Source organism: Hylobates moloch, unplaced genomic scaffold (genome assembly GCF_009828535.3).
Source record: "Hylobates moloch isolate HMO894 unplaced genomic scaffold, HMol_V3 SCAFFOLD_1, whole genome shotgun sequence".
NCBI lineage: Eukaryota > Metazoa > Chordata > Mammalia > Primates > Hylobatidae > Hylobates > Hylobates moloch.
The window spans coordinates 19,487,521-19,548,468 of NW_026652276.1; the positions used below are offsets into that span (position 1 = coordinate 19,487,521).

Here is a 60,948-nt window from a genome sequence, read left to right on the forward strand (position 1 = left end):
TTATTCCAAACCACAGTATTACCATCCAAAGAGAAGAGGCTGAGGCCTTATACTATATGAAATATGTTAACAAGGGAGAGAAGTATAATGAAAATAAAATAAAAATAAAGTAAAAAATCCAAATATACTTTCCAAAGACTAAAATAGTACTTCTCCAAAAGATGGAAAGTATTTCTCTATCTCATGGAAAGGCAGTGGTCCGTGGCATTGGCTACTTTATGAGGTTGAGGAAATAACTCTAGTTTATTTTAATGTACCATGTAATCTGGCTCATTTCCCATATTGTTCTGTGATCTTAACTGTGGAATTCAAAGAAAAACTTGGACGAGTGTTTCAAATGTCATCTTGATATGACCATATGCATTTCCAAGCTCACTTCAGTAATTTGCTTTTCTTTTTCTCTCCTTTTGTCTATAATGTCGAGCCAATGATAACAAAATCAGTAAAAATGCACAACAGTATAAGAAACAAGTCACTACAGGACCCAAAAAGCATTGGCTCATCAGAGTTGGAGACAGATTTTTGATTTAGGAAAGCATGAATTCCAGGATGCTTACATTGGTGGTGTTTCACTTGGACTATTTCTTGTTGGTAAATGCCTCACTTTCAATTATTTCTTTTATTTTGTTTCTCCCTAAATTGTCCAGACATTCTGTACCCCACCTGTATTTGGTTGGGATTCTCTGTCTCTCTCTTTTTCCCAGCCCCCACAATGATTTTCACTGTAAAGTCTCTGGTGTCAAGGTTACAACTGACACAGTTCTGGCTTTAACAGAAGGTCATTTTCAACAAAGGATTTCTGGTTTGTGTTTGTGTATAACATACCTCTGCTTAGGAACATGTCAAGTCGACAAGAGTCACGTGGTGCCTCCTGGCTGCACAGTGCTGTGTTCAGGTACAATAAACTTTGGAAGAAGGGCACCACAAAATCAAAAGTGACTTCTAGGAATGGAGTCCATAGCTCTGACAGGCTGTGACCTTGGTGACAGCTATGTCTTTGGGGAAGAACTGAGATGATTTCTGAAACCTTCAACTGAATGTTTCTATCTATTTTAGAGACCTACCTCACGCATAAGACCTGTTTAAAGAAAAATAAGAAATGATGCTTCTATAGTATGAAGATCATGACTGTGCCTAACCCCTACCAAAACTTTGCATGAATACTTGCCACAGTTAAGTCAAAGTATTTTCAACATCAATTATTTGTCTGTTATAATTTGTTTGCTAGACGGGTGTCTTTATGGGAGTAGTCAGGTGATCTGACAAAATTTCCAAACTGACTTTCAGTAGCTTAAAAACTAATTGACTTCTGAGCTCTAAACTAGCAATGCATAGGATACGGTCTTTTAGAGAGTTAATAGTAAAATGGGTATTTCCATAAGTTTTTGCTGGAAAAGAATATTTTTAAAAGATCATTTCTATCATTAGGAGGATCTGCTATATCCAGGCTGAAAATTTTTGTATGTACTTGAATTAAATGCAAAAGAATTTCATTTTAAAGAAAAGAATCTGCATCACATATTCTGTCTCTTCAGCAACATAAAATGCAGCCCCAAATCATTTCCCATATTCAATTACAAGAGTCAGGACTTGGTCCAGCTCTAATTGACTCCAGAAACATTTTTTTTTTCATTTGAAAGATAATTTAATTCACTGCCATATGTTTACTGGGGTAGTTCTCTGATCTTGGCCCTAATGGTCCCTCTCTCCTCACTACCAGGTGTGTTTTCCAAGGGACCCAGAGGCTCACCCTTTGCTCTCATTTCCACAGTTTTTACTAGCTTAATCTTCTGTTCTGAACAGCATTTATTCTTCTGTGGCTTTTCCCTCCAGTGTCTTTCTCTTCTTGTAATCATTGAAGTATTCACGCTTGAATTGAAATAGTGAAGTCAGCTTTTAATGCTAGATCAAAAATATCAGAGGAGCTACCAATTTCATGGTTCACCAAATAATGGTATCAATCTGGACTGTTTAAGAGATACCAGAATCTTCTGACCCAAACGCAAACCCCATTGGCCTTGAAATAATTTGACTCATATCTAATGACTGAGGAGCCATATTAAGGTTTTGCTTAGAGTTTTCTAGGCCAGTGACTGTCACCACTGACTTTTATTCTTAAAGAAGTAGGATTTGGAGGATTGAAGAGTGTACTCATTTGAATGTCAGAAGACTTAGAAATATATTTTCTGGGGAAACAAAATGCCTTCATGCAACTTATAAGTGTTCATGGAGCTCACTTTTGTGCAGAAATGTAATGACTATTAATCTAAATACGAAATTCATCTTTCCTACTGTATAGTCAACTATGGCTTGTGTAACAAACTCTCCCAAAACATAACATCTTAAGGCAACAGCCATTTATTACTTTTCTTGGGGCTACGAATCAGTTTAGTGGTTCTGCTGACCTGGGCTGGGTTTGCTTGCGTGTCTGTGGTCAGCTGGCTGGTTGGCCAGGGAGCCGGCTGATCTAGGATGGCCTTAGCTGATGACTCAGTCTGTCTGCACAGGCCATGCATATTCCTCCAGCAGGCTAGCTCAGGTCTGTCCTCAAGGTGATGGCACAAGTTCAAGAAAGGGGACCCAGCTGTGCAAGAGAGCAAACAGATATATGCACACATTTTTCAAGTTTGATTTGTCAAATTTGCTCTTTTCTCATTGGTCAAAGCAAGACCAGGGCCAAGCCCAGGAGTAGTGTGGGAGGGCACTGCCAAAGGGCATAGATACAGGGAGGTATGAAAAGTTGGGGCTTTTAATGCAGGCAATCTGTCACCCTTGCTCAGGTACAACTTGGGCATAGCAACAGGCAAGCTGGAGAAAACGGCCACTTTCTTGTGCTACTCATATGTGGGGAGGAGGGCAATGGAAGTAGAGTCCAAGGTTGCCAAATTAAAAACGTGGAAATCCACATCCAAATCATGTCGTCAAACACGAAACTAAGGGCAGAACTGAGGTATGCCTTAATAAAGGGGAAGGGGATGTCAAAGAAACAGAAAAGCCTAGAGTGCGGGCATGAAATGTAGATGGCCATGAAGTCATTTTACCTTGGAATTTTACCCATGTTTGGGAGAACCTGGATGCAAAATCTTTGCATATTTAAGAACATACAGGGTATAAACTATATCAAACTGTCATCAAAAGATTCGAATGCCTACCGGCAGTGGAGTTTTTGAAATTTCTACACAAGAAAGGTTTGGTTTTGCTTAGAAGAAATAGTTGCTGCTAAACAATTCTTATACATCCTTAATAGGTATGAGCCCTGGTAAAAATTTCCTTTAGAACCAAGGGTCGGTGAAACCATTTGCTTCTATGTGAATGAAGAGGCTTTCTTTTGCTAGCCTACTCACAGAATTTCTGTAACCCAGTGGATTTTCTTCTTCGCTTTGGTTGCTAGGAAGGTCAGAGTTAAGTTTCCTAGGCTACTGAGAAGACTTTTTAGGCAAAATCTTTGGACATAATTTTCCTTCCCCTCTTTTATTTTCTCCTTTGTCTTTGTCTTTTCTTTTCAGTCTTATGATACCGTGGTATTTACAGAGAGGGCTTTGAGGAAATTGCAATGGCAATTTCCTCATTTTCTTTCCAGAATCTCTTGGGATTCTGGCCTCTGTGACTCCTCTATTTCCCAAAGAGAAAGGGCAGGGCAGGCATATTCTCATATTCCACTCAGGTTTGGCAGGGTCCCCACAGACTCTCAGCCTGGGGGAGTTGATGTGTAGAAATAGGAAACCAGACTTCCTGAGCAACCAGCTGGAGAACGCCACAGCTGTTCCCACATTGCTCAAGTAGGGTCAGGAGGTTGACAGTGTCCTCATGCAGCACTCCTTCCCCAGCACCACCTCCCCTCCTCAGATCACCCGCACCTTACTATAGTAGAGATTTTGTCCATGGGTTGCCAGATTCAGCAAATCAACATACAAGATGCCCAGTTAAGTTTGAATTTCAGACAAATAATGAATAGTTTTTAGTATAAGTATATCCCAAATATTGCATGAGATATACTTGTGCTAAGAAGACTTATTTGTTGCTTCTATGACGTTTAAATGTATCTGGGCATCTTACATTGTTTTCTGGCAATCCAACCATATTAAGTAAATGGGAATAGAGTCAAAATATCCATATTCTCAAATTTCAAAGACTGCTTTTATTCTTTGCTGACTTTCCTATTATTTTTAAATTGATACAATGGTGTTCCCTTACAAGGTACACAACTGAGAGTATTCTTACCTTAGTTACATTCCTTAGGAGCACTATTTCAAATGTTTTTCAAAAAGCCAAATACTCCATAAACTTTCTTTTTCATTCCAAATCACACTTATTCAGAAAAGGGAATGCAATTTATTATATCTAATTAGTCTGCTGCTCATTAAACCAATATCTTTTAAAATAACTCCATTATGGTCTTTTGCTCATTCTTATCATTGACAGGGGTTTCATATTTTGGATACTTTTAGGCAGGCCAATATTATGGAATCACAAATAAAACCCTTTTTTTTTTCTTTTTAAAAATATGTATTCAGCCAAATCCACAATGTGAGCCATTCTACGGGACATTTGACTAGGTTTCTTCAAGAAGTCAGTGGCCCAGAAATAAATAAATGGAAGTAAGGAGAGAATGTTCCAAATTGAGGGTTAAGACAGAGATAAGATTATTAACAGCTGAATACAATGAGTGGACCTGTCTGGATTTTGATATGTACAAGCCAATTTTTCAAAAATTTTTAGCATAGAGGGGAAATTTGATTATGGCCTGAGTATTAGATGGAATTAGGAATTTGTTAGTTTTATTATGTGTGGTAATGCATTATGATTGTTTAAGAAATATCATCCTTCTTTAGAGATTTGTCTTACTCTGTTTTGTACTGCTATAAAAGAATACCATGGGCTGCGTAACTTATAATATACAGAAATTTATTGATTCATGGTTCCAGAGGCTAGAGAACTCAAGATGAAGGGAGCAACATCCAGCGAGGGCCTTCTTTCTTCATCATCCCGTTGCACAAGGGCAAAGAGAAGGTGAAAGAGAAAGGCAAAAGGGGGTTGCACTCATCCTTTTATAAGGAACTTTCTTTCCCAATGATGGCACGAATCCCTCATGACCATTAGGTGATCACACCTCGTATTAGGCTCTACCTCCCAACACTGTTTCATTGGGGATTCAGTTTTCAAAACATTCAAGCCATAACAAAATGTGTGCTTCAGGGCTAAAATAATGTGATGTCTGGAGTTTGCTTTAAGAACTAAAAAAAAAAAAGAAAGAGAGAGAAAGCCTAGGGGAAATTAGTGTGGCAAATTGGTGACAATTGCTGAAGCCCTGTGATGAATTCGTGAGGGTTTGTGATATTCTCTGCTTTTGCACATTTTAAAGAAATTATATAATACAATATAAAATTCAATCTCATTTTAAAATATTACAGAGAAGAAGTTTATAAGGATACCATACTTTCTTTTTTCAACTTCTAAATGTCTTATTAACTTCATTTACAATTTTGTTCCTAATTATAAAAGTAGCATATACTCGTATTTTAAAAACTAAAAAAACACAACAAAGAGCAAAGAGAACACAAAAATCACATGAAATTACCTGTAGATAAGTTGAGGACAAACAAAAAAGATCACCTGAAAGAATAATTACAAGTTTCCTTCTAGTCTCTTTTTATTGTTATTACATATGCTTGTTTTAAATAAATAGATTTGGGTTCAGCTATTTGTTTCCATTTTTTTTTATTCCAGAGTGGGTTCTGTTCAATGACAAATAAATGGTTGGAGTTTGATAAGAACCTCAAATGTTGGATTATTTAAGTAGTGTTGCCTTCCTGCCATAGCAAATGGGAAGATTTCCCTCGAGGGGCTGGGCGGCATTGTAGATGATCAACACAAATGCTTTTTTTCTTCTTCTTCTCTTGCATTTCTTAAACTTTTAAAATTTGATTTCCTCTTCTGATGAAAACAATGCCATAATTTCATAATTTCTTCACCTTTCTGTTGATACTGAGAGGAAACTCTCCTTTTATTCTTGTATTAAATGGCTAACTACTTATTTTAAATGCTCAAGAATGCAATAGTTATTGATTTGGTCATCTTTTTTTTTTGAGTTGGTCATCTTAAGGTATCAGCTTGATTGTGTCAAGTAAAAAAGGAATAGGCACAACCCCAAAACCGGGTAGGACAAAGTCCTCAGAAATATATTAATCAGCATGACTTTAGAATAATATTATATGTGGCTATAACCTGGTGAAATAATGTCCTCCTCTTGACAAATGCTGTGGCTATCTTTGGGCACTGGTCATTCTGAACATCAGGGAGGAACATCGCCACTTGTCCCCATTGGTGCCCTACAAGCCCTGATGGCTAAAAGATGACCAGATAGTACTAAAACCCAGGAGAGATGCTAACTTGAAGAATGACTATGTAGACGTTTGTTTCCCTTAATCCACATTTACCCAGGTTCAAAAGTAAACCTCCTTTTAACATTATGAGCCTTCTGATGTGCTAGAAGCACACAGATCATCTATAAAGTGTTCATGCTGAAACATTTATTCAAGCCTCTAGATGTGCATCAATTGCTCTTGTTGCAAAACTGATCACCCGGGAACTTGGTGGCTTAGAACAGTAACAATGTATTATTTTATGCTGTTCTGTGGGTCAGATAAATGATTCTCTGGTTGGAGCCATCTGGTTGAGAATGGCTTCACTCCTGATGTCATTTGAGGAGATGGGGATGACTTGGCCACTTGTTTCTCATTAAGCAGCAGACTTGAGAGCCACAGGGCTCTCAAGAGCAGCAAAGATGAGCAAACCCAGCACACAAGCATGTAGCGAGCCTCTGCTGTGCCACATTTGCTACTGTCCCATTGGCCAAACCAAGCCACATGGCCAGGCCCAGAGTCTAGGGGAGAAACAGACTGTACCACTTAACAGGAAAAATATTGTCAGTTTTGCAATCTAACCACGTCTAACTTCTGGTTTATATAAACACAGTGTAGAGAGGAAAACGTTACATGATATCATAAAGAAATAATTAGGCAAATTCAAAATGTGCAACATTCTATAGATACCTCGTCCCGGGTTTTCAAAAATCAATGTCATAGAAAAAAAAAAGATGAGCTATAGGGATGGGGAGACTCTTCTAGATTTAAAATGACCAAAAAGAAATAACACCCAAAGCCAATGTATGAACTTTATTGGGTAATTATGCAGGAAAATAAAAACTGCCATAAAAAAACATTTGGACAACTGAATATGGATTAATACAAATTTAAATTTTCTTCGATGTGATAATGGCATTAAGGTTATGTAGGAGATCATCCTTATTCTTAAATGATGCAAGGTGACAGGTCTAGGAGTGAGATATCATAATGTCTATAATATGTCTTCTAATGGATTATCAAATCAATATGCCTGTATATTATAGAAAGAAAGAGATAAAGCAAATATAATGTTATGGGTTGAATTGTGTCCACCCCCTAAATTTGTATGTTAAAATACTAACCCCCAGTACCTCAGAATGTGATTGTATTTGGAGTGGCTCTTTAAAGAGGTGATTAAATTAAAATGAGGTGGTTAGAGTGGGCCATACTCCAATATGACTGATGTCTTATAAGAAGAGAAGAGACAACACAGACAGTCACACAGAGACAGGATACTGTGAAGACAGAGGGGGAGGACGGCCAGCTACAAGCCAAGGAGAGAAGCTTTAGAACCAACCCTGCCAACACCTTGATCTCAGACTTTCAGCCTCCAGAACCATCAGAAAGTAAATTTCTGTTGTATAAGCCACCAAGTTTCTGGTACTTTGTTCTAGCAGCTCAGGCTGACTAATACACATGTCAAAATGCTGTTCATTGTTGAGTCTAGGTGAGGCTGTGCAGGTATTCATTGTGTTATTTTTTTCAACTTTTGTGCATGTTTGAATTTTTACATATTAAAAAATGTGTGGATGCTATGGACTAAATGTTGTGTCCCCACAAAATTCATATGCTGAAACTTAATTCTCAGTGTGGTGATATTAGGAGATGGAGTTTCTGGGAGGTGATTAGGCCATGAGGGTGGAACCTTCACAAACAGGATTCGTGCCCTTTGATGGAACTGAAGAGATCAGAGTTTTATTCTTCCACCTAGTGAGGACACAGTGAGAAGGCACTGACTATGAACCAGGAGGTGGATTCTTACCAAACACTGAATCAGCCAGCGCCTTGACCTTGGACTTCCTGCCTGCAGTGCTTCAAGAAATAGATTTCTGTTGCTTATAAACCACCAGTCTATGGTATTTTATTATAGCAGCCTGAACAGACGAAGACAGAGGACGAGGCCTTCTAGGACACCTTCTTTAGTCAAGCATCTCTTAAGAAACAATATTTTCAATCAATTATAATTGAATTTTGAAATATAGATTTGGCTGCGACCTTGCTTAGAGAATAAATGAGTAGTTGGATGCTTGACAAATTAAATGACAAAACCATTTCTCACCATATCAGCAGTTCCCTTGTTTCAAATTATAGGCCATTAGATCTAGAGAGAGACTTAGTGACATGATTAATTTGGAAAATTATTTTGTGCAACAGAATCAAAGGACAGTGTGGCCATTGTCTTGAGTTTCAGCTCCAAGTTACTTCAAAACAGCAGCAGTGGCAGCTGGCCAACTTTGAAATACAGTGACATGAATAAGGGACATCGATGGTGGAATTATCCAAACAGTGCATTAACTCTGTCAGTCTGCCAACAACTCAAACAAATATTTCCTGACAAAGTTATATTGCATTTTTAGTAAACAATGTAACGGGGTTAATCATAGGATTTGATTCAAGCAAAAAAGCAGTTCATTTTGTGTATGTTGCCTGTCTTTTTTCTTTTCTTCTGGTCTTCTCAGCAACTGTCCACACATCCAAGTGACCTAGCTATTTCTCTTCTCCGTAGCATCAATGAGGTGGAAAAAGAAATGATCACATATCCAAGTATTACTATTTACAATGGTGCTTGCATTTTTAATGCTATCAAGACTCAGAGTGGTTTTCAACACTAGCAACACATTAGAATCAACTAGGAAGATGTGAGCAAAACAAAATAAAAACCAAAAACAATGATTCCGGGATATATTTTTTTAAATTCTGATTTAATTTATTCTGAGGTAGGACCTTGGTATCAGTATTTAAGTTTCCCAGGTGAGAGTGTGAAGCTAGATGAGAATAACTGCCCTAACCACAACAAGTCCATGCACTCCTTGGTGGTCAGTGGAGAGCCTGTAAAGGGTTCTTTAAATTATCTCCAAAAATCTTTTTTTAATATCTTTTAAATGTATTATAAAAAAGTCTAATAATGCTATTAAAGTATCATTTCACTTCAAATTTTTTTGAAAAGTGTTTTCTGGCATGAGATATGCTATTGTGCATAATAGGATGAAATATAATTATTGTAGTTGCCAGGCTGTGACATCTAAAATAATTTCCCCCATCGACAATACCATAAGAACTCCAGGAGTCCCAAGACTATGATTTCTAAATAATATTTTCTACTAAAGGGAACTAGCGCTTCTTGAAGAATGAACAGTTTGAGGTCTGGAGCACAAAAAGTACATGATGAACCTAAGAGAGCTGTTTGCCCTAAAGCAAGGATGCTCAAAGTCTAATGGGATGTTTTGAAGTGACTCAAAAGCCAGACTGAAGACACTCCCATTGGCTACAATTTGAACATCTGAAGGAATAATGACTATAAAGTGATTGTAATAAAATAAACAAAAACGCCGGTTCATACTGACACTCAAAACTAAAAGAACAGAACAGAAAAAAAGAAATTCATTTACCACTACTGGAGGCAACTATTACAACTTCTTATTCTGAAAAGAGAAAAAGAGTTAGACATAAATTTGCCCCTGTAGAAGGAATAAAACTCATCTCCAGTTGATGGAGAAAAGCTCTTCTTTACAGGTAGATGCTACCTAACTTTCTTAAAACATAGATATTTTCTAAAATCCCCAAACCGCAATGACATAATTGATAAGAGCAGCAATAATTAATAGAGATTAGCAACATTAGGTAAAAAGCTAACGGGACTTCTGTTTTTGTTAAAGGTGAAGTAACAGGGATAAGATATATCCTTCCACCTGACACAACCAAAACACTAAACAAAATATGTAATGATGACATTCAGCATTGGATATGAGATGACAAAGGACAGCAATCCCTGAGAGGTGGAAAACAAATGAGGTAGCCCTCTGAGTGTACCAGCTTATTGCTTGGAGTTAGTTTTCAGGTTGCAGTACAGTGAAGGGGAATCCAGGCAGAGCTCCATGGTATCCCTGGGTTGACAGTATTGAGCTGGCAATCCAGGGAAGCCAGGATGCCCAGAGTTCACAGGGCAGACAGGAAGTGAACTGCATTTTTTTAAAAATCTGGAAATACAAAGGAAATCTCCTGCAAATATTCAACTCAGTGTTGATAAGCACATGTGTATGAGGAAACTACCTGAGATCAGGAAAAGAATCACCTGAAAAGATTAGAAGAAATTTAATTTGCAGTTTTAAAAAAAATCCAAAAAAACTTCCTTTGAAGAAAATTCTGTCCCCAGATATCTTCACTGGTGAAATAACATGAATTTTAAACAGTCTTCCACAAAATTGTAGGAGGGAATACTTTCCAATACATCCTATGAAGCCAGTATTACTCTGATAACAGAACCAGATAAAGCTTTTATTAAAAAGAAAAGAAAAGTATGGACCAATAACCTTTATAAGCATATATGCCAAAAATTCTAAACAAAAGTTTAGTAAATTGAACTGAGCACTATATAAAATCATGGCCAAGTGGGGTTTATCCCAGGAATGCAAAATTGTCTTGGCATTTGAAAATCAATCAGTATTTCTAAGAGAAAAATCAGAAAACCAGGAGGAACTTCTTAACCTGATAAAGGGCAGCTCTGAAGCTGTAGCTGGCACTATATTTAATGGTAAAAGATTGAATGCCTCCCCTACCCAGGAACAAGCTTTTACTGCTTCTATTCAATATTGTACTGGAAATAGTAGCCAGTACAATAAGGCAAGAAAGAGAAATAAAAGGTATTCGGATTAGAAAGAAAGACATAAAACTGTCATTATTCTTAGATAGTATGATCATTTGCATAGAGAATCTAAAGAATCTACAGAAAATCAATGAGAACTAATAAGTGAGTTAAGCAAGTTGGTCAGATGCCAGTTCACTATAAAGAAGTCAGCTGACTTTCTTATATACTAGAGACAATAAACTTAAAGCAATGCCATTTATAATAACATAAAAAATATTAAATACTGAGGGATACATATGACAAAAATGTGCAAGACTTGTATACTGAAAACTATAAAACATTACTGAGAGAAATTAAAGAAGACCTAAAGTTTCTATTGTGTTCACAGATTAGGAGACACAATATTGTTAAAATGTAAATTCTCTCCAATTGATATATAGATTTAATGTTATCTCAATTAAAATCCCAGCAGGTTTTATTATTAAAAAAAACAAGTTGATTCCAAAATTCACATAAAAAAGCAAATGACCTAGAGTAGCAAAAACAACTTTGAAAAAGAACAAAGTTGGAAGACCTACACTAACGTCAGCACTTTTTATAAGGCTGCAGTAATCAAGGCTATGATATTGCTATGAGATGGATAAATAGATCAATATGACAGAATGAGAATTCAGAAAGGGACCCACACATACAAGGTCAATTAATTTTCAACATAGATTCAAAAGTAGTACAGTTGAGAAAGAATAATTTTTTCAACATGTGAATGGATACAGAAATGGTATATTTGTACAATGGAAATTATTCAGCAATAAAAAAACAACAAACTATTGATATACACAGCAACACGGATGTATCTCAGAATATTTATACTGAGTGAAAGAAGCCAGACCAAAAAAAGAATACATGCTGTATGGATTCCATTGATAAAAAATTATAGAAAATGCAAACTAATTTATACTGGCAAAAACCAGAGGTGTGGTTTCGTTGGGATGGGAAGCGGGGAAAAGGCAAGAGGAAACATTTCAGGGGGTTATCTTTATCATTATCTTTATTGTATTTGTGATTTTACAGATGCATGCATATTTCAAAGCTTACTAAACTGTCCACTTTAAACATGTACAGTTTACTATATGGCAATTATATGTCAATAAAATTATTTAAGAAAAGCTAATGGGATGTTTGCATGCTACCAAAGTATTATTCTACCCAACAGATTGATTACAGTACCCCTCAGATTAATTGCTAATTGAAAAGGGAAAAAATGAATCTAGACAAAAGGGAAATCTGGCTGCCACCATGATAACCAACTGATCAAATTAAATATCACTAATAGTGAGACAAAATGGCATTAAATGTCTCTTGAAATCTTAACGCCTAAGTTCAAATTCATGGAAAATACTCAGGATAGAAGAATTTAAACAAGATGTAACTGAAGCCACTAGACAAATCCAGAATGTGGAATATCCTACAAGACAATTTGCTTAGTCTTTTCAAGAAGTCAATGATTGATTGGGGGTGGGGGTGGGGAATTGATTAGGGATAACAAATGTCATGCTTTAAACTTTATTGGATTTTACTTTAAAAACAAAACAATAACGTTTTGAAGAAAATTGATGGTAATTCAATAGGGACCAAAACTCTATTGAAATTGGTATTTGCTCCAACACAAAATCTCCTCTCTTCAAGCTTGTTTACCACATGCCTGAATGAAAAGAAAATTGCCCACATACAATTGCAGAGATCTTCTGGGGCCATATACCCTGGCAATAGTCAAGCTGGCTTGTGGCTTGAAGCAGAGGAAGAAAACTGAAGTGGTTCGTTAATGAAAGAATGCTGTCAACTCCAGAATTACTTCCATTTCTTCCAATATTTTGAAAAAGATTACAGAGGGATTGTCAGTTCTGCCCACAGTACGGTCTACCAAAGAAATCACATCTTGGTTTTCCTTCCTTGTGCTGCAGTAACACCATCAAAGAATCCCTGTTATATCATTCTGGGCATACAAAGACCATCGAAAACGTTAGAATGAAATTTGCAAAGTAAGACTTCCACTAAAAGAACAATCTTAATACTGCCATAGAGATGGGGGCCCTGTGATGCGTGACAGCACATCAATACTTGCAGCTTCGGAAAAGATGTGTGTATTTTGTGGCTTTCTATCTAAGCAAACATTGATGGCAAAAAAAAAAAAAAAAAAAACCAGAAACAAAACAACAAAAACCCCCGCCAAACTTCCTGCAATAAATCTTGTCCATTTCCATGAAACACAGCAACTTCATCAGACTCAGGACCTCAAATCATCACTTTTTTCAAGATTTTTTTTTTAAAAAAAACAAAAAACAAGAAACGCAGTAGAAAATAAAGTATGTTTTCTTTCTTGTCTTTCTTTTTTCTTTCTTTTTTTTTTTTTTTTTGAGCGTCTCACTCTGTCACCCAGGCTGGAGTGCAGTGGTGCAATCTCAGCTCACTGCAACCTCTACCTCTCAGGCTCAAGCGATTCTCCTGCCTCAGCCTCCCAAGTAGCTGGGATTACAGGTGCCCACCACCACGTCCAGCTAATTTTTGTATTTTAGCAGAGGCAGGGTTTCTCTATATTGGCCATGCCAGTCTTGAACTCCTGACCTCAAATGATCCACCCACCTTGGCCTCCCAGAGTGCTGGGATTACAGGCATGAACCACTGTGCCCAGCCTAAAGTATGTTTTCTATAGACAGGAATTTGCTGGCTTTCTACAAGATAAGCCTTGAGCATTTGAATGACCTTCAGGCAAAAAAGAAAAATAGGGACAGGGGAAGGGAATGTTGAAAGTAAAGGAACATTTACTTAGGACAATTGGACATGGATGAGTTTATTCATGGCTTGACTTATTTTGTGGATACTTTTGATGAAATTAGTGAAGTAATTTTTTCCATTCAAAGGCTTACATGCTATTAGGAAAGCTGCAGAGCCACTATGAGCTCTTCTGTCCAAACTGCTGCTCTGGAAAAGGAGGTGGGAGCAGGCACTCCTGTTAATTTTCAATACTAGGAAAAAATGTTTCTTTAGGCTGAAGTACAGAGTAATATTTTGTTTCCAGTTTTCTGTGGGCAAAAATCTGTGGGCACCTGGAACCTTGCAGAATCCTTTTGATGCTTATTTCTGCTCCAGTGATCTTGAAATTAAACGTGTGTTTATGATCCTTAACTTGCTGACATCAAATGTGCAGATTCTGCCAACAATGATCTCACAAAAGAATTGATGCTACATGGTTTAACCCAAGCAGAGTCTTGAAGAAATCTGATGTTGCTTGACTCAGGCCTGCCCTTGTCTCAAAAAATGTACTGTGGGAGCTCTGATTCCATTATTACGTTTATGAACTATGTGAACAACAGTTTTTCGTCACTTATCAGGCAAAACGAGAGATGAAATCCACTGACAAAGATGGCATTGGCATTTCATCAGATAGCATGCTACGGTTTCATTCTCTCATTCAAGCTAAACAACAGCACCTTTGCTGTTAGATTAACTTTTGAGCAGATTAAAATGTCCCTTTTGTTTTACTTGTTTGTTTGGAAAATTTTGTATGTTTTTGCGTATCTTTGCAACAATTTTGAGTATTTTCCAAGAAGGGGCATGAATTCCTGCCTGAAAAAATGGGAGTGAAGCATAAGCATAAAAGATTACTTTTATATTCTGTACAAGTAGAAAAATGTGTATTCTTTATTCCAAATGGTATAAAAGCATTCTGAGTTGATGTCTGTGTGTTTTTTCCTGGGATGCCTACCATTGCTTCCTTTGGCTTCTCAAAGTGGTACTATATGCTAAAAATGTAAAAAACTGCGAAAAAAAGAAAGAAAAAAGAAAGAAACTCAAACAGTGGAATTTCAAGCATCTGTCAGTAGTTGGAGCAGGATTTATAAAGCATCCAGCTCTTTCTAGTGCCCAAACACCTCACCAAATGACCGTCTCCTCCATCATCTCTGCCTAAGCTCATTCTTGCAGTCTAGCTCAAGAAGTAAAATAAATCAGATATTGCCCAATTTTTATAAATTTATCTTTCTTAACCAATGCTTTTGCCACTTTTTTTATGTTCCCTGGCCTTACTCAGCTGGCAGGCTTCTCTGGGTTTACTTAACACAGAAGCTTTGAATCTGACCCCATGAATAAGAAACTGTAGGAGAGAAGCTAAGAGACATCATCACATTTTTTTATTTGAGGTGAATAATCTCTTAGACTGTGTGCTATAGTTTGAACATAATTTCCTAGACTTATTTTTCCTGTTACCATCGAAAAATAAGTCTGCTACTGAAAATATTTCAACCCTTATGGGGTTAATCCATGACTAGGAACAGAAACAGTAAAGTACAAATAGAAGGTAGGAATGTTAGTTATATCATTGGTGCTGTATTATCACATACAATGTTGCATCTGCTTTCCCTTGATATTTGATCCGTAATATATAAACAGAGATGAATGAGATATAAAGGTGCAAATTTCTTGAACTGTATTAAATATCTGTTAATTAACAAAGTATCCTGAAAACTATAATGAACTGTAAAAATTCAAAACTATCATCAAATGTAATTCTGTTTTGTTTCATTTTCAAATAGAAGCCGTAATTCTCTCACTTAACTTCATTTGCATAATATCATAATTTATGGTAACTACAATCTATTCCTCTTTACCATATATTTCATTAAAGTGGGAAATTTCAGCCAGGCTCAGTGGCTCCTGCCTGTAATCCCAGCTCCACGGGAGGCTGAGGCAGGAGAATCGCTTGAGCCCAAAAGTTTGAGGCTGCAGTACTCTGTGATCAATCACATCTGTGAATAACTACTGCAATCCAGCCTGGGAAACAAAGAGAGACCCTGTCTCTGATTTAAAAAATAAAAATGAGGGTAGAGAGGGTATTTCCCCTTCAGAATACACTTTATCTCTGAATCTGCAAGTTTCAATGTAGATTTTGAAACAAATTAATAATCTTTATGGCATTGGCCTAAGTACAATTCAAGCATTTCTCAAGTAGAAAGTGTAATGTGATTTTTTTCTATTAGATATAGAACACAAATAGAAGAGAGAAACAAAATCTGTCCAAATAATTTATTATATATGCTACACTTTAAGGTCACTCCTGTATCTATAAGATTTTATAAACTAAGTAAGATTCCTAAAAAGTTACAAAGTCCCTCACAAATGTTTTTTAAATAAATACAAAAGGAATAATCCTAAATATTTAAAAAGCTATATTAAAATGTTTATTGCAATTAAAATTATGATTTCTAAAAGTTTAAAGTTTCTTATAAATATCATTCAACTTTAAGCTATCTATCAAATTAGTTTATTAAACAACACAGTAAAAGATAAAAGATCACATTATTATGTCAATATTCAGTCATTTTCAACAAAAAGTCCTAGTAGCATGGGATAAAAAGAAATACATTAATATGCTAAAGACCACTCATAAAAATCCTGTGACAATCATAGCACTCAATAATCAAGATGTTACTAGAAAATAACATCTTGAAGCCATTTCCATTAAAATTAAGATCAAGAAGTACTCCCACGCCTGGGCGCAGTGGCTCACGCCTGTAATCCCACCACTTTGGGAGGCCGAGCAGGGCAGATCATCTGAGTTCAGGAATTTGCGACCAGGAATTTGAGACCAGCATGGCCAACATGGTGAAACCCCAGCTCTACTAAAAATACAAAACTTAGCCTGGCGTGGTGGTGCACACCTGTAATCCCAGCTACTCGGGAGGCTGAGGCAGGAGAATCACTTGAACCCAGGAGATGGAGGTTGCAGTGAGCTGAGATCATGCCATTGCACCCCAGCCTGGGTAATAAAGCGAGACTCTGTCTCAAAAAAAAAAAAAAAAAGTATGCCCACAATTATAATATCCAGTTTTAACTGAAACAATGAGAGAAGGAAATAGTCATTATAAATATTGAAAAAGTAGAGATAAAAATGACTATATTACTATGTTTTCTTTTTTAAATTATTGTATATTCAGAAAAACTAAAAGATAAACTTTTTTAAAAAAATAATAAGAGAAATTGATAATGTAATTAGGCACAAGATATATGTACAAAAATACTCACAATAATCTTATTTTATAATAGCAATAATATGTTAGAAGTAGAAATGGAAAAAAAAATTCCATTCATATTAGCCAAACCAAAACCAAACACACAAACAAAAAAAACCCACAACCCAAGATGGGCAAAGGCCCTTTATTTAGAAAACTATGATTTTTATTGAGGGATATAAAATGACATTTGAGCTAAGAGAGAAAGATTTTCTAATCTGGTGTGGAAATGGATGCAACAATTTAATGCAACCCCAGTTATAATATCAATGTTTTAAAGTAGGCAAAACAAATATAAACTTTATGTGGAGGGATTAATATCTGAGAAAAGCCAGTAATTTTTGAGGAAGATGTGTATATGTGCATGTGAACATAAACACAAGTGCAGGGAATAGATACTATCTTACTTTCCCAACTATTAAAATTCATGACAAACCGACTATGATAAGATAGTATTCCTGTATGTTAGCCTAAAACATTTTATATTTTATTGTCTGTGAAGTAATACTGAAAGAATTTAAGAACAGTATCTTTATAGTCAACAAGGTAACATAATTTTATTTTATTTTATTATTTTTGAGGCAGGCTCTGGCTCTGTTGCCCAGGCTGGAGTGCAATGCTGTAACAATCATGGCTCACTGCAGCCTCCACCTCCTGGGCTCAAGTGATCCTCTCACCTCAGCCTCCTGAGTAGCTGGGACCAGAGGTGCGCCACCATGCCTGGCTAATTTTTGTATTTTTAGTAGAGATGAGGTTTTTCTATGCTGCCCAGGCTGGTCTCGAACTCCTGAGCTCAAGTGATTTGCCGGCCTCGGCCTCCAATTGTGCCAGGATTACAGGCGTGAGCCATTGAGTGAGGCTGATAATAATTTTAATTATTTATTTACTCCAATATAGAACAGTCTACCATGATATATCATAGTGGAGATGTTAATAGAACAATGCAATAAAACAGAACAGGAACAAATCTAAGGATATATGGTAGCTTGATATATAACCAAGTTGGCATTTCAATTCAAGGTAATGAATAATTGAATGCATGGTATCGGCATAATTTGGTCTCTGTCTGAAATGCACTCCCAAACAATAAAATTCCATATGTATTTTTTTAATTACGTGGCGAAAGATGTGGTGTATAAAATTGAAGAGCAAATGGTAGATTGGAGCAAAATAATTGCATTATATGTGACAGACCAAGTATAATTTCCTCCTACTACAAATTCCTCTTTCTAAGCCTTAAGGAAAAGACAAAAAAAGAATGAAAGTATGGAGAATTTATAGAAGAAAAAATTCAGATTACCAAGAAACACTTGAAAATATTAATAGCTCCATTTGTAGCATGGAAGTCCAAGCAAAGCAAGATAATTTTTTAACCTCAGATTGTCTATTAAGAGCAACAGAATCTAATGTTGTTGAGGGTGGAGCTGAAACTAGCAATCTAAGACACAGCTGATGAGAATGTCAATTGCTGAAGTCTTTTGTGAAATTAATCTGAAAATATCTACTAAAAATTAGAATACTCATCCTTTAAGGATTCCACTTGGGATTATGTATTCTATAGAAATAAAAACCAATATGTAATATTATGTGTTTAAGGATTTTTTTTATGACATTATCTACAAAGGCAAAAAAAAAAAAAAAGTCCACCTCTGAACAACCCACTGTCCATGTAAGAAATGGCTGAATAAATTATGGCACATCAATACCATGTACTATAATGCAGCTATTTTTGTTTGTTTGTTTTGTTCTGTTTTGAGACAGAGTCTCACTCTTGTTGCCCAGACTGGAGTGCAATGGTGCCATCTCAGCTCACTGCAACCTCTGCCTCCTGGGTTCAAGCAATTATCTTGCCTCAGCCTCCTGAGTAGCTGGGATTATAGACATGCACCACTATGCCCGGCTAGTTTTTGTATTTTTAGTAGAGACGGGGTTTTCACCATGTTGGCCAGGCTGGTCTCGAACTCCTGACCTCAGGTGATCCGCCAGTCTCAGCCTCCCTAAGTGCTGGGATTACAGGCGTAAGCCACCATGCCCAGCCTAATGCTATTAAAAAGGATGTTAAAAAAAGCTATTAAAAAGGATGTTAGGTGTACATTTGGGCTCTGGAGATGCCCATGATATATTACTACATGAAAAAGACATTGTAGAACAAGGTATGTGATGTAATCCCATTTTCAAAAACAAACTGTATGTATATACATACATATATTTATGATATATATTAACATGAGCACTGAGAAAGATAGAAACTTGTGCAGGAAAATGTTAACATCGGTTGGTTATCTTGGGGAGTGGCAAGTGGGATTCATCAGGAGTAGCGGGCAGATTATTAGATTTTCTTAAGTGTTTCTATGTTGTTTGACTTGTTAAAAAATGTCACTTTTGTTATTACAAACTCTAAGAAAGTTTAAACAAAGCACCAATAGGGAAAATACTTTAAATGTTGGTAATAGATTACTTTCCTCAGTTGTAGGAGGACAGCCTCCAAAAACCAAAGTACTGTTAGCAATAGGAACTGGGTTTCTAAGACTGATCACAGCCTCAGTATAGTTATTTTTTAGCACTTTTTTAGTAAGTTCCATTGCATCTTAAGTGGAAATATTTAATCTCATACGAATTTAAAAGATTTATAGCAAGTGACTATTTAAAACAACTAAGCAGATTTAAAGGAGTAAAATATAGACAATAGGAAGATACTGCTACATTCTAATAAAGACTCACTAAAAAATACTCAAGGAAAAAGCTTAAAAATTATTTAGAAAGAAAAATGTACAGTTAAAAACGATAGATGTAATGTGCTACAATCGTACAATGAAATTCAGTTGACCTTTGAACAACACAAGAGTTGGGGATGCCCATCCCTGGCACAGCTGAAAATGTATATACCTTTTGACTCCCCCAAAACTTAACTATTAATAGCCTGCTGTTGACTAGAACCCTTACCAATAACATCAACAGTTGATTCACATATATTTTGTATGTTACATGTATTATGTACTGTACTTTTATAATAAAGTAAGCTAGAGTAAAGAAAATGTTATTAAGAAAATCATAAGGAAGAGAAAATATATTCACTCTTCATTAAGTGGAAATGGATTGACATGGTTTGGCTTTGTATCTCCACCAAAATCTCACCTTGAATTGTAATAATCTCCACAGGTAGTGGGAGGGAATTGGTGGAAGGTAACTGAATCATGAGGGTGGGTTTTTCCCATGCTGTTTTTGTGATAGTGAATAGGTCTCATGAGATCTGATGGTTTTATAAAGGGAAGTTCCCCTGCACATGCTCACTTGCCTGCTACCATGTGAGACGTGACTTTGCTCCTCCTTTGCTTTCCGTCATGATTGTGGGGCCTCCGCAGCCATGTGGAACTGTAAGTCCATTAAACCTCTTTCCTTTATAAATTACCCAGTCTCGGGTATGTCTTTATTAGCGGTGTGAGAACGGACTAATACATGGATCATCATAAAGTTCTTCATTTTCATTGTCTTCACATTGAGTAGACTGAAAAGGAGGAGGAAAAGGAGGAGTTGGTCTTGCTGTCTCAAGGGTGGCAAGGTGGAAGAGAATCTGTGTATTAGTTAGTGGACCTGCACAGTTCCAATCCATGTTGTCCAAGGGTCAACTGTATTGTACTATGATAAAAATTATGAAGACTTTATTTTAAAAACTTGGAAAATACTATAGTTATAACATTATCTTAACAAAGCAGGATGCAAAACTATATGCTTTTGATTACAACCAAAGAAAATGACAACAATAGCACAACTTCTGTATAAAAAAAGACGAAAAGGAAATAGACTAAAATATCAACAAGATAAGGGGAATAAAGGGATTTTTGTCTTTTTTTCTATTTCCTAAACTTTCCATATATTTTGAAATAATTGTTATTACTACATAGCACTATATAGTTAAAAATGGAGTAAAACTTTATTTGACTATATGGATAACAAATATTTGAATTGTTATATATAGTACTTTATAATAATAAAGTTCTATATAATATGCATAAATAATGACCTTTAATAGTTATTACATATAATATTTTATCCCTTAATAATAGTAATATTTAGTAAACTATAGTAACTATTGAGAAATAAATAAAGTATCAAATATTTTAAGACAATAAATAATATCTGGATAGTTAATCTCACCTTGTAATTGCATAAAATATTTATTTTCTACAGCTCAATGCTGAAATTTCATAGATAATTTGCTGAAACTCTTAAATATCATGCTTCATGAGCAGTGTGGAATTTCAGCCTCTGTTAACTAACTAACCCCTGCAGTTCTGTGCTGGCATTCCTGTGCATTAGCCTAAAACAGTGTCTGTTTACAGTGTCTAGGATTTTTTAAAAAGTCATATTAGTAACATGAATGGAGCTGGAGGCCATTATCCTTAGCAAACTAATGTAGAAACAGAAAACCAAATACTGCTGCATGTTCTCACTTTTAAGTGGCATATTTCATTTAACATGATGAAAACACATGGACACATAGAGGGGAACAACTCCCACTGGGCCTATCAGAGGGTGGAGAGTGGAAGGAGGAAGAGGATCAGGAAAAATAACTAATGGGTAGTAGGCTTAATACCTGGATGATGAAATAATCTGTACAAGAAATCCCCATGACACAAATTTACCTATGTAACAAAACTGCACATGTACCCCTGAACTTAAAAGTTAACAAAAAAGTCATATTAATTGTCAGTAAAAAAGTATGATTATGTTAATTCAGGATAGTATAATCCACCATGATATGTCATGGTAGAAAAGTTAAATAACTACCATATAACTGATGTAACGCACAAAGCCAGAGTGGAAACATGAATATTGTCTTATACCATCTTACTGAGCCATCACTACGCATCTCTTCATTTTCCAAACTGTAAACAGATAATCACGTCTCTAAATGATCTTGCTACTTACATAAATAATGACATGCCGGTAAAGTACCTAGTTGAATGTTGGTGCCATCTTCATCATGTCCATTTGCCAACCAGCAAACTCAACAAGGATACAGGAGAACTAATGATACCAAAAATCAAGTTCCTTACCAGTACCTCTTCCACTTTTTTTTTTTTCCTTCTAATTCACTAGAATAAGAAACCTTTACATTATTAGGATGTATTCAAGAAAGGGATTTCACCTTGAGTCAAAAGGGACCCCAATAAAGGTATCAGGTCCAAAGGACACATTTTAGAGTATCTACTGTGTACCAGGTTCTTTCAGTCATAAGGCACAGAAGCCCTCTCACAAACGAAAGTAGGTAAAATGGGGAGGGATGTGGCAATAATTTAGAGCATCATGGAAATCTCCCAGAATCTTAGGTCGTCACAGTGCATGGGTGTAGGAACAGAAACATTTCTAAGCCAAGGCCTTGTCCCCATCTCTCAGGGCCTTGCTAACCTCATCTCCATGTGCCTCTGTTTCTTGCTTTCATTGGCTCTTATTCTCACTCTTGCTCTCACTTCTCAAGCATCCTCTGCTTTTTCATCTCCTGCTTGGCCCAATTTAGCCATCTTAGCCTTGATCTAAATGACCTTTTAGCTCAAGTGCCTCCCACAGACTAGAATTTCCCTGTGGGTTTCTTGGTTCAGATTCCAGACAGAGAGAATGTGATTGTTGAATTCATGAATGAATATATGTATAAATGAGTCAATCAATAAATAAATGAATTCAGCATTATTCTCCTTTGAGAACTTTTATTGAAAATAAATAATCCATTGAACTCATCTATTTGCCGAACAACGTTCATAGGTAGAAATTTATTTGGCCGTCTATTTCATCATGAAGGAAATTTTCTATGTAATATTATAAGGGTTCTATTTATGCTCCCAAACTATATCTACTAAATTTGTGTCATGTTGAAATAACTTTTTAGAAGATATTACTTATTCATTTTTAATTTTTATGAGTACATGGTATATATATACATACCTTTGGGGCACATGAGATATTTTGATACAGGCATAAAGTGTGTAATAATCACATCAGGGTAAATAGGGTATCTCACCTCAAGCATGTATCATTTCTTTGTGTTACAAATATTCCAATTCCACTATTGTAGTCGTTTTTAAATATACAATAAAGTGTTTGCTGTAGTCATCCTGTTGTGCTGTCAAATCCTAGATCTTACTTATTCTATCTAACTGTATTTTTGTACCCACTAACCATTCCTACTTCCTCTCTCCCCTAACCACTACCCTTCCCAGCCTCTGGTAACCATCATTCTATCCTCTATCTCCATGAGTTGAATTGTTTTACTTTTTAGCTTCCACAAATGAATGAATACAAGAGAAATTTGTGTTTCTGTGCCTGGCTTATTTCATTTAACATAATGTTCTCCACTTCCATCCACTCATCAAAATTTAATAAAACTGTCAACCTAAATAACAGAGCTCTCTAAAAGAAAATGATATTTATTCAGAAGTAGGATCGCAATGGGAATATGTGCATGGTTTACTATGTCATGCTTATTCCCATTGCAATGTTTATTCCTGAATAAATATCATTTTCTTTTAGAATCTCTCTCTCTGTTATTTAGGTTGTCAAAAGAAAACAAAACTTACATCTTATGGGTTAGGTACTTGTTAAGTACTCGGTTATTTTGTTTAATCATTATAATATCTACAGAGTATGAAGAAATTTAGGCTTAGAGGGTTTAGAAATCATTTCACAGTAACACTGTGAAGGAAGGACTCCCACAGGTTTCTCTGGATCCATAGTTTATAAGCTTAGCTATAAAGTTTGTAAGTATATATACCTAGGTATATATACTTATATACATATAAGTAAATAATATAAGTAAAGTATAAAAGCTTAACTATATAAGTTATAGTTATATAAGTATGTAAGTAAAGTATATAAGCTTTACTGTAAGTATATAAGTAAAGTATATAAGCTTAACTATATAGCCTACTTCATACTCCTCGGTGAAATAAGACATTTAAGCCCTGTGACATATAGTTAATACAACATTTTGCTGAAGTTTTAGCAATCAGTTAACATTGTGGCTGGTTAGCAGTTATTGTAGAGTTGGCAAAAGGAAAGAGATAATATTTGTCATCTTTACAGTTCCTTTTAAGCACTTTAGATTTTTGAACACTTGAAATTGATTGAGAGGTCTGCATTTTGCAAGGAAGTGTTCTTATCAGCCCAATGCCAATAGTAATTATAGTGTTAACATGGCAGAGTTTAAGTGATGATCTTCCTTATCAGAGTGAAATCAACCTGTGGAATTGTTGCTGACTTGCAAATCTTAAATATGGCATTTCTGAATTTCAATTCTAATTGCCACATCATTTAAAAAATTTAGCCACTACTTGAAATATATATAAATTCAAAGCAAAATCCAATGTATCGTTTTAATGTGTACTTTCCTTTGGACTATTTGTGATTATTTTTATTTTGATGCTCTTGAGTATAATACTTTGTTAATTATCACAAATAAAATACTATATCATTGAATGTTCACTTATATTTTACTATAAAATGTGACTCCCTTGGCCTTATGATGTGACATAACAGTAGTTATCCTTTTCTGCATCCTCTTGTCTCCACATAGCACTTTTATCCATCCCAGTCTAAAGATTATCTTCATAGTCTTAATCTGCAGTAAAGAAAGATATGTCTTCATTATCTACATAATGGGCTCATTTCTCCATTTCCCTTTGGATATGAATGTGCGTCTGAAACTGCATTACATTATTTATAATTTCATGCTGCATCTCAAGTGAGCTAAGCTCTAACTTCAATACAGGCAATTTGCAGTTTCTACTAAATCACGGTTTAGTTTTGTTTTTGTTTTTTACTTCTTTTTCTTCTATTCTGCAAGGATCTTAACTCTAAGAGATGGAGTTCAGGTATAGCGTTTTATAACATCACAGTATCTTACGTCACTGAGGTTTTCTATTTCACAAAAATGATTTCTTTGGCCAATATCATCTGGCATGAATCTAACTCTAATAACTTCCTTGGGCCTACAGTTTCTTTTACTGACCTTGCTTAAATTTCAAGTGTACCTTGAGTTTGTAGAGGTATTCAGAGAAAAATCAAAGATAAAGGTGACTTTAATATTTGAGTGTTGGGCAGAAATTTAGCAAAATTTATACCTGGCTGTTATTTTATTTTTCAAATTAGGCTGAACTTTGCTAGAGTTCATCTGAATTTCTCATTCAAGTTTTTCCTCCCCAACTAACTGTGACAAAAATATTCTTTTTTTCCAAAGAATGTTCAAGCAACATACCAATTCTCAATCTATGAAGTACAAAAAGTGAAAGCTTCTTAAAGACTTAATGGAAAAAGATTCATTGAGGAAAATAATATTAGCTCATAAAATATTCCCTAGGTTAGGTGTTTTATCAACCCTATCAGACTAGTGTTCTGAGCTCTTTGTAAGGTCTCTGTGTTTCCTTATTGCTATGCTTATATCGAGGTTTCTAGAGATAGCAATTTCGCTTCCAGCAATAAATTAAGTCAACAATTAAAATGACAAAACAAGGTGTATCTATGTTCCTCACTCCCCTGAAAACTGTACTATCTTAAGCAGGCGCTCTTTGCTTCTGCCTAAATGTGCTTTGACTCCCCCATATTTGTCAGTTATCTTGTAAGTTAGAAACCAGCTATAACCACTTAATAGCTACATTACTATTCCTTATTTTGATTAATACCTCTTCCCCCAGGGTACATATCTAGATGACGGCATCTGTTCTGAATAGCTTCCATCTGGAGAGCTACAGTTCTAATTTTTCCACTTACATATGTAAGATTCATTGTCATGAAGTAGTTTTAAAAATAGTAATAAATATTTGACTTAATTATCCTACAGAAAATTTCAGTCTTTTATAACTGCAAACTGAGGAAAGGAAACATGACATTGGTGTAAGTAAAGCAGTTCTGTTTTTTTAGAGTCACATAACTAATGTTATTTGTCAGTATGATTTGGACTTGTAGCAGTAATTGATTAATAAATTGCCCATTTACTGCCATCCCCGTAGTAGAATCCAACATGTACTGTGACTGTTCAATAATGTACATTTTAATTAATGATTTCTTTTCTCTGAAACTGAAATGTCAATATGATTGTAAGTGTGTATGCTGCGGACAGAGTTCAACAGAGCCTCTTAAAAACAGAGCTAAAATGGAAGGTAACAGCTTGCTTGCCACATGAGGCTGTGGACCAATTAAACCAGCTCCCTCAAGTGTTCAATGTTGGGGAGAAAGAACTGTCAAGAATCCCATATACTCACAAATAAGTTCCTGATCACTTTGTGTTGCATGCATTGACTATTGCTATAATCCATTTAATAGATACTTGGGTCTTTATTTTATGCTCAGAACTTGCCTCTGTGGGCATCACTCATATTTTGTAGCAGCTTTGTCCCAGTAGGCAACATGTATGGTTAGATCAGATGGTACTATGTTTGATACTGAATTACTCTATTATAATAGATCTATGACCTTGTGTAAATTGCATAACCGAGCCTCAGTTTCTTCATCTATAAAATAGGTATTTAACGAGGCAATATCTTAAAGTACCATGCACAAAAAGGTATTCAACAAATGAGAACTATTATTTTCTCTTTGGGTATCCACATCCAACCTGGTTCAATATCTGGATTATGTTATATTTATTTATTTATTTTTAGAGACAAGGATCTCACTCTGTTGCCCAAGCTGGAGTGCTGTGGCATGATCATAGCTCACTGCAGCCTCAAACTCCTGGGCTCAAGTGATCCTCTTGCCTCAAGCCTCTTGAGTAGCTGGGATTACAGGCATGAGCTGCCGCATTCGACTGGATTATGTTATGTTTAAAGGAGACAGAAGTTTATTCTTGTGTGGTATTTTGGGAAAAATGTGTCATAAAACTTTCCAGATCTTTTATAATGAGTCTTTGTAAGTTTTTTTTTTTTTTTTAAATCAAGGGCAGGGTAGGAAATCCTTACTTTTAAAAAATTCAATATGGCATCCACATACAGAGCATACATTTTTCACCCCTTTCCCTTCAGAAATCCCATTAAAATTATAGCACAGGAATAAAAAGGGAATAAAAGCTAAGCTATTCAGAAGGGGCCTTCACAGATGAGAGAGTTCAATAAATTTTTGGAAGGCAACAGCATATAGAAGATGATAGTTTAAAAAAAATAGCTGGGGTAACTGCTATAGGAGTTTCATAGGAGAGATGGGTTTCTCATAGGTAGCACATAACTGGGACATGCTATTTTTATCTAGTTAGTCTGCATCTTCTTAATGAAAAGTTTAATCTGTTTACACTCATGGTAATTCTTGATATGTGAGGGCTCATTCCTGTAATTTTATTAATTGGTTTCTGGTTGTTTTGTGTATCCTTTGTTCTTTTCTTTCTCTCTTATTGTTTATCATTATGATGTGGTGACTTTCTGTAGTGGTAACATTTGAGTCCTTACTCTTCATTTGTGCGTTTGCTCTACCAGTAGGCTTTATACTTCCGTGTTTTTTTGTGATGGTAGATACCGTCCCTTTGCTTCCACATGTAGGACTCCCTTAAGCATATTTTTTAAGGCCAGTCTAGTGATGATGAATTTCCTCAGCTTTTGCTTTTCTGGGAAAGACTTTATATCCTTCATTTATGAAGGATAACTTTGCTAGGTATAGTAACTTTGTTTGGCATTTTATTTTTCTTTCAGCACTTTGAATATATCATTCCATTTGCTCTGGGTCTTAAAGATTTCTGCTGAGAAATCTGCTGTTAGTCTGATGGAGGTTCCCTTCTAACTGACTAGACACATTTCTCTTGCTGTTTCTGGAATTATCTCTTTGTCTTTGGCTTTCGACAGTTTGACTATAATATACCATGAAGAAGACCTTTTTGAATTGTATCTATTTGGGGATCTCTCAGCTTCCTGAATCTGGATGTCTAAATCTCTTGCTAGATTAAAAAAATTTCAGCTATTATTTCATTAAATAGGTTTTATATTCCTCTAGTTTTCTCTTTGCCTTCTAAGACACTGAAAATGCAAATATATGGTTGCTTTATGTTGTCTCATATGTCATGTAGGCTTTGTTCATTTGTTTTTTATTAATTTTTCTTTGTTTTTGTTCAACTGGGTTTTTTCAAAAGACCAGTCTTCAAGTTCTGAAATTTGTTTTTCTCTTTGGTCTAGTCTATTGTTGAAACATTTGAAGGTATTTTGTATTTCGTTTAATGAATTCTTCAGTTCCAGAATTTCAGTTTTTTTTTTTTTTTATGATATCTGTCCCTTTGGTAGATTTCTCATTCATATCCTGAATTGTTTTTCTGATTTCTTTATATTGTTTTTCTGACTTCTCTTAAATTTCACTGAGCTTCTTTAATATCATAATATCATTGTTTTTCATAAATTTCTTTTTCATTGGAATCTGTTGGTGGAAAGTTAATTTGTTCCTTTGGAGGTGTCATATTTCCTTGGTTTTTTTTTTTTCATGTTTCTTGTGTCCTTACATTGATATCTGTGCAGCTGGCATAATAGTCACTTCTTCCAATTTTTAAAATTTGCTTTCATTGGGGAGAAATTTTTTCTGAAGATACATCTATGCTATTGATTGGTTAGGACACTTTGGCCTTGATTCTCGGTGTGCGCAGTAGTGTGGTCTCCATATGATTTCTTTGGCTATAAACACTGTCAGTAGTGTCTATGATTTCTTTAGTGGCTTAGGCGGCTGTTATTAGTGGAGGCTGTGGTAAAGTTTTGCTGTGAACGGGCATATCAAGCAAGCCAATCCTTGGGTTCCAGTGGTGACAGCAGCAGTCCAAGCATCCCTGTCCCTGGGCCCCATGGTAGTATACACTGGCACTGGTGTTAGTGGGTTCAGGTCAGCTGATTATTGGGCCACCAGGAGGATTCCTTGGGTGTTGGCAGTCACAGCAGTGAGCCATGTGGGTGGGAGGGTCCTTGGGCCCCTGGGCATCAAGTATGGCCTGGGTGATGGCAGTAGCAGTGGCAGGGCAATCTCTAGCTGTCCTGGTGTTGGTGCTGACTGTGTTGGGCAGGGTGGGCTGGTCCCTAGGCCTGCAGGTGGGGCATACAAGTGGGTGGCAGCTGTGGTGGTAGTGGTAGGTTGGTGGGCCTGTCCTCAGGTCCCTGGGAGGGGTGCTTAGGTGCCAATAGTGGTAGATGAAGTTGGGCAATCCCAAAGCACCCAGACATCATGCTCAGGCACTAGGGGAAGGGGGATGGAGCCGGGTCAGGTGGGCCTATATTCAGGCCCCCTTGGTGGTGCATATGGGTGCTGGCTGTGGTAGGCAGGAATGTAGTGATCCCAGGCCATTGGCAGAATGCCTGGGTGGGAGCAGCAGCAGCTGTGCTATGACCCTGATGCTAGGGAGAGCAGGGTTGCTTTCAGTGGCAACAGTAAGGTGGCTGGGGAGCACACATTTTGGCCTCAGGTGGCTGCTATAAGTGAGGTAGCCTTTTTTTGGGATGCCTTTAAATGCATAGTGGCCTTGCTACTGGAGGCAGCTGGGTTACTGACAATGGCTTGCATTTTGGCCTTGGCAGCAGAGCCAGCTGTGGTGGTGAATAAAGGTGGAGAATGTCAATGGGGCTCCAGGGATGTGAAGATACAGGGGCTATTGGGCCCTCCAGCAGAATACAGTATGATAGGGTCTGTGTTCTCAAAATGGTGCCTTCCTGTAGCTGCTTAGGATTTAGGAGCTGTGGAGGACCCTGTGTGAGCTTCCTCTCAGAAGAAATACTGTGGGATAGTCTCCAGGCAGCTCCCTATGTTAGTCTCAGGGACTGCTTGAGTTGAATGGCTCAGGGTCCAGGCTAGGATTTCAGGAGTCCATGGTAAGAAGGTGGACCTGCTGGGGGTTTCTCATTCACCCTTTTTCCACATTGGAGAACTTCTCCAGGCTCCTAGCAGATCCCTGCTGAGCAGGCTGCCTTGCTTCCCCCTCCGTACTTGTCTTACGTGTTTCCTGTCACTTCTCTGTTAAATTCCAGCATTCTTTCTCTCTCTCTCTCTCTAGGTGGTCTATTTGAAGTGTGATTATGTAGTCACTGTTTTGGTTCTTTGTGGAGAAGGCAGCTCCAGATGCCTCTGGTCAGCCTTGGTTGATTAGATTAATAATCTGGCCAGCTGGGATACAGTCATGTACCTGTCTTTCATGTATTTGCATAGTTTCTACATACTCTGTCCCTTTAGTTCAATATGCAAATATGTATTCTTTCAAAAGAAACAATAGCAACTCTGGTGAAGAAAATTTGAGTTTAATCCAGAAGTGGATTTACCATGAAACCAATGAAGCTTAAGTTTCAAGGCCACTTATTTGAACTTGAAGTGTTCCCATGTCCATATGTTCTCATAAAATTCACAGGAATATATTTTAACTGCAAATCGTTGAGACCATTGTTTCTTTCCACTTCAACTTCCCCTTGTTAGGGTTAGGTAGCATCGAAGAAGCCACGGGCATTTTTGGACCACGTGTAAGGAAGTTGATCTTTGGTTTTGGTTTAGTGAAATATTTATGCAATTCACAGATTCTTCCATGTAGAGGTTAGCTGTCCCAGTGCAAAAAACCATTTTCAGTCCTAATCTTACCACTCCCTATATCTGTGCATCTAACTTTATAAAAGGAAGGTGAAGGGCCCCATATAACCCTCATAATATGCCACAATATTAAGGACACCAAAGACAAGCTGGTCAGTGAGTGTTGTCAATTCAGAGTACTTAAAATTACTCCCTGCAACAAACAAATCCCTAAAATGCCTTGAAGTTTTACAGCTCATATATGAAATTCACTTGAGAGAAGTGTTTCTAAAATTAATAATAATCCTAAAAGTGTATGCACCAATACAAACAATTGTGAAGCCAAAAGGAACCTTTCCATACTATTAATTTTTTAAAAATATGTTGTTTGATCCACCACGCTGCAAGCAAGACTGATTTCTTCTTCTAGTCTCTCGCAGAAAGTATGACAAAATTCTTGTGGCATGAATAGACAATCAAATAGTACGCAGACAAATAATTTTATTGAGGGGTATGTCAGATAGCTAATTAGTTGAAAAAAAATTTTTCTGGATTTTGAGATCTTTCCTCAATTTGTCAACTTCAAATGTTTTGTTGTGGCAGTGGTTTATTTTATAATTCTAAATGAATACTTAACTTCTTACCAAGTAGTTTTAATTATTTTTCTTAAAAAGGACCTCCAAAACGGTATAAGCTTCAGGTCCATGGGCTTGCACCTGGCTGAAGTGAGTACCTCACCCACATACTCTGATAGTGGATGGGAAAGAACCTAATGGATCTGCCCTTTACAACTGCCTCAGTCTCCTGAAAACCAAATCTGCTTATTATTAAGTCAGCAAATGCACAGTTGATGGATTGTAATGACTCTGAAGGAATCTGTGTGGCCAGAAAGATAAATAATACATTGTTTAAAGGTTTTTGAATTCTTATAATGTTTTGGAAGAAGACATTCTTTAAAATACAAAAGAAATGAAGAGGGAGGATGTATCATGGTCAGAGAGAAAAATACATAAACAACCAATTATGATTAACCATGCTAGATGAAAGGTGATTTGTCTCTTATTTCCATCTATGGGAAATATTACAAAAACATCATCATGTGAAGAGTCAATTAAGCAGATACCATCTAACAGAGACAGTCTATCTTGGCTCAATATACCCATAGAATCTGTTTGTTTCTTTTCAGCAAGGGTACTGCTGTATGTAGGATGGTACATGGCTTCAAATAGATGATGCAAATGGCATATGGAAGAAATTAGCCTGTTTCTTTATTGTTAACACATCCGGTACTCCATGCATGCCGAATCTCACTCCCAGCTTTAGCCCTTTATAGGTATAAAGGGAAAAGTCGATTCCTATGTTGGTTGATGTGCTCCTTTGTCTTATGCACTTTCCCGCACCACTCAATATTTATAATGCAGCATCTGAATCTGTTTCTTTAAAATTCTCTTCTGTTAAGGCTTTTAGTCATATCTTAGATACAGGTTTACTAAAAAAATTTTTTTTTGAGGCTGTAAAAGTTTGATAAACACTTGTTTATACCACATCGAACTGATTTCTTTACATCTTTGTAATAGTACTTCTCAGAGGCTTTAATAATCAATCTCTGAGTAGAAAATATAGAATGTAGTTTGGAATACTTCCCAAATTATTTGATGACAAAAACTTTTTTTTGAGGAACTAATATTTTAGAGACCATAATTTTAGGAAATTCTGCTTTAGACTATAATGAAATGAGACAATGGAATTTAAATGCTTTGTTTAACATGAAAACCAAAAAATTATATGGTACTATGATAATAACTATTATTATTACTATTATTATTATTATTAAGACTACCATGTTCAAAGGAATCAATTGGTTCTCTCATTCTTTTCTAATAGGTGTCATTTAAACTGTATGTATAGATCTGAAAAGAAAATGCACTAAGACAAACATATTCACTTGCATAATTTTCTGCTGTAATAGTTTTGTTTTACAAACAGATTGAGAAAAATTTTACAAGCTTCTAGCTATCGAGATTTTTCCTGTGGCCTCAGTAGTTTTCACTACGTTTTTAAGATTCTTCACTAGATTTATTAAAGAACAATGACTATCAATGCAATCCCTATCAGAATTCCAATACTTTTTTTGCAAATGTAGAAAAATTCATTCTAAGATTCATGTGGAATCTCAAGGGGCCCTGAATAGCCAAAACAAATTTGGAAAAGAAGAACAAATTTTGAGCATTCATACTTCCTGATTTCAAAACATATTACAGAGCTACAGAAATCAAAACAATATGGCACTGTCACAAACACAGATAAATAGATCAACGAAATAAAATAGAGAGCCCAAGCTGGGCATAGTGGCTCATACCTGTAATCTCAGCACTTTGGGAGGCCAAGAAGGGTGGATCACCTGAGGTCAGAAGTTCCAGAGCAGCATGGCCAACATGGTGAAACCCCATCTCTACTAAAAATACAAAAATTAGCCGGGTACGGTGGCACACACCTGTAATCCTAGCTACTTGGGAGGCTGAAGCAGGAGAATCGCTTGAACCCAGGAGGTGGAGGTTGCAGTGAGCCAAGATTGCGCCAGCACACTGCAGCCTGGGTGACAGAGTGAAACTATGTATCAAAAAAAAAAAAAAAAAAGAGAGCCCGGAAACAAACTCACGTGTATAATCAAATGATCTTTGACAGGGGTGCCAAGATCACTCAAGGGGGAAAGGACAGAGAAATGGAGAAATGGTACTGAGAAAACTGGATATACATGTGCAAAAGGATTAAGTTGACTTTTATTTTATAACATATACAAAAATTAAATCAAAACGAATTAAAGACCTAAAAGTAAGACCTAAAATTATAAAACTCATAGAAGAAATATAGAGGTGAAGCTTCATGACACTAGATTTGGCAATGACTTCTTGGACACAATACCAAAAGCACTGGTAACAAAAGCAAAATAGATAAATGGGACTGCGTCAAACCTAAAAACTTCTCCACATTGAAGGACACAATCAACATAATGAAAAGGCAACCTATGGGATGGGAGAAAGTATTTGCAAATCATGTATTTATGGGGGTTAATATCCAGAATATGTCAGGAATTTCTACAATGACTCAATGACAAAAAATTAAATAACTTAACTAGAAAATGGGCCAAGGCATTGAATAGCCATTTCTCCAAAGATGATATACAAATGGCTAACAGGCATACGAAAAGTTGCTCAATATCACTAATCATCAGAGAAATGCAAATCAAAACCACAATGAGATTTCACCTGAGACCCATTAGCATGGCTATCAAAAACAACAACAACAACAACAAAACCCAGAAAACAAAATAATAAGTGTTGGCAAGGGCGTGGAAAAATTGGAATACTTACATACTGCTGGTGGAATTGTAAAATGATGCAACTGCTATGGAAAACAGTATGAAACTTTCTCAAAAAATTAAAAATAGAACTGCCCTATAATTCAGCAATCTCACTTCTGGGTATATGTCCAAAAGAACTGAAATCAGTATGTCAAAGAGATATCAGCATTCCCATGTTCAGAGCAGCATTATTCACAATAGCCAAGAGGTGGAAGAAACTCAAAGTGTCCATTGATGGTTGAATGGATAAACAAAATGTGATATACACAACAATGGAATATCATTCTGCCTTAAAAAGGAAGGAAATGCTAACAGATGCTACAACAAGAATAAGCCTTGAGGAGATTATTCTAAGTAAAATAAGCCAGTAACAAAAAGACAAAAAGCATATAATTCCACTTATATGAGGTATCTAAGTGGTGAAGTTTACTTTTAATGGCAAGAACTGCAATTACTTTTGCACCAACCTAATACAAACAGAAAGTAAAATGATGGTTACCAGGGGCTGGGGGGAGCTGGGACAAGGAATTTGTTCTTTAGTGGGTATAGAGTTTCTGATTTGAAAGATAAAAAGCTCTGGATATCTGTTTCATAGCAATGTGAATATACTTAGCATTACTGGACTATACACTTAAAAATGGTTACGATGATCAATTTTATGTTATGTGTTTTTCACACACACACACACACACACACACACACACACACACACACACCCATAAATAAAACAGTGACTGTCTGGGAGCTCCTCAAAGATGAATGAAGGCCATTTATAACTAGACTTTCTAGAACAATTGGCTTTTTTTTTTTTGTCACAGAGTCTCACTCCATCACTTAGGCTGGAGTGCAGTGGCACAATCTTGGTTCACTGCAACTTTCGCTTTCCAGGTTCAACCGATTCTCCTTCCTCAGCCTTCCAAGTAGGTGGGATTGCAGGTGCCCACCACCATACCTGGCTAAGTTTTGTATTTTTAGTAGAGATGGGATTTTGTCATGTTGGTAAGGCTGGTCTCAAACTCCTGGCCTCAAGTGATCCACCCACTTTGGCCTCCCAAAATGCTGGGATTACAGGCATGAGCCACTGTGCTTAGCCTACAGTTAACTCTTGAACAATTCAGAGGTTAGGGGAACCAGCCCCCTGTTCAGTCAAAAATCTGCATATAACTCGACTCCCCAAAAACTTAACTACTAAAAGCCTACCATTGACCGGCAGCCTTATAGATAATATAAACACTTGATTCACACATATTTTGTATATGTTTTATAAACTGTATTCTTACAATAAAGCAAGCCAGAGAAAATAATATTATTAAGAAAATCATAAGGAAGAGAAAATATATTTACTATTGGTTAAGTGGAAGTAAATCATCATAAAGGTCTTCATCCTTGTCATCTTCATGTTGAGTAGGCTGAGGAGGAGGAGGAAGAGGGGTTGGTCTTGCTGACTCAGGTGTGACAAAGGAGGATGAAAATCCATGTATAAATGGACCCATGCAGTTCAAACTCATGTTGTTCAACTGTACTTCTCTTTCTGTGTACCTTTGTTCACTTTTGTTCTAATCAAATGAGTTCTTTTAATAAATTCCCCTTGGAGCCAGGATACTTAAGAGATTATAAATAGACGGCATACATGTATAATGGGTGTTAAAGAGTGAGAAATTGACACCAAGTCTGAAATGTTTTCATGTGATGTTTCCTTTCCTTTCAAATTTTGCAACTGGTGATCAAACACATCAAGGACTGCTTGACCATACAGTCTGTGATGCCTTTTACTACTTAGATCTTTGTGAAGTATCAAGGAGACTGGAGTCTCAGAAGCTGGGCCATCTCCTCACCTCCTACAGTCCATGGGAACCTACAATATCTCTTCTTTCAGTCAAAGACTTGATTAGACTTAACACCATCTTTGGCTTTTATTCTCCCTCAAGGTCAAGACCATCCCTGGTGTCAGGTTGGGAACTTGAGTGCCTTTAGTATTTCACAGCAGTAGGGCAGCCTTTTGAGTTTTGAGAATCATTGCTTTGATAGAAGTGCCAGGACAAATAAAGGTAAGAAATGCAATACAATTGCAGCTTCATTTACTCCTATTTGTGGCATCCAAGAAGGTGTATTTCTTTATATTAAAAGTGCTGTATTTTACTTTTATGTCTCAAAGAAAATATTCATAGCTCAAAGAGAAAGAGCTTTTGCAACTTCAACACACATTTTTGACCTGATAAAGTGTGTTTATATTAATAGCATCAAATAAAAGGGTAGAATTATAAGAGCGAAAAAATTTTCTGGCAACAATGCAGACTTGATTGAAAGAGTCCAGGCTGCAGAATGACCGTTCAGAAACAAAGTACATTGCATGTATTTCCATTTGATCTTGCCTTTGGCATACAAATTGTAGGAAATATTAGAAGGGAAAAAGCTATTTTAGAATTGAGCCTGTAGCTGGTTGGCATAGAAAGCATAAGTTCATGAATGGCTTCCAGAGGTTAAGGTAGGGCAATCATTTTCCCAGGTGAGGAGATGGCCCAGCCTCCTAAACCTGCAGCTTTTAAAACTTTGAAAAGATCTGAAAAGAAAAAAGCTTCAGACATCGCTTATAGATTAGAAACAGGTATTTAAACAGGTTTTTCTTCCACAATGGATTTAGTAATTCTTAAAAAATCCACCATGGAAGAAGCTCCTATTTTTCCATTCTGCCATTTTCCCATTATTCTCTTTGTTATGTAGCATTGATAAGCTCCCATATTTCTTCTTCTTCTGCTTTGGCCCATGGAAGTCTGGGTTTTGGAGCAGTGATATCACCAATGTCTTGAGTGATAAGGGCAGTGGTCTGAGGCCTGAGCGGTGCCTGTGGAGAATAGAGAGAGGAAGAGGACTCCTAGGACTCGTTCTGGGCAGTGAGCTCAGCCTTGATTTTCCTCCCTGTTTCAGAAAGGGGACATCTGGGCTCCCCTCCCACTTCAGCGCTTCCTTGAATTCTTTCTGTTTTGTTTTTGTTTTGAGATAGAATCTTGCTCTGTCACCCAGGCTAGGTGCAATGGTGCAATTGTGGCTCACTGTAGCCTTGAACTCCTATACCCAAGGGATTCTCCCTCCCCAGCCTCCCTTCGTAGCTGGGACCAAATGTGCACACCACCACACTTGGTTAATTTTTATCTATTTTTATATTTTGTAGAGATAGGAGCTGGCCATATGTCCCAGGCTGGTCTTGAACTTCTGGCCTCAAGTGATTCTCCCACCTCTGTCTCCCAAAGTCCTGGAATTAAAGGTGTGAACCACCACCATTAGCCTTCCTTGATTTCTTTTTTCTCTCTCTCTCTCCTTCTCTCTCTTTCTCTCTCTCTCTTCCTTTCCTTTCCTTTCCTTTCCTTTCCTTTCCTTTCCTTTCCTTTCTCCTTTCCTTTCCTTTCCTTTCCTTTCCTTTCCTTTCCTTTCCTTTCTTTTTTTTTACAGTGTCTTCTCAGCTGCCCAGGCTACAGTGCAGGAGTGTGACTCACTGCAGCCTCAAATTCTATAGCTCAAGGGATCCTGCTGCCTCAGCCTCCTGAGTAGCTAGGACTTCAGGCTAATATTTTAGTTTTTTGTAGAGACAGTCTCTCTGTGTTTCCCAGGCTAGTCTTGAACTTCTGTCCTCAACTGGTCCTCCTGTCTCTACCTCCCAAAGTGCTGGGATTACAGGTGTGAGACACTGCACCCAGCTGTAGATTTCTTAAATACGGCAGAGAACAAAAAAAGGCCAAAGGAAAAAAAAAATGAACAAAAGAGCTAGATTCCAGATTATTTTCTCCAGTCCCTTAAAACTAATGTGCTTAGTGAGGTCTTCAAAAATGTAGTCATTATTTGTGCTATTTTTATACAGATGATCCCAGTTTTGAGTGTGTCTGTAAGATTGATGACTGTTATGAACATTTTTAAATATCATGGAAGATAGTAGTGTAATGAGCATCTGTATGTATTCCTCCAATACCTACAGTGAGATTTCACTTTGTCCTGATGTTTTATGCAGGGCTTTATTTATTGCAACTAGTAGATCAATAATGTGTGATTAAATTCATAGGTCAGGCCTCTGCCTGGTCTTCTTGACTGAGCTACTACCTATATCTCTATCTCTGAAATAACAGAAGAGATGCATGAGAACTACTTTTTGCTCCTATTGGCTGTGTCACCTTGCACTGATTACATAAACTTTCTGAGCCTCTCTCACAGGGTTTCATAAGAATTACTGAGATCAGGTATAGGAACTGCTGACATAGATAATACTGAGTGTTAACAGCAGCCCAGGAGTCCTTGTGTGTTATGTGTACAGCATATTCAGTCTTCACAACAGACTTAGGCAGTAACCACCCTCATCCTCATTTTACAGTTTGGGAAACTAAAGCACAGAGAAGCTAAATAGCACATCTAATACTACACAAATGATGAGCAGCAGAACTAGGATGTGGACTCAGGACTGTCAACTCACACTCTATGTGAATGTTTTTCCCCCACTAAGTCCTTTGTGAGACAGTAACCCCAAAACTAAAGCATTCTCTCTCTTTAGGTGGTCAATAGAGGAAATCTATGTAAGAGATTGCCTGAGACCATGGCTGTGTCCCATTTATACACAAATCTTCAAAAATAAAACAATTCAGCAAATAGTGGATGTCTAATATGTTCAAGCACGAACAAGATTCTTGCAAAGCCCATTCAAATACTGACATGAATACACAATGAATATCCCTTATCTGAAATGCTTGGAATCAAAACTGTTTCAGATGTCGGATTTTGGAATATTTGCATATACATAATGAGACAGCTGGGGGATGGGACCCTAAACATGAAATTCATTTATGTTTCGTATACACCTTATACCTATAGCCTGAAGGTAATTTTATACTCTCTCTCTCTATGTATATATATAAAAACATGGTATATATATATATATTACATAGATATGTATTTTGAGACAGAGTCTTGCTCTGTGTGTGTGTGTGTGTGTGTGTGTGTGTGTGTGTGTATTTTTTTTCTTTGAGACGGAATCTCTCTCTGTCGCCCAGGCTGGAGTGCAATGGTGCGATCTCGGCTCACTGCAACCTCCGCCTCCCGGGTTCAAGGAATTCTCCTGCCTCAGTTTCCCAAGTAGCTGGGATTACAGGCGCCCATCACCACACCTGGCTAATTTTTGTATTTTTTCATAGAGACGGAGTTTCACCACATTGGCCAGGCTGGTCTCGAACTCCTGACCTCAAGTGATCCACCAGCCTCAGCCTCCTAAAGTGCTGGGATTATGGATTTGTGCCACTGTACCCAGCCTATATAATATTTTTAATATTATAAAATATTAATTTATATATTCATCACATGAGGTCAGGTTTAAATTTTTTTCACCTGTGGCATCATGTTGGTGCTCAAAAAGTTTTGGATTTTAGATTTTTAAATTAGGGATGCTCAACTTATGCCGAGTTCCTTGTTTCTGATCCCTTTCAATACATCTTGCTCTAAAGTGGAACTCTAATTCCTACATGAATGACCAGGCTTTACTACTTAAATCTTCAGGTGACACTGGCACTGGCCTGACAGTCTATTAAGGCAGGTGCCTATGGCCTGTGTCACACAAACTCACACTCTTTAGCAATGTCATGCCTCCTCCCTATACCTACAGAAGCCCCATATGGCATTTTTATGAGTCCTAAAAATGAACGATTGACTTTAGGATATAAAATAATTGAAGATTTGGGCTCCTCTGAAAAACCTATCTAAACTCAGACAGTAAATTTTACCATGGTTAACCAAATTCTCGCAATTGTTTATGATTCCATTAACAGGACGTGTTATTGACAAAAGCTGTACTGGACCTCTCAAAGACAGTTCAGTATTATCTAAATGACCATGAGCTGTAGAAGAAATGCCTGTAGTCATTAAATTCTTTGAGAATGCTATCTTACACTAGTTAAGAGCTGTAAGATATTACTGGTTTTGGTTTCACTTTAACCAAATCTGTGACTTTGTGGTAGCTCCACGGTCCTCAACCAGTGACATTTTTGGTTGTCACAACTGGGGAGAGGTGTTACTGACATCAAGTGCGTAGAGGCCAGAGATGCTGCTAAACATTGAACAATGCCAAGAACAGCCCCACATCAAAGACTTATCCAGCTCCAAGTGTCAATTATGCTGAGCTTGAGAAACCCCAGTGTCATCCTACACTCTGTTCCTCAAGTCTGTCATTCAATGGTGAGAATGCATAATAAAGTGAAGCTTCAAAATCTTAAGTGTTTTGCCCATATGCACACCATATTCAAACATACAGACCTTCAGAACTATTTTTAGTCGCTTGGTATGGGGGCCACACTAGCCCTCCTGTTCATGTGCTTCTCTTCTCCCTGACACTCTGTTTTAAATATGTCCTACATCAGCATTACGTCTCTTCTCCGCACGCAGCTACTCAAGGCTTAAAGCACAAGAACCCAGTTTAACACTGTGCATAAATGAGCATTTTCAGGCTTTTCCCAGTCATACAACTAAATGAGGGAAAGAGGACAGAAAGCCACTCCTATGGTTAGGTTAGTGTCACTTTGTAATATTCTAAGGCCAGACTAAGGCCTTCTCAGGATGTCCCCTCAACACACCCTCTCTGATCACCACCCCATCACTAAGTGAAATGCTTAAAAAATTGAAAGAATGTTATTACCGCAAGTAATAATTACAAAATTAAAAACTAGGAAATGGAAAATAGTGGGTTTTAATGAGCTTCACTTAAAACCCTTCAAACTGAAGATATCACATTCACTATTAGCATAGAGTAACACATTTATTTTGAAATGTCATAGAAACAATATTGATAAATCCTCTTCTCCACCTCTTGTGTGGTGATTTACTGATTTCTCTCTTTCCTTCTTTTTCTTCAGCTTGCTTCCCATCCAGTCATCCTTTTTCACAAACATTCCCTGGGGGCATTTTGCTGTCTTCTGCAGAGAATGTGAAAAAAAAGTAGGAACATTCCCAACTGTGGGAATCCAGAACATTCCAAAGTCATCTTTTCTTGTGTTGAGGGGGAAGGTGGGTTCCCTGCTCATAGGGTGAGGCCCAACCTGGAGAAATCGGGGCACAGACTTTCTGGTTAGGAATATCTGAACACCATCCCTCAGATGGTCCTCAAGCCCACCACTCCTGTCACCTACCCAGTGCTTCTTAAGCAAGCCCTATTTCTTGCTACCCGGTCCAGTTGATCTTCTGTTTTCATTAAATCAAGAGGACCTATCCCATGTTACCCCTGGAGTTTCAGCTCTCTACACGTGTATGTTAAAAGTTTAGGTGGACGAAGCCAGTGAGGGAGCCCAGGAACTCGGTTTAAGCCGCACTTTGACAGTCTGTGAACCTGTTTGACAACTTTCTCCCTTCTCTGCCTCTGTGAACGCCTGTGCACCAACGAAATAGCTACCTAGATCCGCTGTGGTCAGCGTCAGGAAAACAGCAAGACCCAGCTATGAATCTGTGTCTTCGTCCTCCTTTAACTCTCAGCAATATTTCTGAGAGAGAGAGAGAGAGAGAGAGAGAGAGAGAGAGAGAGAGAGGGAGAAAAAAAAATACTGTTCAGCTCAAAAATTTCCTCTAAATGATACAAGGAAAACGCCGCCGCTCCGTTTGTACCCTAGATGTGGGCTGCAGGGCTGCCTGGGCTCTGCTAACAAAAGCACAAGGCGTGAATGACCTGGTGATGGCTGTTTTTTCGCCCTTGGACGGAGAGATGAGATCACGATTTTCACGAAGAGAAGGAACCGCCGCTGCCAGGCGGTTGAGGCTGCCGTTTCCCCTCCCCGCGCGGGTCCCGCATTACATCACTGGTGAGCTCTGGTTTGGGGGTGGGTGGGTGAAAAGGAGTCTTCGCCAGGGACCCAGCCCCCGGGCGAGGAGGATAAACAGAACCACACTGGTGGAGAGGTCGTGCCGAGGAAGAGAAAGAAGGAGAACTCAGGAACCGGTTTCCTGCCACTACCCCGCGTAGGGGGCGGGGGACTGCTGGGGTGAAAGGCAATATCTTTATAAAGCAGCCGCACCCCAAATCTCCTTCCCGCGCGCCTCCAGGCTGCCCTCAACTCCCAATTTCAAGTCCAACAAAAAATGATATCCTAAGCTGCTGGAAAAGCTGCGTTGAGGGGGCCGAGGGGAACTGCAGAGGAGCCCAGGGACGGGGAGGACCGTGGTGCACGCGCCGGGGGCGGGGGGCGGGGAGGCGGGAGGGGGAGGCGGTCGCTGCTGCGCCCCCGCCTGGCCCAGCTAGCGGTGCCTCCCCCGCCAGGCGACAGCAGTCAGAAGGGGGGAGGCAGAAGAGCCTCCTCCCCGCCCGGAGCCCAGGCGGCGGTGCAGGGGGAGGAAGGCACCTCACCTTGCCCCCGATGAGGGGCGAATCATGCCATGGCAGCGCCGGCGAGCGACAGCGGCGGCAGCCAGCAGAGCCCGAGCAGCAGCCCCGGGAGCCGAGAGGGAGCTGAGGTCGCCGCGAAGGGAGCCCCGGACTGCGGAGACTCAGCAGCCCGGGACGCAGCGGAGACGGTCTCCGGCCTCCCTCCGCTTGAGGACTACGAGTGCAAAATATGCTACAACTACTTCGACGCGGACCGGCGCGCGCCCAAGCTGCTGGCGTGCTTGCACACCTTCTGCCAGGAGTGCCTGAGCCAGCTACAGCTCCGCGCCGCCGCCGCCGCCGCCGCCGCCGCGCCTGAGCGCCCGCCGCCCTGGCTCTGCCCGCCAGGCGCCATCGCGTGCCCGGTGTGCCGCCACCGCACGCCGCTGCCCGACAGCCGCGTGCACGGCCTGCCCAACAACACCAAGCTCGCCGAGGCCTTCCCGCTGGCTTTGCGCGCAGCCCACGACCCGCTGCCCCAGGACCGCCTCCCGCCGCTGCCCGCGCGCCGGCCCGCGCCCGCTGCTGCCCCGCCGCCCACCCCAGCCCCGCCACCGCCGCCCTCCCCCGCCCCGCCGCAGCCGCCGCCGCCTGCCGAGGACCCGGCCCCCGGGCCTCGCGCCGGCTCCGGCCTGCGCGCCCCGGGCGCCTACGACAGCTGCCAGAACTGCAAGCGCGCGGCGCTCACCGCCGGCTGCGTGTGCGTGGTCTTCTCCTTCCTCTCCATGGTGGTGCTGCTCTTCACTGGTCTCATCTTCGTCAACCACTACGGCGGCGGGGGACCCCCCGGAGGCGGGGCGCCCCCTGGCGAGGCACCGGCCACCGGGTCGCCCTCGCCCTCGCCCGTGGGGCCCATCTGCCTGTCGGTGGCCAGCATCCTGGCACTCTTCTCGGTCGTTGTCACCTGGGTCATCTGCTGGCTCAAGTATCGGCCCGAGGGTGCGGCCGCGGGCTCGACGGGAGGCAGCGGCGGCGGCAGCGGCCCGAGGGCACGGGCGGCGGCGGGCGGCGCGCGGAGGAGCGACACATAGCCGGGCCGCGCTGCGGAAGTGGCGCCTGCACCTCCAGCCCCGCCCGGCGGGAGAAGAGGGGGCCTCTGGCTCGGTGCGCTCGAGCTTCTGCGCCCTCTCCCTGCGGCCCCCGGGCTCTCCCGGACTCACACCCTTTCCAAACTCGGCCACTGAGGGGCCTCGGTTTTCTGTCCCTCGGGCTTCTGTCGCCCCTCGCCCTGGGCCAGAGAGGGAAACTGAACAGGCAGGGATGCTGGTTGGGGGTCTCTTTTGCCTGGACTGTGCAAAATTGACCTCTGCGTTATGCACCACCCTCGTCCTAGTCAGAACGTGCGGCCATCCCTCCCTAGAGCACAAAGATCTGCAGAGAGGAGGCAAGGGGAGGAGGAGCCCCACCGCCCCGCCTGAAAGCTGGTTTTCTGGCCGCCAGGACTTGAGAGTTTCTTTAAAGGTGCAGCTGCGCGCGCGCGCGCACGTGCATCTGTGGCGGCTGTGAAAGACTTGAATTGCCCGGAGGAAGAATGAATGGGATGCAAACGTGAGAGGAAAAGGGTTTCCTGCTTCCTAGCGGTCCTGGAAAGGGAGAGATCCTGAGCGCTGAGAGTGACGGACACTCCCCGCCGGCACAGCGCGGGCGTGCCCGGAGCTGCTGGAAGAACCGGCAGGCAGCAGCTGGGCGCGGTGGGGCAGGTACACGGCGCGCGTGCGCGCTCGGAGCCGACTCAGAGCGGCCGAGGCGGCGGCGCGCCCAGGGCAGTGGGCCCTGTTGCCCATGGCCGGGAGTTGTCTGGAGCAGAGCCCAGAAGTCTCATCTCCTGGAAGCTTGTGGTTGTTTTATTCACAGTGTTACTGCCAGGAAGTCATTTCATCTTCTGTAACTGGACTCAGGGAGCTTAAAGAGCCTGTTCTCCCTTCTCTCAAAAGTGACTTACTGTTGCCCCCACCTGGAAGATATTGAAAGCTATTCACACAGAATATAAACTAGATTTTCTCCTTTCCCTTGCCTTTTTTTCTTAATTTCATTTAAGATATAATTTATTTTTGAATATATAAATCTGGAAATTTTTGTGCATTAAGATATCCAGAAAATTGTTTGATAAGCAGTGACATTAGTCCCATACCTCGAGTCCAAATACATTTCGAAATTAGGAGCAGAAAATAAAAGCCTGTTGGTAATTGATTCAATATTTTATACTGTGAAATAACTAATGACTTTTAATTATCTGATAATATATAAACTAGTGCCCAAAGATGAAATCAACTAACTGAAGGTCTTTTTGCCTTTGACTACAAAGATATATATCGTATACACGTATTAGAAAGTATTACATGATTTTGAATTTAGCTGTTTGATATTGTTGGAATTACTGAAATGTTCACATACGGTCACATGAGATGAAAAAGAATATATATCTATCTGATTTTGTAACTACAAAGATGAATTACCAGTATATGTTGCAAGTGGGTTAGAAGCCTGTTTTTTTTAAGAAGGAAAACTGTTCCAAATGTATTTTATATGAAAACATTCTTTATTCCATCTTTTGAAATTTGGAATAAGACAAAGTTTTCATGCTTAAAAATCACAGAAGCTACTGAAGGTATGCTATTATTCCTCGAGTATTTATGCAAGCTGTCTGCATGATATCCTGACACTATTCTATTAATTGAACTTGAATCGAGCATTTGTATCTATCATAGGAGTGAAGTAATTTATTGGCCATTGATAAGTGGTTTGGCTGCAATGTAGAAACTACAGTATGAAGTGTTTTATGTCTGCATTGTCTTAATAATAAAAACAAGAGGTATTTATAGAAATATCTATTTTCATGACATTAATTTCATGGTAAAATTGCTCCATTATTTGTGTGGCACTTCTCTTCCTTAAATACATGTCCCCATCTAAATCCAAATTTCACATTTTTAAATGAGGCTGAGGGAGAAATAACTCACACATGGAAATGTGCATTGCTAAGATGGGCATTTTGTGGGATTATTTCCAGGAATAATGACCCTGGAAGGCCCAGTGAGATCTGTTGTGTTCTGAAGAGAGAAGTAACTTACATATGTACTACCACAACATCCACTAAAACTAAACTCTGTTGTGAGACTTTGTTCTTGCTTTCTATGAAATGTTTTTAGGTTTCTATTACTAAAAATCACTTTTCAGAGCTTAGTTTCAATTTACTTATACCCCCATGTCTTGTGTTTTACTTCTATATCCATTTTTGCCTCTTATTCATTCTTTATTTACCTCCATTGCTAAGATTCTGTTTGCACTAAAAACTGTTGAGTTGCACAAGTGCAGCTACACGTGTATATATGTATGTATTAGGTTTATGTTTAAAGATATATTATATATAAAATATATGCATACTGGTAACAACTTGGCTTTGTGGCTGTAACCATGTGTACATGTGTACACACACATGAGTTTTTTATGTGTGCTAAACTGGCAACCTGGAAGTCTGTCTAAGGTTACTTTGGGCACCAGGTTTCTTCTTAGAGTTTATTTGTGCTCCAGAGAAGTATGCCAATAATGTAACGTAAAAGATTCCTCATAACTGAGAAATACATTGTTGAATCACCTCGATGACAACAAAAGCCACATTTTGCTTCTCTTATGGATTGCACGTGTAAATTTCATGTAATTGAAATTTGAGTTAGAATACTTTTAAGTCAAAGAGACACACTTAGCAGATCAGTATCTAAACATGGAGAGATATTTTCTGTGGCTTACCATGCTTTATTGCTAATTTCTGATTTTGCTATCAGGAACTGAGTGGCAAGATGTGGTCACTGAAAATATCTGTCTGGTTTCTAGTGGTTATCTGGCATTCAGGTCTCTCTCCCCTCTCTCCATTCAGCAGATTGGATTTAATCATTTATATTCATGTGGAAACACCTATACACCAGCACCTTGAACAAAGCAGGAGTTTAAGAAGTAATTGTTGAAATAACAAGTGAGTTGTCTGGAGGGCTCCTGGTGAAAATGGTATTTTTCTCCCTTCCCATGGCAACTCTCTTCATCTCAGAAAAGCTTGATTCAATCCTGGACACCTCTACTACCAGTAGAGTCACTACAAAAAGCCAGGCCTGGTCTGATCTTTGCACCTGCTTGGAAACTCCTGGTCCCCATGGGCCACATTCTGCCTAGATTCTGGGGCTACAGGTTAGACTCATCACCGTGCTTTCAGGGGATCTACATTTCAGGTGAAAGAAACTCATGATGCAGGTGGTGAATTAAACATTCAGCCTCTGAATACAATATAATGTAGTGAACAACAGGCACATCTAGAAAGCACATTGGATTTGGGGTCAGTATCTGCGGGCAGGAGGTGTAAGCCTGAACATTGGTTCTCTCTTTAGTCGGAAAGACCATTAAAAATCATTTAACCTCTTTTGAGTCTCAGGCTCCCCATCTATAAAATTAGGGGTGGGGAGTATCAGCGCCCCCTACCTCATGGAGTTGGTGTGAAGATTTGTACACATAAGAGGGTAAATTCATGAAAATTCTTTGGAAACTAAAGCCCTATATGGACCTTGCATTTATTTAGGTCTCCAAGTGTCTAATATTACCTCCCCAGAGAGGTCTGCCCTGGCCAATCTACTCCCAGTGGATATCTATCCCAGTTTTACTTTCTTAATGAGATTTACTTTGTATAATATGTGTCATACTGTTTGCAGTAGTCTTAGTTATCAGTTGCATTTTTCATCACTCTCCAGCAGAATGTAAAGACATAAACAGGAACTTTGTCTATCTGGTCATCCGTTTGATCCACAAAGCCTTAACCAGTTCTGGGTACATAGTGAGTGGCTGATAAACGTTCTGTTGAGTCTGCTGAAGGGACACTCTGGAATTAATCTTAAGTGACTTGGCTTCCCAGACTCACACTGACCATAACTCCTGAGATCCTGGGAGGCTTAGGTAAACAGTTTCCTTCCTTACTTCATAAGAATTTTTGAAAGGCAAAAAAATACTTCTGGCAAGCACTTTGAGTTTTGAGAAAAATTAGCACTATAATAGTGGAACTTTTACTGTTTTATATTCAGTGATAGGAACTGCTAGAGAGACTAAAGGACATTTGGCCTCCATTTTTAATCAGTTCTGCATTGTGTGACATTTTAAGGTATCTTTGTGAACATGTCTACATTGTCGCCTCCAAGGCTAACAGCACCTGCGTAACTGGGAAAAAAGCACATTGCAGTGGAATTTCCAACATGAGAAAAAGTTCTATTAAATTTCTTACTATTTGTTACTCCCTGTTTTCTTAAGTATTCAATCTTTGCCATTTTAATAAATCGTTATTCATAGAATTGCTAATTTTATGATCTTAATAACTAAGCAATTTCCCAGTTATTATGATCTTAATAACTAATCCCCCAGTTATTCTGTGATTCAACTCGTACACTCTTTAATGATTTAATTCCTGTTAGCTATATTTGTATTTCACACTTCTGCTATTATACAAAGATGATGAAATTCACTTTATGGACAATGAACTGCATGCTTGCTAAATATGCGTTACACTTCTTCCTTTGAAATCATATGTTTTTATTGTATTTGTTATAGTGCAAGTTTGTTTGAGGAGCGGCTAATATTTACTGTAGTATCTATTTCTGAAATGAATGTTAGAAATGACTGCAGCCAGATCTTGTTTGAAGTTATGTGAATGAAGAAAGTGTAAGAAATTGAATTTATCCTCTGCTAGAGATCTCTTTTGATTTTACATAGAAGATAAGCTTTGTAATATATATCGGCATTGTTTCATCCAATCAGTTTTGATTCTAAGCCTTCTGTACTCTTATGCAGACTGAAATATGCCAAAGAAAAACAAGTTTGTCTCTGTGATGAATTCACAATAATTTCTGATTATAAAATATACTTGGAGAAGTAAGAATATTCAATGCCTAATTTCCAAGAATATTCCTAGGAGCTGAGGAAGAATGTGCACACTTCCTTTTTTTTTTTTTTTTAAGCTGTCTTTGCATGTAAAATTGGATTATCTTTGGTTTAGAAATACCACATCTCCATGGGGTTGAGTGGGGGATATTGAAGTAGGAAGAGAGTGGAGAAAATATGCAAAAAGTTTCTTTAGCTTTTAATCTTACAAAACATACCACAAAATAAACAGAAGAGAGCATATTCAATCACTGCAAGAGTAGAACAATTTTATTTCAACAACTATGATTTCAAGAACTGTGGTAATATATGGTCCACTCAGCTATCTCATAGCACATAAACAAGTATTCTCCATCATATATAAATAACACATTTGTGTCACTACTGTGTGACTTTAAAAATATTTTGTAGTCAAATTTGAGAGGTAGAGAGCAGATTCTATCTGATGCAAAGTTTGGGGAAGAATTAACTTCCAGTGAGAATTAGACAGTCTTTGCTTGGAAAAAATTGGAGGGCCAAGTTCTGCAAGGCAAATGATTTGTCCCTAGAAGCTCATTTCCTATTAAATTCACACATAGCAAATTTATCCACCATATGAGCTTTATGGAGGTTCTCAACCCTATTAGCAAGTTAGAATTACCTGGAGAGCCTTAAAAAAAAAATTACAGAAGCACCCTTCCTGCCCCCAGAGACATATATTTAATTGGACGGGCCAGCGGAGAAGGAGATGCATCGGTATTTTTTTAAAGGCACTCCATGTGAGATTATTGTGCAGCCAAATTTGAAAGCCATTATATTTAACGTATTTACTGAAAGGCGACTATCTTCCTAATCTCACTTTAATGAACTAAACGCCACTAGGTGCCCTGTCTTAGAAACCGATTGGGAGATGCTGAGGCAATGCTTGGATTTTGAATTTTGGAAGTGGTCTTGAATCACCAAAGGAGGGTTATTTAATTGTTGCTTCTGTCTCTCTCTCTCTCTCTCTCTCACACACACACACACGCACACACACACGTGTACACACACACACACACTCCTGTTACCTTAGCGTTCTCAAGAAGGTTAAGTAAATACTTGCATCCGTATTTGGCTGCTGGGATCTTTTCTTACGTGGGCGGGGTGGCGGTTGCTCCTTCCCCCATCTGGGGGCTTTTCTATGGGCTTCCCCATCCCCCACAAAATAGGTGCTGTCCAAGTCCCCCGTGTCATCAAAATGCAGTGACAACGAGGGGATTTGAGGACGGATTATGCGGATAATCAGGGAAGTCTCGAGGTTAAATTAACAAAACATCGCCAGTGATAGATGTGGGTGTCATCGCCAGTGACAGCTGAAAGGGGAATCTCAACTTGTCTGCTGGTCGCTGACAGGTGCCGACGGGCGAGCTGATCTAGCGCAGAGTCGTGTTTTAAAATACTCTCCAGGAGAGCTGTTAAAAAGATCCTTTTTAATAGTAGCCATTCAGCGTGTAAATTAATTCCATGCTCTTGGGTGCAGGTATATACTTTGGTTTGCACAGAGGCCGAGCTTCCGGCAGTCGGTGGGAGGCGGGGGATTACCTCCATTTCTCTCCTTGGGTGCGCAAGCCGGCGGTGGCTCGAAGCTGAGCCCAAGGGGCAAGGCGCGCGGACCGAGGACTGGGGTCCCTGCTTACTCTGCGACCGCGGCCCGGGGCAGCCACTGCCACTGGGACACCGGGGGAGGCTCTCGGGTGGGAGGGGCAGAATCCTGCACCCTGGAGCTGGCGGGGTCTTCCTCCTCCCCTGCAGCCTCTCCGACTGGAAAGGACCCAAGGCCGCCCAGGGTGACAGGCGTTGAGCCTCTCTCGGCCGGGCCAACGACGCTTTAGGCTGTCCCGTTCGCCCCACTTGCCAGCCCCATTAAGGGTGAGTTTGAGATCGGAAAGGCAGGGGAGGGCTCGGGGACAAATCCAAGGCAGAAGGACGCTGTCATGAGCCCACTTGTCACGCGTGGAGGGAACCAGCGGCCACACTATCTTGCCAACCCCATCACTCGGCATCCCGGCTGAGTTTGGTTTGCCTTTGTGCGAACCCGGTATTCAGCCTCACCTGTGACGTCCCGGATTTCAGGGCCTGGAGAGTAGGTTATTTACAACCGGATGACGTTTTTAATATTCCTAGATGCCCACGGGCCGCTCCCAGAGCCCGCCCAAAAGCTCCGCGTTCGCATTTATTTGTAACAATAGCAGAGGTGCCCCAAAAAGTAAATTAAGAATAAAACAAACGCCGGGTACGGTGCCTGCGCCCTGCGGGGAGTCGCCTTCGTTTAGTCCCAGGTTTCTCCTGCGCTTTTGCCCCCCAGCAGGGGTTCGAGAATCTCAGCCCCGAACGGCTCCCGAAAACCTGCTCCCGATCGAAAGTCTCCTATTTCCCCCTCGGCTTCCAAAGACGCAAAGAGCATCTTGACACACCCTCTCATTGTCCGAGGGCGGGGCAGCGTGACCTGGACACGAAAGTTGGAAGGGGGACTTGGAAACACCTTAGGAGTCTTGAGGTGCGTTTGTAAATTTCTCCCCAGGGGCCGAGGGTCCTCACGCCCAGGGGCCCAAGACCCTGCCTCTGCAGCAACACAGTCCTTATCCCAGACCTTCTACGACGTCTGCACAATCAGACTTGGCGGTCGGGAAGAAGGCGAGGTTCTCTGCGGGGCTTGCAGCGGAGTAGGAATGCCTCGGAACGCCCGCAAAGACGCCGCATTCCAAATGCAGAGCAGATCGGCTGTAACAGGAAGGCGAGAAGCTTGGAATTCTTACTTTATATCTTCATCTTCCGCCTGCCATTGTCCCGACCGAATTAGAGGCGGAGGGTTGAGGCTGAAGTGTCTCAAGTTGTTTTCTGCATGGCATATATATAGGCTAATAAATTTTCCCCGGGAAGAAAAAAAAAGGTTGTTTAAAATAAGCAAACACTTTAGGCAGGGCACAGTGACTCACACCTGTAATCCCAACACTTTAGGAGGCCGAGGCCGGAGGATTGCTTGAGGCCAGGAGTTCCAGACCAGCCTAGGTAACACAGCGAGATTCCCCTCTCTAACAAAAAATACAAAAATTAGCCGGACATGGTGTCACACGCCTGTAGTCCTAGCTACCTGGAAGGCTGAGGCGGGAGGATCGCTTGAGTCCAGGAGTTCGAGGCTGCAATGAGCTATGATCCGGCCACTGCACTCCAGCCTGGGTGACAGAGCAAGACCCTGTCTCAATCAATCAATCAGTCAAATAAGGAAGCACTTTAAAGTGGGATTATTTGACGTATTTTAAAAGGGAAATGAGGTGAAGTAAATTTCTAAATTATTTTCAATCGAGATAAGTTAGTTTGGTGTCTCCTGAAGGCATTAAAGGTAACTTTTGTTGACATTTACTTACTGCTACAACAAGGCAAACAATGAAAGATGAAGTATTTAGGTAGCTTCCAGACCTCGTGCTTTCCGGGGCTGAAAACGAGTACTTTCTAACGGACCAGGACTGGTAACATAACCTTGTCCTGATTTAAACCCTAACACAGCGGCTTCTTAGCTGTATGACCTTGGGCAAGTTAATTAACCTATCTGTACCTCCTTTTCTCATCTTAACTAGGTATAACCTAATTGATTTGAGCAGTAAGTAGATGAATCTTTGTAACATACTGAGAACAATACCATTATCTACTAAGCACTCAGTAAACATATACTTTTATGATTCACCATTATCAAGTACTGTTGTCACCACATGTGGATTTCCTTAGTTCTCCCGAGATACCTTATTCAGCTTATTTGGGTGGGGAACCCCCGCAGCAGGACAGCAGGCCCTCCAAGCTCTCATGTTGCCAGCCCCAAGACACCAAAATGTCCTCCGAGAAATCTCATGAAGAGTGTCGTCTGATTCCCAGGACCGAGACTGAGACAGGTGAGAGGTGAGATGGCTTAGCAGTTTGTAATGCTAAGCAGGGAATAGTGGCATCCTCTTCCCTGATTCCCCCACCCTGGCACTTCAGTGACTTCTACTTTAAAAGGGTTTATTCCAAGTATTTGACTACTTTACCTTCACCTTTTCTCCTATTTTTCTTCACTTTTGCAAGGTTTGAGCAGGCAAAGTCCAAACTCGATTTATTTTAAAACCTTGGGAGCAAAACAAATAGGTTTTTTCTTAAGTCAGTACAAAGTAAGGTTATATGTAATTTGTCCAGCCCATGATAGGATCATAAATAATGCATTTTCCTTTCTAACATTTTTCCCCTATTATGGAAGAGTGAATTGGGGATGAAGATCAGTTCTCCCAGTGCAAATATGTCCTTCAAATTGGAAATGATCATTCATTGTTGCCCAGTGTAATATACCACCTGGATTCCATGTAGAACATCAGTTAGGATTCGTTTTATCAGAAATATCTTAGTAATTATATTCTGATATTTGATGCTTCCCTCTATTTCTCTCTCTCTTCCTCCATCATTCTTTTCAGTTTGGAGCAATCCTCTCTTTTTCCGGAGTTTTTCCTTTTTTCTGTCTCTAAGATTATTCATTCCTAGGACTTTCCTGCTTTTTGAGCTTGGAACGCTTTTCTGATTTTTCCTGCCACCCTGCTTTTGAATGTCCCGTGGTCTGGCTCCTGCCCTCCTGAGTCATCCTCCTCCAGTGAAACCCACACAGTTTGCTCTTCTGAAAGTCAAACTGCTTCACCAAGCAGAAGAGTGGAGCAAAGCCCCTATCATGTGACCTTGTACTGAGGGATCAGAGATTCTCTTCTATTATAGGCATGATTCTCATGTCCCCATTATGACAGAGGTACCTGGTCTTTCTGAGAACCTCTTTGGATTGCTTTGGAGATATGAAGATTAAGTTTGGAGATGCCACGAAGATTCTCTTTCAACATGGGCCTTCTCACCTCTTCCACCGGTATAGGTTCCTGTTTACTTCCCTGATGAGCAGCTCTAAGTTATTTATTGGTAGGTTTTACTTTATCAGTAGTCCCTGTGATAAGTAAGTACTGCTCTGTTTGACTGTGAAGCTCTTCTGCATATTGCTCTGAGAAATCTGTAGTGTTATGTCAGGTGCGCATGGTGGCTCATTCTTATAATCACAGTGGCTTTGAGAGTCCAAGGTGGGAGAGTGGCTTGAGACCAAGGGTTCAAGACCAGCCTTGAGACTCCATCTCAAGAAAGAAAGGGGGGGGGGAGGAGAGAGAGAGAAAGAGAGAGAGAGAGACAAGAGAGAGAAGAAGAAGTAGTAGAATAAGAACAAGAAGAAGAACAAGAAAACAAAAGAAAGAAGGAAAGAAAACAAAAGAAAGAAAGAAAGAAAGAAAGAAAGAAAGAAAGAAAGAAAGAAAGAAAGAAAGAAAGGGTCTTTTTTTTTTTTCAAGCCTCTACTGCAGGGCAACACACTGTTGCCTCCACTTCATCTGTTGCATTCCTTGGTCCCAAACTTCTTAGGCTTTCAAAGATGTGTTCAAAGACTTTGTAATAACTTATGAAACCCTGTGAAAATATTTCCTCCTGAATTCTTCCTGCTGGTTTATTTTCCATTTAAATTACAAATACCAGCCAAGGAATGACGACTGGTTCTTTAGGGCCTTGGGCTCCTCTGGATTATCTGGAAAGAGGAGTCTCCCACACCCCTCCCACTGCCAAAGTGGTAATACCTCCTCCAAATCACCCAGGAGGAAAACCCAGACTTGCCGCCGCAATGTGGAGCAGGATACTCCTAGCTTTCCCAAGGTCTCCCCTGCCTTGGAGGGAGTTTCCTCCCGTATGGGAAATGGGAGTGACAGGTCCCGTAGAGTGGGGATCTGGACCCCAAGAAGGTGCGCTGTCATTTTCTGTCAAATAAAAATGCACTTTTCACCCGATGGGGGCTAGATGAAGAGGCCCAGGTCCGTCCTGGATTTTTGAGCCACGATCACTGGAAGGGAGGAGTCTCACACCTCTGGCATGTCAACGGTGACAGCTACCATACCCCTGGAGGTGGTGTGAGGAACAGGGCTCAAGGGAACCTCAGCCGGTCCATCAGAAGGTTCAGTCCCCCTGTCACCCCTCCCATAGCCATTTTGAAATATCTTCCCAAAGAAGACAATGGGAAACATCTAGAGAGATGCTGGGCCCCCAGAGGAGGCAAGTACTACCTGTTTTGGAGGGAAGCATATCTGCAGATTTGGCTGCCCAGGCCCTGCCAGGAGTTTTCCAGGACCTCAGACTGCCACAGCACAGTAGGCATTCACTAAAGTGTTGTGGACTACATGGTTTCATCACTTTCCTTTGTCCTTGCCTTTCCTTCAGCCAACACTCCTTCCTCCTCTCCCTTCTCTGCAAGGAGCTATAGTTCCATAGAGCCTGCCCAGACCACTCCTGCTGAAATGTCAACTGCACCCCAGCCTTTCATACCCGCCCACTCACTACCCCACCCTTGGCCCTTCAAGCTTCTCCAGAGCTGAGCCTCAGTCTTACAACCAATCTCCTGGCAGGGTGCATTTCTGTATTATTTTTTGCTATTTTCTAGATCATCAGCTCTGCCAGGGCAAAGACTTTGGTCTGTTTCGTTGCTGTGGCGCCAGCACTCGGAACGGCACGTAGTAGAAGCTCAGTAAGTATATGTGGAATAAGTGAAAGGCCACGTGTGCCAGAGTGCGATCGATTCCAGGCGAAACCGGAAGACTAGCCCGGCCAAAGATTCAGTGGGGGAAGAGAGGGACAATAAAATAATCTGGTGACCCTCAGGGTTCGCAGGTGCCTCAGGTCCAGGAGACGACCCGTGAGCCAAGGAGCCTGAGAACTTTCAGAGGGAGAATGAATGCTTGAATGTGAGAATGCCGGACACCGGAGTGCGCCCAGCTCCAGCACTAAGGAAACATCAGGGAAGAGGGAGGTGCTCCAGGCGCTGCTAAACCCTGGCGGGTGGTGCTCGTGGGCCACTCCCACACGCACTATCGTCTCCGCTAGTGCAGCCCAAGCAGCACAGTGGGGCAGGTTCCTTCGCAGGCCACCAGGTGCCCAAGGCTGCGTGCTGGGGCTCATTAGCTCCCGGCAGCGCGCTCGAAGGAAAGGCTCAGTGTGCGGTGCGACTTTCTGCTTCCCGGGGAGGCTCCGAAAGGCCCTCGAGCCAGGGGCGCCCGAGGACGTGAGGGTGGGCAGGCCAGTCCTTTAGGGTGGGGACCAGCTGAGGGCCAGACCTCCGACGCCAAGCTTGATCCAGCTTTTATAATTTTTTTTATCCAGTAGAATCTCTTGAAGGGACGATGGTCCAGGCTCAAAGCGCAGAAAGGTTAGGACCTACTAGTATAGGGTGGGACTAGGGAGCAAGGTCAGGCCAAGAGACCAAACACTGCTTTGCTGAGAGAGGTGGTCGCACAGGAAACCCCGCCCCAAGGCGTTTTCCCTTGAAAGCCCAGGGTAACCTGCCTTCAGCGGACAAGACTGCTGCGGGGCTGCCCGGAAATAACCTGAGTTTGCAGCCACCCCCTCTAACCCCAATCTCTAGTCAACTTTCCCACTTGCGACCCGGAGGCTGCGAACTTTCCCAGTTCTCTATGGCAATAACTGGAGGATCCCTCTCTCTCCCCAAAACTCACTCCTGAGCAGTGTGCCGGTCCTATGGCAACCTGGTCACCTGGGAGGAGTTGGTCGCCCTGACAACTTCTAAGGTCTTCCCGCCCCATCCCCCAGAGCAGTTTTTCGGGGCGTCCTGGGGCAACAGGAGGTTTTCTGCCTCCCGCTGTCACTTCGATCCAGGCTCCTTTTTAGAGGGTCCTAGGGAAGAGGAGGGCTGAGAACCGAGTGGTCCCCACTGAGCCTGGGGGTGAGGGGAGGGAGGAAATGGGCCATGAACTGTCCGCGCGAGTCCCTGTGCGAGTTTCTGCGTACGAGCGCGTGCCCAAATAGTGAGTGGGGGGTATTTTCCGGCCTGTCAGGGGATCTAGAGCGGTCCTGCTAGCGCGCAGACAGCCGGTGTTTCAGGAAAGGCCTCCCTGCGCGCCGGGTGAGCAGCCAGCTCCAGGCGAGCCCAGGAAGGTGGAAGTCACGGTGGAAACGCCGGCCACGCGGCTCCTTCTCCAAACGCGCTCTGGGAAGGGATTAGGCGCCCCCTGCACTTTCGCTTTGGGCGTGATTGATGCGAACGGCGCGCTAAGGGCTGCATAATTAATACAGATTACGCCGGTTTTGTCGAAACGTTCCTCTTAATTAATGAAGAAGGGGGGCGCCAAGGGTGTTTGATTTGCATTTGGAAAATTCCCTCTGCGGCTCGGGCTCAATGGTGAAGCGGCCGCTGGGATCCGGGACTAACGGGCAACCGCCGGGCCGAGGCGTTCTTGTTCCGGATCAAGTGTACCCCATCCTGTTCCCCTCGCCCCGAGACCTACCGGGACGCACTCCCTGGGGTTAAGGGCCCCACTCAACTCTGTCTGCATCCACCCCTCCTCGAGTGGGCCTCCTTGCCTTCTGCGGACATTGGCGGGCACCCCCGCCCCCCAGCCCCGCACACTTCCCGCAGAGCCTCCTGATCCTTCCCCGTCCTTACCCCATCTAGAGGGTACCTCCAGGAGCCCAGATCACCGATCCTTGGGGTCGGCCAGGGCTTTCGTCGCTGCCCTCTGGGAGGGGGCCGAGGGATGGAAAGAAGCATTTATTCCGTGTCTCTAAGGCCAAAGGGCGCTCAGGGAACGCTGAGAACCCTCCCCGCCCTGCGTGATTGTGTGTGTGTGAGTGTGAGTGTGTGTGTGTGTACGTGTGGTTGTTTGTGTCCTGTGTGGCTCGTATATGTGTGTTTCTGGGAGTGGTGCGTTTTGTTAAAATACTACATTTTCTCGGGCCTTACTGTCCACCTGCTGCAGCCCAGGAAAAAAGAACCTCCTTTCCCTAGCGTTGCCGCAGTGAAACACACTTTCGCTTTAACCGTAGACTCCTCCACCCTGGTCCCAGGTTGGAGGGGGAAGCAAATGCTCCCTGCACAGCAGGAGCTGGGGGCGGGGAGGTGGGAGAGACCCAATGGCCGCGTGGAGGGCCCGAGAGCCGAAAAGCGGCTTCAAAGGTTTTGGTAACGACTCTTCGGCCTTTATTTACGCCCCTATTAATACAATATCCATCATGTAGATATCGATCTTTATCCTTTAAACTGATACTCTGAGAATCAATTAGCCATGCAGATTACATTTCCTACATATCCAAATGTTAATCTCTTAGGCTCAGAGCCGGTGATAATATATTTTTGCAGCCAGATAGTATTAGATTTCGTTTAGAAAAAAAAGAAAACGAAGAAGAACAGGAAGAAAAGCTCTCTGAGGCTCCTTCCTCTTGGGGCTACTTGTCTTAACTCTTGGCCCGGCTGAGGCTGGGGTGCCCCTCACAGAGTTTTCCCGGGCGAAGAAGCGAGACCGCGAGGATGGTGCGCGCGCAGGGCCACCGTGGGGAGCCGGGCAGCTTTCTGCAAGAGGGCTCTGGGAGGTTGGCGGGTTAGCGAGGGGTCTGCACTTCTGCCGCGTGCTCTCTCCAGCTAATCAACGGGTCTCGGTGGCCCCTTTCAATGGGTTTCTTTGTCGGAGATGGTCAGTTTTCATCTTTTTAGAATTTTTCCACTTGGTTCTCCAATCTCCAAGGTTCTGGATCAAAATTATTCTCCTGTCCCTCGCTCCCAAACCTACTACTTGTTTAAAGGTTCATCTCCAGAAAAATAAACTTTATTTAAAAGAGGAAATGGGAGTTTTCTTGGGTGACGTGAGATGAAAAAGTTTAAGGTCTAGGAAGGAACTTAATGCAAGTCATGTGTAGAAATTCAGGAAGCTTAGGCGTCCTGCTTTGGTTGTGGTGATGAGAGTTTCTCCCCTCTTCCCTCCCCCGTGTTTTCCCTTCATTCTTCCCTCCTTTTATTATTTTTTAAAATTTCTTTCCTTCCTTCTCTCTTTTCTTCTCTCTTTCTTTCTTCTTTTGCATCTCCTCCGCCTCTTCCCCAATTTTGAAAGAGTGAGGGGTCGGGAGAGGACGTGTCCTAGGGCGGGCAGCCCTCCCGGGGTCTGTGGACTGTGCGTTCTCAGGAGACGCCCGGGCGGAGTTGGGTATCTCCGAGAGGCAGGTGCGCTCAGCACTCTTCAAAACGTCTCTCTGCAGTCCGAGGTCCGCGCTCCCCAAGAACTGGCCAGATCGCGCCGGGCTTGGCCCCTGGCAACTCTGCCTCCTCCACCTGTTGCGTTTACTCCGTTTAGTTGGCTGTGCAGTCTCTGGCCCCAGGTACGCTTTTAAAATCCGAGGAAAGCGGGTGCTGGACTCATTCGCAGCCTCTTGCCTCTGGTTCCCGTGATCCCACGGTGGCGAGCTTCCAGGCTCAGCGAGGAGATCTGGGTTTGAACATTCGTCTCCCGTGTTTCTCTTTTCTTGCTCCTCGCGTCACTGGCCCCTCTTCCCTGCCGCTGAAATCCATCTCGAGGAGAAATTTTCTAAGAGATCCAGGTTGAGAAGCGGCTGAGGCTCACTGCGCTGGTTCAGGAGCTGGGGCCGCGTGGAGGAGTCAGAAGGAGTCCAGTCCTGATCCGAGCGAAAGAAAGACCTGTTAATTCCCCCTGCCCAGTACCCTCCTCCCCCAAGAGCAGGACACACAGACCCAAGCTCTTTGTGTACCGGCGCCCGGAGGCAGGAGTTCCTGGAATGGTCACTCGCCTACTTTTTTGCTCCAGGCGTCAAGGAAACCAACGGACCCCAAGGTTTCTTTTATTCACTTCCTCCAACTCTGTTCCCGCCCCCACCTCACTCACAGCCTTCACCTGCCTCCGCACAGATCAGATTTTCCGGTCTTTCCAAGGCCTAGGCTGCCCGCCCCCAATATAAGATGGTCCCCCCAGCTAAATAAGGCCCTTCAACCCTTACCCCTTTCACACACACACATACACACACCCCGAATACACACACTCCCCGAATACACACACCAAAGAGCAGTTACCAAAGAATTTCTCTTCTAAACATCACCCCCACCCCACCATGAACTTTTACCTAATTGAGCAGAACATTTTTTGGAAGATTAGACAGGACTTACTTTTAGTTTTTAAAAGACACCCTCCCCCGGCACCGAGAATCGGGCTGTGGAATCTTGTCTTCCTTGTATGCCTAAAAATAATTTTCTCAGACCCAAATGAACTAGGAGACCAGCTGCTGTGAGATTTATTCTTCTCTCCCTCCCACACTGCCTTTAAAAAAAAAGTACCTCTCTCTTCTTTCCCTCTTTTCTTTTTCCTTTCCTATTTTCCTTCTCCCTTCCTTTTTTCCCACAAACCATGTGTTCTTTATTGTAAACCCGCTCACACGTTCCCTGGGGCTCCCCCAGCTGAAGGAGCAAACCCACTTCGGCTGGCCTACACCACGTTTCAATGAGATGTCCACATCCTCATCTAGTCCCTTAATCCGAACTCATCCCGACTGATTTTTCGATGGGGAGAAGAGCGGCGCCAATGCTTTTGACAAATAACTGCGGGGGGCCTAATGACGGTGACTGAGGCAGGGGCTGCGAAGGACCACGGGTTTAACCCGGGCATTCACCAATCCTGTATCATCACATCCGGACCGGAAGCTCATGATCACGAACCTGGCGTTTTGATGTCCTCCCCGTGAGCCCCCGGCAGCCTTTCTGTGGGATTGAGGGTTTCTCGGCGTTTGCCCAACTTTTACTGCATCCTGAGAGTCACGCCTGGGGCCGGGCGGGTGGCCAGGAGCTTCTCTGCTTGACCATGTCAGCCTGCCAGAGTTCGGCCCTTCAGACAGGACGGAAAAGGCCTGGGTGGCAGACGCCACCCCCGCTCCCCACTAGGTCAGGGACATTATTTTGCATAGATCATAATATCCTCTTAAGATCTGTGTCTGGCTGAGTATGAAGTCATCCCTCAGAGGCCCTGAGAAGTCCACGGGCCATGAAACCCTTGTGCCAGTGTCCCCAAGTGCGGAGGCTGTGCGCTGAAGGGTGGTTCACAGCCCAGGCCGAAGTCACCCAAGTGCGACTGGGCTGTAGACGCACGCATCCAAACGGGCTGCGAGGGAGAACCTTCAAGCTAACAAGGGCATGCTCCACCCTGGCCTGGACAGCCAGCCCGCTGTTAATTTCACCTGTAGTGTCTCTGAAACTGGAGTCAGAGGCGCAGAGGGGACAACGGAAGCTATCTCCCCCCTACTTTTTTTTTTTTTTTGGTCAAATTATCCAAATATCGTCTTCAAGGCTCCAGTTTCATTTCGAACGTGTACAGAGCGTGAGTGGACGCTACACTCGTTCACAACACCGTTGTGGAGAGTCCTCCTGACGCTTTCTGGGTAATTTGTTACTCCGGGGAAAAGCCACTGCCTCCCAAACCAGGGTTCAAGGATGCAGGGCGCGGGCCCTCGCCTTCCAAGCCCCACCGCTGGGTCATCCCTTTACCAATTAGCGCCTGTACCGCGGCCAAATTTGGCACCAGGACTCCTTGCCCCACCGGCTCCGGATAGGGAAGTGGCCTGGACTCCCATCCAGCTGCGGGGTTTGGGGGTTGGGTGACTTGGGCTCCGGAGAGACTTCAGAAAGAAATAAAGGGGAGGCCCAAGCCTTGGAGATAGAGAAAGAGTGGCTGGAATCACCCGGCATTCCTGAGACCTGTTGCGCCCTGTTCTGCGGAGTCCCCGGCTCTGAGCCGGGTTAGGTTTGGTGGCGTGCGGGCGCCCTAGGCCGGGCAGCCTCAGCCAACTTTGCTGTCCTGGCCATCCCAGGTCGGACTTCGGGGACACAGGCCACAAGAAATTTAGAGTCATGAAGTCTTTGGATGTGGCCC

The 60,948-nt window shown here is 41.2% G+C and overlaps 2 protein-coding genes and 1 long non-coding RNA gene across 3 annotated transcripts; 1 reads left to right on the forward strand and 2 right to left on the reverse strand.

The window, feature by feature from the left end:
• Nucleotides 1-40,602: 40,602 nt before the first annotated feature.
• LOC116810287 (uncharacterized) lies at nt 40,603-41,516 on the reverse strand. The gene is made up of 2 exons (XR_009208865.1): nt 41,318-41,516; nt 40,603-40,844 (listed from the first exon to the last, which is right to left on the reverse strand). It is a non-coding gene; the product is annotated as an uncharacterized LOC116810287 (long non-coding RNA).
• A 671-nt stretch (nt 41,517-42,187) lies between these two features.
• LOC131380723 (RING finger protein 223) lies at nt 42,188-48,190 on the forward strand. Its single transcript, XM_058424815.1, has one exon. The coding sequence runs from the start codon at nt 42,292-42,294 to the stop codon at nt 43,309-43,311; it is 1,020 nt and encodes a 339-aa protein (XP_058280798.1). The 5' UTR covers nt 42,188-42,291; the 3' UTR covers nt 43,312-48,190.
• A 9,848-nt stretch (nt 48,191-58,038) lies between these two features.
• LOC116810352 (coiled-coil domain-containing protein 140-like) lies at nt 58,039-59,731 on the reverse strand. The gene is given in 3 exon segments (XM_032754701.1): nt 58,039-58,081; nt 58,083-58,543; nt 59,696-59,731. Coding segments are annotated over 3 exon segments (540 nt in total).
• Nucleotides 59,732-60,948: the final 1,217 nt, after the last annotated feature.

Bases quoted from the DNA above. Each gene is read 5' to 3' on its own strand.
- LOC131380723 (XM_058424815.1), top strand. From the start codon at position 42,292: ATGGCAGCGCCGGCGAGCGACAGCGGCGGCAGCCAGCAGAGCCCGAGC.